The following is a 71,172-nucleotide window of genomic DNA, read 5'->3' as shown; positions in this document are numbered from 1 at the left end:
CGGAGGTGACGGTGACTTCGGCCCACGCCTTGGTGCGCCGCTGTCATCGCGTCTGGGCGGCGGCTCGGGCCACGCTGGTCCGACAGGGGGACCGGGTCAAGCGGATGGCGGACCGGAGGAGACGTCCGGCGCCCGTGTACCAGCGAGGGCAACGTGTCTGGCTGTCCGCCAAGGATCTTCCCCACCGGGGGGACTCCAGGAAACTGGCGCCTCGCTTCGTGGGTCCGTTCCCCATCGCCAAGGTCGTCCACCCGGCCGCGGTGCGTCTCCGCTTGCCCAGGTCCCTTGCAGTCCACCCCACCTTTCACGTCGGGAAGGTCAAGCCGGTGGTGGACAGTCCATTGGTGCCGGATCCTGCGCCGCCTCCGCCTCCGCGGACTGTGGGAGGTGGGACGGCCTACACCGTGAAACAACTATTGGATGTGCGCAGAAGAGGCCGGGGCTGGCAGTACCTGGTGGACTGGGAGGGTTATGGGCCGGAGGAGCGGCAATGGGTGCCGCCTAGTTATATTTTGGACCCAGGACTGTTTGATGACTTTTATGCGGCTCACCCTGGGGCTCCTGGGCCGTCTGGGATCCGGCCCTAGGGGGGGGGTTCTGTCATGCGGTCGCGTTTATTTTTTCGGTTTTTTGTCTCGTCAATTGTCGTAACTTTACTTCCGGTTTTATTTTGTCATCCCTTCCGTTTCAGTTCGTGTTTCCTTCCTCGGTGTTTGGTTGTCTTGTCTTCCCTGATCCCGATTGTGTGCACCTGCGTAATCGACGCTAATTGTCATCACCTGTACCCCCGCCCTTTTGTGTGTATTTAGTCCGTGTCTTCCCCTTGTCTTGTGCCAGTGTGTCTTGCCTCGTCCCGACCACCAGCGATCCCTTGATGTCCGAACTCTCTGTAAGAACCCTCCTTTTTGTCTCGCCACCGAGCGACGCTTTTGTTGGTGCCTTGGTCCCCATCGCCTTTTTGTCTCGCCCCAGTGCGACTCCTTTAGTTGGTACTTTGTGCTACGTGTTTTCCCTCGTAAGAGGCGTTTTGATTTGTACTTTTAGCCTTTTGACTCGCCTCAGTGCGACACCTTTTGTTTGTACTTTTTGCCACGTGTTTTCCCTCGCAAGAGGCGATTTGATTTGTACTTTTGCTCAGTGTGCTTGCTGGAATAAAACCCAGAGAGAAACGACTCTGCATCCGAGTCCTCCGTCTTGTCCCCTGCCTGACAGTAAATCTCCTTAAACACAACGAGTGTTACTTACCGTGTACGCTCTAGGCAAAATTGGATGTGATGCAATTCCAAATCTATCTGAAACGGCAGTTAAAAGTAGAGTTACATCAAGTTTTCTTTTTTAATCAACACAATCATTTACAACCGTTGACCAGAAAGAATCGTCGAAATTCGACGTCCCCCACAAACGCCACGCTCACTCGCTTTTCAGGGCAACAAAAGTACTTCTTTTTAAAAACGATGAGTTGTACTTACCGTGTACGCTCTGGACGGTCCAGTTGCAAGCAGAAAATAAAAATATTTCTCTTGTTAGTCGTATGTTACCATCCGCTGTGTCTTTGTCAACATCGCCGCCATTTTCCTACTTCCTGCTGCGAGCCACGCCCACGGATTTAAATTTGGGCGGAAGCTCTTTCCATTGGCGTCGTTTTCGCGTATAGCAAATCCGATTGGTTGGGAAGGGGGCACGGTTATGCAGCCGAGGGGTCCTGTGATCGGTGGGATGTAAAGTAGGCGTCGACGTCACGTCCGCGTCACGTGACCACGACGTGGCAGACGTCATATAGCAACCGCTGTTTTGTTTAGTAGACTTACAGTTGTTATGCATTGACATAATGGCGCACACACCAAATAGATTTAAATAAATTAAATAATTCTTCTGCCCACTCTCTTTTAAACAAGTTAACTCTCCCCGCGGATTTGAATTCCGGCGAAAGTTACGCCCATCGACGTCACGTATGTCACGTGACCACGACGTGGCAGATGTCATATAGCAACCGCTGTTTTGTTTAGTAGATTTACAGTTGTTATGCATTGGCATAATGGTGTGCACTCAAAATAGATTTAAATAAATTAAATATTTCTTCTGCCTACTCCCTTTTAAACAAGTTAACTCTGCCCACGTCCATTGACGTCTTGTCTGCGTCACGTGACCACGACGTAGCGACGTCATATAGTAACCGCTGTTTTGACCAGTAGACTTAGTTATTATGCGTTGACATAATGGCGCACTGGTTAGCATGGCCACCTCTTAAGCATGATGATGCGGGTTCGACGCCTGATCAATGTTAGCATGGAGTGAGCTGAAGTGCATGGCGCTGAAGATTTGAATCTTTGAAATGCGCTGAGGTCTGACATATCAGGCAGAATGGTTTGCCATCACGTTCAACAAAAAATAGAAACTTTCCCACTCTGATTAAAACGTCCTGTGTTCATCTCCGTATTTTCGTTTTGCTGTGCATCTTTTCCCTGCCATTTCGAGAGCCCAATTGACACTCATAGTTTAAAGAAATGTGTTTGCCCATCCTACTTTGTGGAATTTCACCACATGCGCTTTTGACCAAAATACCAAATTGAACTCAAGTGAAGCCAACACGCACAAACCCCCCCCCCCCCCCCCCCCACACACACACACACACAAATGTTGATATGAACATAAAAGAGCCGCATGCGGTTCGGGAGTTGCGGCTTGGCCAAACCTGTACTATACAACTTTATTTGTATAAAATTTTCACAACAGCTGTCACACAAACAAAGCGGGAAAAACCGAAGACGTGCGTGTTCCGCCCACGCTGGATTTATTTGCACCTTTGAAAAGACACCGTATTGCCGCAGATGTGGCAAAGAGTACTTTTGGGCATCTGAGACGGAAGGATGTCCAAAGCATCACGTCACCTGCTCTGGTAGGCATGGTGGTGGGACGTTGAGGTCAACCGCTTTGGGGTTGGCTGAATCTTTGATCGCAGGATGCCACACACTTGAAGACAGAAGCAGAAAAGCAGAGCTAAATGCAAAATGTACTCACCGGTGACTCCAATTTTTTTCCCCCCTGAAGAAACAGCTGGACGGGTGGCCCCGGCTGGCCAGTGGGACTCTTGTTATTCTGACCCTTTTTAGTGCGCGTTTGGGGCAACAACCGTTTTTTGTGGCGCTCTCTTCTGGTTCAAAAGTGCCTTGCATGTGAATTTGCTTTTCCTGCCTTCTGATTGGATGAGCGCCGGTGTGACGCGGTGCCTCTGTCACCGTGGCGGGGGGTATACGTTGGCATCGGAGCGTCTGCCAACGTCTGAGACCGGCTGGCAGTGTATCGGAGGTGTCGAGTGCGGTGCCGCTGGAGCTCACTCACCAGCTGGTGTTAGGGCCACAGAATGAAGGCCAAGGAGAAGAATAGAAAGAGAAACAGAAACTTCTCCTCCAATTGTTTGATTTGTCTCTTCTGAGCTTCGATGAATTCTTTCAGCTCTTTGTTCCTCTAGGACGGACAAATGGAAAGTGGCATTCAAAAGCCAGTAAGCGTGCAAGTAAGTGCCGGGCTGGCTTTGGGCCCTTACCTGTTGCGCGCTGTGCAGCAGATCCATTCTCTCTTGGAGGATGCAAGCGTCGCGCTCCCTCAACTCGCACATCAGGGCTCGCTTCCATTGGTCCACGGCGCTCCTAAGCTCTTCTCTCTGATCCGCCGTCAGCACGTCATTCACGCCAGCGTGGCTGGCTTTTTCGCCGTCCGTGGCGGGGCAGTCCCGCTGCGGTAGCGCCTCGTACAACATGGCCTCCAGCTCCAGGATCCTCTGGGCCGCAATCCTCGTCCATCAGTGGTCCGGCGGGAGATTTGAGGGCGGCTTACCTTATGAGCCTGGTCCATGGAACACTTCCTGAAGTCCAACTCTTCATCCAGGTAGCCCTTCTGCTTGCAGAACATATCCTAGCACAGCTCAAGGTCAGAATTGTTGGGGCACATTGCCGGAGTTCCCCTTGGCTGATGTCGCGTGTCTGTCTACCTTCTCACTTTCAATGTCCAACATCTTCTGTTGAAGTGCTGACTTGGTCACTTTGATGTATTCTAACCACTGAGGAAAGGCTGCTGTCACATAAGCAGAATGCGAGAGCGTGCGTGGACGTGCGCGTTACCTTCTCGGCTAGGGTGAGAAGGGTCCTGGCGTGAATCACGACCACCTGCTCCTCGTTGGTGAGATTCTGCAAGAGCCCAAAGGCACAGCCTCAACAAGCTTCTTTCAGCGCAAAGCCTTCCAAAAGTCACATTTGAGCCGCCGAGTCTCGTGGAGTGCGAACATAAGGAGTTCGACATACACTTACGGCGTTATAGCCCAGGATGTCCAGCTTCTTCATCAGATCACTGATGACGATGTCCGGGGGAAAGGCGCAAGGAGCAATGTAAGGTGTTCTGGGACCTCGGGTTAAGGTTAGGGTTGCGAGGGACGCCTTACCTACGCTCACGCCCTCGGCCTCGCAGTAGATCTGCAAAGGGCTGAGGCCGTCTGGGAAACGGACTTGCAGAAACTTCAAGACGGGGGAGCGCCACTCCCTCTCCTGAAAGGCAGAGGCATGCATCCGTCCGTCCGTCCGTCCGTCCGTCACATCTCTGGCCTCAACACGCTTGTGCGAGTCTTCCCACCTCCAGCTCCAGGATGCGGAACTCAAGCAGTTCGTTTTGGTCTCGGATATCCTGGATGTGCTCTTTCAGACGCGCTTCTTCCGCCTCCATCCGCCTGACCTGAAAAGACAGTCAGACCTCATCTGCGGGGCTTCCCGACAGGTGTGACGCCAAGCGACTCCGCCCAGCGCCTTTCTTTCCGTCACCTTTTCGGCCAACTGCTGATTGCTCTGACGCAGCAGCTGCTTCTCCTCCACCCACTTGACATTCTAGAAGAGACAAACGCGTGGACAGCTTTGGAATGTTGTGTCATTTTCATCCACAAATTCTTTGGTTGACTGGAAAATGACATTTGCTTTTCTCCGCATTTTCCCAGCCACGTTCGGGGGGGGGGGGGGGGGGGGGTTGGTCCAGTAATGCCAGACGGATGAGTGACTGAAGAATGTAGCTATTTTGTCTGAGAAAAAGGTGTGCTCATTGATGAGCTTACCTGTCCTTGTTGCTTCAGCGCTGACTCCAGATCTGCTACTCTGCTTTGATAGTGACCCATTTCTACCATCAGCTTTTCTCTGGTCTGAAAGGAGGAGGAGGGAGGCTCCTCCTCCTCCTTTCAGACCAGAGAACACCCGAGGCTGGGTGAGAACGGGGAGGCTGCGACCCGGCCGGGGGTTGCGGGAAGGGGCGCCACCTTGATCTCCTTCTCGGCGTCGTAGTCCCCTTTCGCTGGTCTGGGCTAGCAGAGCGTAGGCTCGTTGCAGCGCTTGATATTCTTGCGTCAGCTGGCGGTAGCGAAGCTCCGCCTCTTCATGCACACACCAATGCAACACAGCACTAGTACCAGAATCAGTCAGACCGGCGACAAAGCACCCGCGACGCAAAGACGAGTCCGATTCCAGGCTGAAGAGGAATGTTTGGTGCCAATACGCTGGCAGAAATGGCGGGCTACCTCTTCGGGTTCCGTGTCGGGGGTTCTGTCGGTGTGAAAAGACAAGGACGATCCGTCCGAGATCACCAACACGTCTTCGTCGTAGCCGTAAAATGTTTCGATGACCTGCGGGCGCGGAAGCAAACATCTCTCTGAACAAACTGAAGCGACACCTCACGATGAATCGACGAGAGGAACGATAGCGAGAAAAAGGCCATTTCATCTTGCGCAACACCAAGCAGCCGCAAACAAACAGACTCACCTTGCAGGACCTCACGCTTTGTTCCTCCTCAGAGATTCTCGACGTCGGTATCGTAGCAGCAAATCTCTCTCCTGTCGACACAAATAATCCGCCTTTGAGATTCTTTGGATGCAAAGGGAACGAACGGCTCCGGCGCAGAAACAAACGCGACTCACAATGACATTTCTGACATGAGCTCCTGTCTCCAGAGCCTGAAAAACACGTCACCGGCGATGATTGGAGGGACGCTCGTCTTTTCCAAAAGTGACAACTACAGGGTGTGTCAGGGTTTTCCAGATTATCTTTATCGTATCATTGTGTTGCTTTGACTTTGACTGCGACCTGTAATAAATAATATTATTTATCCCTTATTTATCCCTATCGCTTATCCCTTCCTACACAAAGTCGTAAAACACCCCTTGCTATGTTTTGACTAGAGGTCAAGGGCTTCCTCTATTCAATCCACTCTTACACCCACCCTGTTTCTCTTAATTAAAATGCTCGTGCAGGAGGAGTTGCGAAGGGGGGTGTTGAAGCCCAGGTGTTCCAATTTTCCTACCAGATGCTGTGGGATGATGGTGTTAAACGCTGAGCTGAAGTCCAGGAACAGCCTCCGCACATGGGTGTTCTTCTCCTCCAGGTGAGCCAGGCTCAGGTGAAGAACGGAGGAGATGGCGTCCTGAGTGGAGCGGTTTTGCCGGTCGGCAAACTGGAACGGGTCAAATAATAGGGGGAGTCTGGAAACGATGTGACCTTTAAGCAGCCTTTCGAAGCACTTCATCATAACCGGAGTCAGTGCAACAGGCCGGTAATCATTAAATGAGGTGATTTGAGGTTTCTTCGGCACCGGAATGATGGAGGCAGTCTTAAAGCACGCCGGCACTGTGGCTTGGCCCAGCGAGGTGTTAAAAATGTCTGTGATGACCCCAGCCAGATGACTTGCACATTCCCTGAACACACGCCCAGGAATGTTGTCGGGGCCAGGGGCCTTACAGGGGTTGACTCTCCTCAGGGTCTTCAACACATCGGCGGAGTCAAGGCAGAGTACCTCCTCTTCCTGATGGGGGACAGTTTTAACTGCTGGAGTGCCGTTTAGTGCCTCGAACCTCCCAAAGAAGTTATTTAGACCATTTAGAAAGTCAGCATCAACTACACCCACCGGGGGGGGGGGAGGGTGAGTTGTAGTCTGTAATCGCCCGTATGCCTTGCCACATACTCCTGATGTTTTTGACGTCGTGGAAACGATCCTGAAATTTTCGACTGCGGTCTCGCTTCGCTATCCTGATGGCACGGTTCAAGTTGGCTCTCGCTGTCCTCAGTGTCTCCTTGTCGCCAGACTTGAAGGCAGAGTTCCGCGCTCGTAGCGTTTGACGTACCTCCTCAGTCATCCAGGGTCGTTGGTTGCCCCGGGTGATGATATTCTTAGTGGTGCTGACGTCCTCGGTGCATTTGTTGATGTAGGCTGACACAGTCATGGCACACGCATGTCTAATCTACATCGGGAAAACTGGGAGGGAGGGAGGCAGGCAGGGAGGCAGGCAGGGAGGCAGGCAGGGAGGCAGGCAGTGTCTGTCTGTTGAGGTTTTCACCTTGTTCTTCTCCTGCTGAAGTTCTAACTGGACGTCCATCAGTTTGGTTCTCAGCTCGTCATTGGCGGCCTGAAGGGCGTCCGTTCGCTCCGCCTTGGCCCGCCCTGCCGGAGCTCGTTTGGACATCTCTTACTCGAGTCTCGCCCGGTCGTCAGTCAGAGATCACAACATTTGTACCTGGAGAGCACAAACGCAGCGCTGTTTTCCACTGGCTTCGAACTCAACTTCAATCGGTACCGTAACTTACAACATCATAAACATAGAACTAGCTTGACTTATTCATTGAATAAATGCATTTGGTTCTTCAAAACTGCATCACGCAACATAGCGTGACCGAGACGGCCGTTATCCACCTGCGTGAAGTTATTTGGTGAAATGAATGAGATGTTTAAGACACCATCGTTCTGTCTCTATGTAGATGAAGGGAAATAATCGATTGCTGAAGGTCCAAAGGTGTTGTGATAAACAAATAAACATATTAGTGATTAGTGACATATTTGTGATAAACATATTAGGCAGGATAATCACATATGTTAACGTGACTGCCCACACTGTATTTATTTATGGTTATTTGTTAAATCGAGTACTGTTAGACATGAAATAGGAAGTGTTTAACATAAATGGAAGACGAAAGGGGTACTCACCATTGTAGCTCCTGCTGGTCAATGATACGAGCCTTTTCTTGCAGTGGAAAACATACAGCCAACAAACACCGTGGAACCTAAAGGAATGAAATTAAACATTAACATTTAGCCTCAACCAACATTCACAGATACAACGCAACGCAAACTACACAAACGTAAATCTTTTTAAACACAATGAGTTGTACTTACCGTGTACGCTCTAGACGGTCCACTTGCAAGCAGAAAATAAAGATATTTCTGTTGATAATCGTCGTGTTTGTATCCGGTGTCTCGCTCAAGGCCATTGCGCCCACAGATTTGAATTTTGGCGAGAGTTCAGCCTATTGACGTCATTTCCGCGGTGTAATACCCGCATATCTGAAACGGCAAAGTTAAGAGTAGAGTTAAATAAAGTTTTTAGTCAACGCAATAATTTACAACCATTGACCAGTCGAAATGATCGTCGAAATTTGGCGTCTGTGGCTGGAAGCAGACGCCGAGTTCGACATTCCTCCCAAACGCCACACTCCCTCGCTTTTCAGGGCTAAAAAAAAACAGTTGTAATTACCTTGTACGCTCTAGACGGTCAAGTTGCAAGCTGAAAACAAAAATATTTGCCTTGTTAGTCATCGTGTTACTAACCGCTGTGTCTTGTTTGCCAGAACTGCCGCTTTCCTACTTCCTGTTGCAAGCCACGCCCACGGATTATAATTTTGCCGTGAGTTCCGCCTATTGACGTCATGTCCGCGTCACATGACTGCGACGTAATATTATCTAAAACTGTTTGTGCGGTATTGTCTTGTTCTGTGCGGTATTGTGTTATTCTGTGCGGCGTCGTGTTGTTCTGTGCGGCGTCGTGTTGTTCAGTGCGACGTCGTGTTGTTCAGTGCGGCATGGTGTTGTTCAGTGCGGCATGGTGTTGTTCAGTGCGGCATAATGTTGTTCAGTGCGGCATAATGTTGTTCAGTGCGGCATGGTGTTGTTCAGTGCGGGATGGTGTTGTTCAGTGCGGCATGGTGTTGTTCAATGCGGGATCGTGTTGTTCAGTGCGGGGTGGTGTTGTTCAGTGCGGGATCGTGTTGTTCAGTGCGGCATAATGTTGTTCAGTGCAGCATGGTGTTGTTCAGTGCGGCATGGTGTTGTTCAGTGCGACATAATGTTGTTTAGTGCGGCATAATGTTGTTCAGTGCGGCATAATGTTGTTCAGTGCGGCATGGTGTTGTTCAGTGCGGCATGGTGTTGTTCAGTGCGGCATGGTGTTGTTCAGTGCAGGATGGTGTTGTTCAGTGCGGCATGGTGTTGTTTAATGCGGCATGGTGTTGTTCAGTGCGGGATGGTGTTGTTCAGTGCAGGATGGTGTTGTTCAGTGCGGCATGGTGTTGTTCAGTGCGGAATGGTGTTGTTCAGTGCAGGATGGTGTTGTTCAGTGCGGCATGGTGTTGTTCAGTGCAGGATGGTGTTGTTCAATGCGGGATCGTGTTGTTCAGTGCGGCATGGTGTTGTTCAGTGCGGCATGGTGTTGTTCAGTGCGGCATAATGTTGTTCAGTGCGGCATGGTGTTGTTCAGTGCGGCATGGTGTTGTTCAGTGCGGCATGGTGTTGTTCAGTGCGGCATAATGTTGTCCAGTGCGCCATAATGTTGTTCAGTGCGGCATGGTGTTGTTTAGTGCGGGATGGTGTTGTTCAGTGCGGGATGATGTTGTTCAGTGCGGCATGGTGTTGTTCAATGCGGCATGGTGTTGTTCAGTGCGGGATGGTGTTGTTCAGTGCGGCATAATGTTGTTCAGTGCGGCATGGTGTTGTTCAGTGCGGCATGGTGTTGTTCAGTGCGGCATGGTGTTGTTCAGTGCGGCATGGTGTTGTTCAGTGCGGCATGGTGTTGTTCAGTGCGGAATGGTGTTGTTCAGTGCGGCATGGTGTTGTTCAGTGCGGGATGGTGTTGTTCAATGCGGGATCGTGTTGTTCAGTGCGGGGTGGTGTTGTTCAGTGCAGGATGGTGTTGTTCAGTGCAGGATGGTGTTGTTCAGTGCGGCATGGTGTTGTTCAATGCAGGATCGTGTTGTTCAGTGCAGCATAATGTTGTTCAGTGCAGCATGGTGTTGTTCAGTGCGGCATGGTGTTGTTCAATGCGGCATGGTGTTGTTCAGTGCGGGATGGTGTTGTTCAGTGCGGCATGGTGTTTTTCAGTGCGGCATAATGTTGTTCAGTGCGGCATGGTGTTGTTCAGTGCGGCATGGTGTTGTTCAGTGCGACATAATGTTGTTCAGTGCGGCATAATGTTGTTCAGTGCGGCATGGTGTTGTTCAGTGCGGCATAATGTTGTTCAGTGCGCCATAATGTTGTTCAGTGCGGCATAATGTTGTTCAGTGCGGCATGGTGTTGTTCAGTGCGGCATGGTGTTGTTCAGTGCGGCATGGTGTTGTTCAGTGCGGAATGGTGTTGTTCAGTGTGGCATGGTGTTGTTCAGTGCGGCATGGTGTTGTTCAGTGCAGGATGGTGTTGTTCAATGCGGGATCGTGTTGTTCAGTGCGGCATAATGTTGTCCAGTGCGCAATAATGTTGTTCAGTGCGGCATGGTGTTGTTCAGTGCAGCGTAATGTTGTTCAGTGCGGCATGGTGTTGTTCAGTGCGGAATGGTGTTGTTCAGTGCGGCATGGTGTTGTTCAGTGCGGGATGGTGTTGTTCAGTGCGGCATGGTGTTGCTCAGTGCGGCATGGTGTTGTTCAGTGCGGGATGGTGTTGTTCATTGCGGCATGGTGTTGTTCAGTGCGGCATGGTGTTGTTCAGTGCGGCATGGTGTTGTTCAGTGCGGCATAATGTTGTTCAGTGCGCCATAATGTTGTTCAGTGCGGCATGGTGTTGTTCAGTGCGGGATGGTGTTGTTCAGTGCAGGATGGTGTTGTTCAGTGCGGCATGGTGTTGTTCAATGCGGGATCGTGTTGTTCAGTGCGGCATGGTGTTGTTCGGTGCGGCATGGTGTTGTTCAGTGCGGCATGGTGTTGTTCAGTGCGGCATGGTGTTGTTCAGTGCGGCATAATGTTGTTCAGTGCGGCATAATGTTGTTCAGTGCGGCATAATGTTGTTCAGTGCGGCATAATGTTGTTCAGTGCGGCATAATGTTGTTCAGTGCGGGATGGTGTTGTTCATTGCGGCATGGTGTTGTTCAGTGCGGCATGGTGTTGTTCAGTGCGGCATGGTGTTGTTCAGTGCGGGATGGTGTTGTTCAGTGCAGGATGGTGTTGTTCAATGCGGCATGGTGTTGTTCAGTGCGGCATGGTGTTGTTCATTTCGGCATAATGTTGTTCAGTGCGGCATAATGTTGTTTAGTGCGGCATGGTGTTGTTCAGTGCGGGATGGTGTTGTTCAGTGCGTTATAATGTTGTTCAGTGCGGCATGGTGTTGTTCAGTGCGGCATGGTGTTGTTCAGTGCGGCATGGTGTTGTTCAGTGCGGCATAATGTTGTTCAGTGCGGCATAATGTTGTTCAGTGCGGCATGGTGTTGTTCAGTGCGGGATGGTGTTGTTCAGTGCGGGATGGTGTTGTTCAGTGCGGCATGGTGTTCAATGCGGAATGGTGTTGTTCAGTGCAGGATGGTGTTGTTCAGTGCGGCATGGTGTTGTTCAGTGCGGCATAATGTTGTTTAGTGCGGCATGGTGTTGTTCAGTGCGGGATGGTGTTGTTCAGTGCGTTATAATGTTGTTCAGTGCGGCATGGTGTTGTTCAGTGCAGCGTAATGTTGTTCAGTGCGGCATGGTGTTGTTCAGTGCGGAATGGTGTTGTTCAGTGCGGCATGGTGTTGTTCAGTGCGAGATGGTGTTGTTCAGTGCGGCATGGTGTTGCTCAGTGCGGCATGGTGTTGTTCAGTGCGCCATAATGTTGTTCAGTGCGGCATGGTGTTGTTCAGTGCGGGATGGTGTTGTTCAGTGCAGGATGGTGTTGTTCAGTGCGGGATGGTGTTGTTCAGTGCAGGATGGTGTTGTTCAGTGCGGCATGGTGTTGTTCAATGCGGGATCGTGTTGTTCAGTGCGGCATGGTGTTGTTCAGTGCGGCATGGTGTTGTTCAGTGCGGCATGGTGTTGTTCAGTGCGGCATGGTGTTGTTCAGTGCGGCATAATGTTGTTCAGTGCGGCATAATGTTGTTCAGTGCGGGATGGTGTTGTTCATTGCGGCATGGTGTTGTTCAGTGCGGCATGGTGTTGTTCAGTGCGGCATGGTGTTGTTCAGTGCGGCATGGTGTTGTTCAGTGCGGGATGGTGTTGTTCAGTGCAGGATGGTGTTGTTCAGTGCGGCATGGTGTTGTTCAGTGCGGCATGGTGTTGTTCATTTCGGCATAATGTTGTTCAGTGCGGCATAATGTTGTTTAGTGCGGCATGGTGTTGTTCAGTGCGGGATGGTGTTGTTCAGTGCGTTATAATGTTGTTCAGTGCGGCATGGTGTTGTTCAGTGCGGCATGGTGTTGTTCAGTGCGGCATGGTGTTGTTCAGTGCGGCATAATGTTGTTCAGTGCGGCATAATGTTGTTCAGTGCGGCATGGTGTTGTTCAGTGCGGGATGGTGTTGTTCAGTGCGGGATGGTGTTGTTCAGTGCGGCATGGTGTTCAATGCGGAATGGTGTTGTTCAGTGCAGGATGGTGTTGTTCAGTGCGGCATGGCGTTGTTCAGTGCGGCATAATGTTGTTCAGTGCGGCATGGTGTTGTTCAGTGCGGCATGGTGTTGTTCAGTGCGGCATGGTGTTGTTCAGTGCGGCATAATGTTGTTCAGTGCGGCATGGTGTTGTTCAGTGCGGCGTGGTGTTGTTCAGTGCGGCATAATGTTGTTCAGTGCGGCATAATGTTGTTCAGTGCGGCATGGTGTTGTTCAGTGCGGGATGGTGTTGTTCAGTGCGGGATGGTGTTGTTCAGTGCAGGATGGTGTTGTTCAGTGCGGCATGGTGTTCAGTGCGGGATGGTGTCTTTCAGTGCGGCATGGTGTCGTTCAGTGCGGCATGGTGTCTTTCAGTGCGGCATGGTGTCGTTCAGTGAGGCATGGTGTTGTTCAGTGCGGCATGGTGTTGTTTAGTGCGGCATGGTGTTGTTCAGTGCGGGATGGTGTTGTTCAGTGTGGCATGGTGTTCAGTGCGGCATGGTGTTGTTCAGTGCGGTATCGTGTTGTTCAGTCCGGTATCGTGTTTCTCAGTGCGGTATCGTGTTGTTCAGTGCAGTATCGTTGTGTTGTTCGTATTGTGTTTAACACTTAGCCTCTAACACTTAGCCTCTAACACTTAGCCTCTAGCATCTAGAAGGTAAATAAATAGGAAGGAAGGACTCACCGGTGACGTCTTCGCCCACGTCCAAGCGTTGTACTTTGTATTTTCATCCTTCTGACAGTGGAAAACATAGCCAACAAACACCGTGGAACCTAAACGAATGAAAGAAAACTATCATTTGGCCACAACCAACATTCACAGATACAACACAATGTGACGTGCGGGGTTGAGGTTAAAGGTTGAGTGAAGGGCCCTCGTTTTAAACTACTTTTTTGAAAAGGATTGGGAACAAGTAAGACGTATTTAATTTATTTAATGGGAAGTAGTAAGAGCTATTGAATTTAATCTATGTATTATATTCTATTGTATTGTATTCTGTTGTATTCTTTTGGATTGTATTCACACTAACCCCACTAAAACTTCAGCCCACAAAAACTCGCCTCTGGCGCCTAGCCTCTGGCACTTAGCCTCTAACACTTAGCCTTTAACACTTAGCCTTTAACACTTAGCCTAGAAGGTGAATAAATAGGGTTAAAGGTTGAGTGAAGGGACCTCGTTTTAAACTACTTTTTTGAAAAGGAGTGGGAACAAGTAAGACGTATTTAATTTATTTAATGGGAAGTAGTAAGACTTATTAAATTTATTTAATCTACTTTTCTTCCCAGGCAAAATTTGATGTGCTGGAATTCCAAATTTCCAAAGTGAATGAAGGAATGAAGTCCTTTAAATTATGATTTTGTATAAATACTAGGCATTAACACAAAATCGACGGCACAAAATGGGCAGACTTTACTTGTTTGAAAAGGACTGGTTACAAGACAGACTTTTTTAATTTATTTAATGGGAAGAAGACTTATTTAGTTTAATTGATCTATTTTTGTTCCCTGGCAAAATTCGATTTGCTGCAATTCCAAATTTCCAAAGTGAATGAAGGAAAGAAGTCGTTTAAATTATGATTTTGTTTAAATACTAGGCATAGACACAAAATCTACGGCACAAAATGGGCAGACTTTACTTGTTTGAAGAGGACTGGTTACAAGACAGACTTTTCTGATTTATTTAATGGGAAGAAGACTTATTTAGTTTATTTAATCTATTTTTGTTCCCTGGCAAAATTGGATTTGCTGAAATTGTATTTTGCCAAATCTTGCCTTGAGACCTGATAGGAAGTATTAAACGCTTAGTTAAATCAATACAAGTTGGTAATAAGAGCGAGTAATGTTGGTTGAACCGATGAATGAAGGTTGAAAGCAATTTAAATTATGACTTTGTATAAATACTAGATATTAACAGAACATCTACTGCGCGAAATGGGCAGAGTTTACTTGTTTGAGAAGGAGTGGCTTATTCAAAACTAAGATTTATTTAATCTGTTTGTTCCCAGGCAAAATTGGATGTGATGCAATTCCAAATTTCACCACATGATGGTGCCCAATTTTGACTTCATAGGACATATTAAACACTTAGCTTGTTATTATGTTCAAGGTAATCAGATTTGTTTATTATTCTAATGGCCTCTTCAAAACTATTCTGGATTACTACTTTGGATCTATTCTACATTACTTGGCAACAACATACTCTGTAACAGATTAGGCAGTATAATCACATATGTTAACTTGAGAGTGCCCACACTCAATCTACTTATCGTGATGTGTTAAATCAATTACTGTTAGACATTATTTGTCTGATAATCTACCAAATCTATGAATTGAAGAATTTGTGATTTAATTAATAGCTTGTTCAGGGTAATCAGACTTGTATATAATTCTAATGGCCTTCTTTTGAAAACTATTCTGAATTACAACTTTGGATCTTATATTACTTTGCAACAATCTACTCCGTGACAGATTAGGCAGTATAATCACATATGTTAACTTCAGTGCCCACACTGTATTTATTTATGGTTATTTGTTAAATCAAGTACTGTTAGACATGAAATAGGAAGTGTTTAACATAAATGTTATGGCTACTCACCATTGTAGCTCGCTCCTGGTCAATGATACGAGCCTCTTCTTGCAGTGGAAAACTTGCAGCCAACAAACACCGTGGAACCTAAAGGAATGAAATTAAACATTAACATTTCGCCTCGACCAATTTTCACACGTACAACGCAACGTGGCTACACTTCTGCTATTACAAACGTAAATCTCCTTAAACACAATGAGTGTTACTTACCGTGTACGCTCTAGACGGTCCAGTTGCAAGCAGAAAATAAAGATATTTCTGTTGATAATCGTCGCTGCTCAGTGGCTCACGGCCATCGCGCCAACAGATTTGAATCGGAGGTTCGGGCAATTACGTCATATCCGCGGCACATGACTGCGACGTAATACCCGCTTATCTGAAACGGCAGTTAAAAGTAGAGTTACATCAAGTTTTCTTGGAACCTAAACGAATGAAAGAAAACTATCATTTGGCCACAACCAACATTCACAGATACAACACAACGTGCGGGGTTGAGGTTAAAGATTGAGTGAAGGGCCCTCGTTTTAAACTACTGTTTTGAAAAGGAGTGGGAACAAGTAAGACGTATTTAATTTATTTAATGGGAAGTAGTAAGACTTATTAAATTTATTTAATCTACTTTTCTTCCCAGGCAAAATTTGATGTGCTGCAATTCCAAATTTCCAAAGTGAATGAAGGAATGAAGTCCTTTAAATTATGATTTGAAGTCCCAATGATTGTCACACACACAACTGGGTGCGGTGAAATTTGTCTCTGCATTTAACCCATCCCCGAAGGGAGCAGTGGGCAGCAGCGGTGCCGCGCCCGGGAATCATTTGGTGATCTAACCCCCCAATTCCAACCCTTAATGCTGAGTGCCAAGCAGGGAGGCAATGGGTCCCATTTTTATAGTCTTTGGTATGACCCGGCCAGGGTTTGAACCCACAACCTTCCAGTCTCAGGGCGGACACTCTACCACTAGGCCACTGAGCTGGTATAAATTTTGTATAAATACTAGGCATTAACACAAAATCGACGGCACAAAATGGGCAGACTTTACTTGTTTGAAAAGGACTGGTTACAAGACAGACTTTTTTAATTTATTTAATGGGAAGAAGACTTATTTAGTTTAATTGATCTATTTTTGTTCCCTGCCAAAATTCGATTTGCTGCAATTCCAAATTTCCAAAGTGAATGAAGGAAAGAAGTCGTTTAAATTATGATTTTGTTTAAATACTAGGCATAGACACAAAATCTACGGCACAAAATGGGCAGACTTTACTTGTTTGAAGAGGACTGGTTACAAGACAGACTTTTCTGATTTATTTAATGGGAAGAGGACTTATTTAGTTTATTTAATCTATTTTTGTTCCCTGGCAAAATTGGATTTGCTGAAATTGTATTTTGCCAAATCTCGATTTGAGACCTGATAGGAAGTATTAAACGCTTAGTTAAATCAATACAAGTTGGTAATAAGAGCGAGTAATGTTGGTTGAACCGATGAATGAAGGTTGAAAGCAATTTAAATTATGACTTTGTATAAATACTAGATATTAACAGAACATCTACTGCGCAAAATGGGCAGAGTTTACTTGTTTGAGAAGGAGTGGCTTATTCAAAACTAAGATTTATGTAATCTGTTTGTTCCCAGGCAAAATTGGATGTGATGCAATTCCAAATTTCACCACATGATGGTGCCCAATTTTGACTTCATAGGACATATTAAACACTTAGCTTGTTATTATGTTCAAGGTAATCAGATTTGTTTATCATTCTAATGGCCTCTTCAAAACTATTCTGGATTACTACTTTGGATCTATTCTACATTACTTGGCAACAACATACTCTGTAACAGATTAGGCAGTATAATCACATATGTTAACTTGAGAGTGCCCACACTCAATCTACTTATCGTGATGTGTTAAATCAATTACTGTTAGACATTATTTGTCTGATAATCTACCAAATCTTTGAATTGAAGAATTTGTGATTTAATTAATAGCTTGTTCAGGGTAATCAGACTTGTATATAATTCTAATGGCCTTCTTTTGAAAACTATTCTGAATTACAACTTTGGATCTTATATTACTTTGCAACAATCTACTCCGTGACAGATTAGGCAGTATAATCACATATGTTAACTTCAGTGCCCACACTGTATTTATTTATGGTTATTTGTTAAATCAAGTACTGTTAGACATGAAATAGGAAGTGTTTAACATAAATGTTATGGCTACTCACCATTGTAGCTCGCTCCTGGTCAATGATACGAGCCTCTTCTTGCAGTGGAAAACTTGCAGCCAACAAACACCGTGGAACCTAAAGGAATGAAATTAAACATTAACATTTCGCCTCGACCAATTTTCACACGTACAACGCAACGCGGCTACACTTCTGCTATTACAAACGTAAATCTCCTTAAACACAATGAGTGTTACTTACCGTGTACGCTGTAGACGGTCCAGTTGCAAGCAGAAAATAAAGATATTTCTGTTGATAATCGTCGCTGCTCAGTGGCTCACGGCCATCGCGCCAACAGATTTGAATTTTGGCGGAGGTTCGGGCAATTACGTCATATCCGCGGCATTTGACTGCGACGTAATACCCGCTTATCTGAAACGGCAGTTAAAAGTAGAGTTACATCAAGTTTTCTTGGAACCTAAACGAATGAAAGAAAACTATCATTTGGCCACAACCAACATTCACAGATACAACACAACGTGCGGGGTTGAGGTTAAAGATTGAGTGAAGGGACCTCGTTTTAAACTACTGTTTTGAAAAGGAGTGGGAACAAGTAAGACGTATTTAATTTATTTAATGGGAAGTAGTAAGACTTATTAAATTTATTTAATCTACTTTTCTTCCCAGGCAAAATTTGATGTGCTGCAATTCCAAATTTCCAAAGTGAATGAAGGAATGAAGTCCTTTAAATTATGATTTTGTATAAATACTAGGCATTAACACAAAATCGACGGCACAAAATGGGCAGACTTTACTTGTTTGAAAAGGACTGGTTACAAGACAGACTTTTTTAATTTATTTAATGGGAAGAAGACTTATTTAGTTTAATTGATCTATTTTTGTTCCCTGCCAAAATTCGATTTGCTGCAATTCCAAATTTCCAAAGTGAATGAAGGAAAGAAGTCGTTTAAATTATGATTTTGTTTAAATACTAGGCATAGACACAAAATCTACGGCACAAAATGGGCAGACTTTACTTGTTTGAAGAGGACTGGTTACAAGACAGACTTTTCTGATTTATTTAATGGGAAGAGGACTTATTTAGTTTATTTAATCTATTTTTGTTCCCTGGCAAAATTGGATTTGCTGAAATTGTATTTTGCCAAATCTCGATTTGAGACCTGATAGGAAGTATTAAACGCTTCGTTAAATCAATACAAGTTGGTAATAAGAGCGAGTAATGTTGGTTGAACCGATGAATGAAGGTTGAAAGCAATTTAAATTATGACTTTGTATAAATACTAGATATTAACAGAACATCTACTGCGCAAAATGGGCAGAGTTTACTTGTTTGAGAAGGAGTGGCTTATTCAAAACTAAGATTTATGTAATCTGTTTGTTCCCAGGCAAAATTGGATGTGATGCAATTCCAAATTTCACCACATGATGGTGCCCAATTTTGACTTCATAGGACATATTAAACACTTAGCTTGTTATTATGTTCAAGGTAATCAGATTTGTTTATCATTCTAATGGCCTCTTCAAAACTATTCTGGATTACTACTTTGGATCTATTCTACATTACTTGGCAACAACATACTCTGTAACAGATTAGGCAGTATAATCACATATGTTAACTTGAGAGTGCCCACACTCAATCTACTTATCGTGATGTGTTAAATCAATTACTGTTAGACATTATTTGTCTGATAATCTACCAAATCTTTGAATTGAAGAATTTGTGATTTAATTAATAGCTTGTTCAGGGTAATCAGACTTGTATATAATTCTAATGGCCTTCTTTTGAAAACTATTCTGAATTACAACTTTGGATCTTATATTACTTTGCAACAATCTACTCGGTGACAGATTAGGCAGTATAATCACATATGTTAACTTCAGTGCCCACACTGTATTTATTTATGGTTATTTGTTAAATCAAGTACTGTTAGAAATGAAATAGGAAGTGTTTAACATAAATGTTATGGCTACTCACCATTGTAGCTCGCTCCTGGTCAATGATATGAGCCTCTTCTTGCAGTGGAAAACTTGCAGCCAACAAACACCGTGGAACCTAAAGGAATGAAATTAAACATTAACATTTCGCCCGGACCGACATTCACACGTACAACGCAACGCGGCTACACTTCTGCTATTACAAACGTAAATGTCATGCGGTCGCGTTTATTTTTTCGGTTTTTTGTCTCGTCAATTGTCGTAACTTTACTTCCGGTTTTATTTTGTCATCCCTTCCGTTTCAGTTCGTGTTTCCTTCCTCGGTGTTTGGTTGTCTTGTCTTCCCTGATCCCGATTGTGTGCACCTGCGTAATCGACGCTAATTGTCATCACCTGTACCCCCGCCCTTTTGTGTGTATTTAGTCCGTGTCTTCCCCTTGTCTTGTGCCAGTGTGTCTTGCCTCGTCCCGACCACCAGCGATACCTTGATGTCCGAACTCTCTGTAAGAACCCTCCTTTTTGTCTCGCCACCGAGCGACGCTTTTGTTGGTGCCTTGGTCCCCATCGCCTTTTTGTCTCGCCCCAGTGCGACTCCTTTAGTTGGTACTTTGTGCTACGTGTTTTCCCTCGTAAGAGGCGTTTTGATTTGTACTTTTAGCCTTTTGACTCGCCTCAGTGCGACACCTTTTGTTTGTACTTTTTGCCACGTGTTTTCCCTCGCAAGAGGCGATTTGATTTGTACTTTTGCTCAGTGTGCTTGCTGGAATAAAACCCAGAGAGAAACGACTCTGCATCCGAGTCCTCCGTCTTGTCCCCTGCCTGACAGTACACACTGGCCAGTCATGGACTCGGCAGAGTCGGAGCACCTGTGCGCCGCAGTGCGTTCCCATGCCTCACAGCTCGCCCAGCACCAGAAGCAAGTGGGCGACTTGGGGAAAGAAATCCGAGGAATCGCTAAGTGCCAAGAAGAATTCAGAGGAGCGGTCGCCACCCAAGTAGCACAGCTGGGTCAGCAAATGCAGGACGTGCTCTCGCTTTTGAACGCGGGACCAGCAGCGACTTCCAGTACACCCGCTGCTTCCTCAGTTACTCCCCTTGCCATAGCTCCCATGACCGACGGTGCCAGACTGGCTCCTCCAGAGCGCTACTCCGGTGAACCCGGCCTTAGCCGGGCATTTATTACAGAATGCGGGATGCATTTTGAGAGGGCCCCAGCAGATTTCCCCACCGAGCGCTCCAAGGTGGCCTACATGGTTTCATACCTGACGGGAAGGGCCCGCACGTGGGCCACCGCGGAATGGGCCAGGGATTCCGTCTCCTGTCACTCTCTCCCCGCTTTCATCAAGGCCCTGCGAACGGTGTTCGATCCAATCTCCGCTGACCGAGAAAAGGCTCGCCAACTCTGTCAGATAGTCCAGGGACAAGACACCGTCGAGGACTACGCCATCCGGTTCCGCACGCTGGCCGCGGAGTGCGGTTGGAACGCGACGGCACTATATGACGTCTTCCTCCGGGGCCTCTCTGGGTCCATACAGGATCAGCTAATCCCCTTAGACCTTCCCACCGACCTCGACGCCCTCATCGCTCTGGCTATCCGCACTGGCAACCGGCTGCAAGAGTGGAGGAAGCACCAAAGCAGGACCACCCCCGCCTTCGTCCCAGTAGCCGGCCCTGACGTTCACCACTCCGGGCTGGACGGGGATCGGCAGCGCCAGGAGCCAGAACCGAGGCAGTTGGGCAGAGCTAAGTTGACCGAGGAGGAGAAGTTACGGCGACGCCGAGAGGGAAGATGCTACTACTGCGGTGAGCTCGGACACCTCCTTCTCTCCTGTCCAGTAAGGAGGACCCTGAAGGTGAGCGCCTTCTCTGCGGCTCCGTCCCCGGAGCGCGTGCTTCCCAAGGGCAGGATTACACACATGGGAAGAGAAATAGAACTCGAAGTACTAATCGACTCAGGAGCAGATGAAAGCCTGATAGACTGGGCATTTGCTCGCCGGTGGGGGGTAAAGACTGAGCTGATAAACACCCCCGTGAAAGCTAAGGCACTCAATGGACAGGCACTTTTTGAAATAACTCACATAACAGAACCAGTCTCGTTGTCAATAGGTCCCCACCAGGAGAATATAAGGCTACATGTCGTGACCTCTCCAATGAACCCTCTCGTTCTCGGGTATCCATGGCTTCAGCGCCACAACCCCGTCATAGACTGGGGATCAGGGGAAATAACGGGATGGGGTCCCGACTGTCATGATTCCTGTGTCAGGTCTAACCCGCGCGCTGTGCCTCCTGCTCGAGACGCGCAAACCCCCGACTTAACCGGGGTCCCTGCGTGTTACCACCCATGGGCCGAGGTATTCAGCAAGGCCAAGGCAACCTCCCTACCTCCCCACCGTCCGTATGATTGCGCCATTGAACTCCTGCCGGGTGCAACTATACCTAAGGGGAGGCTTTATTCTCTTTCGGGCCCTGAAAAGCAAGCCATGAACGAATATATAGACTCCTCCCTGCAAGCAGGACTGATTCGACCATCATCGTCGCCTGCGGGGGCGGGGTTCTTTTTCGTGGACAAAAAGGACGGCACCCTACGCCCCTGTATTGATTATAGTCCTCTCAATCAAATCACAATCAAGAACCGGTATCCACTCCCACTGATGTCGACCGTATTCGACCAACTACAGCAAGCCCGGGTGTTTACAAAGTTAGATTTGCGCAACGCATACCATCTAGTGCGCATCCGGGAAGGGGATGAATGGAAGACCGGGTTCAACACCCATCGAGGACACTTCGAATACTTGGTCATGCCATTTGGTCTCACCAATGCGCCCGCTGTGTTTCAGGCCATGATCAATGATGTTTTGAGAGACTGTTTGGACCGTTTTGTATATGTATATTTGGACGATATTTTGATTTATTCCCCAGATCTGAGGACCCATCAGATTCACGTCGAGACGGTGCTGCGACGTCTTCTTGCACACAAACTATACGTAAAGGCTGAGAAAAGTGAATTCCACAAGGACACCGTATCTTTTCTCGGCTTCATCGTGGCCCCGGGCAAGGTTGAGATGGACCCGGCGAAAGTCAGCGCGGTTAAGGAATGGCCTACCCCCGACTCACGCAGAAAGGTGCAGCAATTCCTGGGCTTTGCCAATTTCTATCGGCGGTTCATCAAGGGCTTCAGTGCCACGGCGGCTCCCTTGCACGCACTCACGTCCCCTAAGGTCCCCTTCCGCTGGTCTGCAGAGGCGGAGGCGGCCTTCCAGGAGCTAAAGAATCGTTTCAGCACCGCTCCCATCCTCACGCTTCCTGATCCGTCGCTACAGTTTGTGGTGGAGGTGGACGCCTCCAATCAAGGAGTCGGGGCCATCCTATCACAGAGAGCCAAGAGCGATAACAAACTACACCCGTGCGCGCTCCTGTCTCGACGGCTGACACCCGCCGAACAAAATTATGATGTGGGGGATCGCGAACTGTTGGCAGTTAAACTAGCACTGGAAGAATGGAGACATTGGCTGGAGGGTGCTCAGCAGCCCTTTTTGGTTTGGACAGACCATAAAAATCTTGAATACATCAAGTCAGCGAAAAGATTGAATACCCGCCAAGCCCGCTGGTCACTTTTTTTCAATCGCTTTAACTTTTCTCTATCTTACAGACCGGGATCCAAAAACACCAAGCCTGACGCCCTCTCCCGTGTTTACAACTCAGATCCAGAACTCAAGAAACCCGAATCCATCCTGCCTCCTCATTGCCTGGTGAGAGCCGTGACCTGGCCAATCGAAGGCTGGGTACAGCGGGCCAATGGAAACAAGCCACCCCCTAGTGGCTGCCCGGAAAACAGACTTTTTGTCCCAGATCAATTCCGATCCCAAGTCATCCATTGGGCTCACACCTCCAGACTCTCTTGTCATCCAGGTATACGCAGAACCCTGTTTGTCATTCAGCAGCGATTCTGGTGGCCCTCCATGAGGGCTGACATCAAGGAATACGTGGCAGCCTGTCCCGTCTGCGCCCGGAACAAGAACTCCCACGGCGCCCGTATGGGGTTGTTGCATCCCCTACCCATTCCTTCGCGTCCATGGGCGGAGATATCCATGGATTTCGTCACCGGACTTCCGGTCTCGCATGGGCGGACCACCATACTCACAGTAGTAGACAGATTCTCAAAGATGGCTCACTTTATCGCCTTGCCCAAGCTCCCGTCCGCTAGACGAACAGCCGTAGTAATGATGGACCACATATTCCGGGTTCATGGGTTCCCGAAAGACATTGTCTCCGATAGGGGGCCCCAATTCGTATCCAGGTTTTGGAAGGAGTTTTGCAGGCTCATAGGGGCCACCGTGAGCCTCACGTCAGGTTATCATCCGGAGGCGAACGGGCAGACGGAACGGGTCAACCAGCAGTTGGAGACAAGCCTCCGCTGCCTGGTCTCCCAGAACCCCGCCTCATGGAGCAAGAACCTCTCCTGGGTGGAGTATGCCCACAACTCCCTGCCCACCACGGCCACAGGTATGTCCCCGTTCAAATGTGTGTACGGCTACCAGCCCCCAGTCTTCCCTGACAGTGAGCCGGAGGTGACGGTGACTTCGGCCCACGCCTTGGTGCGCCGCTGTCATCGCGTCTGGGCGGCGGCTCGGGCCACGCTGGTCCGACAGGGGGACCGGGTCAAGCGGATGGCGGACCGGAGGAGACGTCCGGCGCCCGTGTACCAGCGAGGGCAACGTGTCTGGCTGTCCGCCAAGGATCTTCCCCACCGGGGGGACTCCAGGAAACTGGCGCCTCGCTTCGTGGGTCCGTTCCCCATCGCCAAGGTCGTCCACCCGGCCGCGGTGCGTCTCCGCTTGCCCAGGTCCCTTGCAGTCCACCCCACCTTTCACGTCGGGAAGGTCAAGCCGGTGGTGGACAGTCCATTGGTGCCGGATCCTGCGCCGCCTCCGCCTCCGCGGACTGTGGGAGGTGGGACGGCCTACACCGTGAAACAACTATTGGATGTGCGCAGAAGAGGCCGGGGCTGGCAGTACCTGGTGGACTGGGAGGGTTATGGGCCGGAGGAGCGGCAATGGGTGCCGCCTAGTTATATTTTGGACCCAGGACTGTTTGATGACTTTTATGCGGCTCACCCTGGGGCTCCTGGGCCGTCTGGGATCCGGCCCTAGGGGGGGGGTTCTGTCATGCGGTCGCGTTTATTTTTTCGGTTTTTTGTCTCGTCAATTGTCGTAACTTTACTTCCGGTTTTATTTTGTCATCCCTTCCGTTTCAGTTCGTGTTTCCTTCCTCGGTGTTTGGTTGTCTTGTCTTCCCTGATCCCGATTGTGTGCACCTGCGTAATCGACGCTAATTGTCATCACCTGTACCCCCGCCCTTTTGTGTGTATTTAGTCCGTGTCTTCCCCTTGTCTTGTGCCAGTGTGTCTTGCCTCGTCCCGACCACCAGCGATCCCTTGATGTCCGAACTCTCTGTAAGAACCCTCCTTTTTGTCTCGCCACCGAGCGACGCTTTTGTTGGTGCCTTGGTCCCCATCGCCTTTTTGTCTCGCCCCAGTGCGACTCCTTTAGTTGGTACTTTGTGCTACGTGTTTTCCCTCGTAAGAGGCGTTTTGATTTGTACTTTTAGCCTTTTGACTCGCCTCAGTGCGACACCTTTTGTTTGTACTTTTTGCCACGTGTTTTCCCTCGCAAGAGGCGATTTGATTTGTACTTTTGCTCAGTGTGCTTGCTGGAATAAAACCCAGAGAGAAACGACTCTGCATCCGAGTCCTCCGTCTTGTCCCCTGCCTGACAGTAAATCTCCTTAAACACAACGAGTGTTACTTACCGTGTACGCTCTAGGCAAAATTGGATGTGATGCAATTCCAAATCTATCTGAAACGGCAGTTAAAAGTAGAGTTACATCAAGTTTTCTTTTTTAATCAACACAATCATTTACAACCGTTGACCAGAAAGAATCGTCGAAATTCGACGTCCCCCACAAACGCCACGCTCACTCGCTTTTCAGGGCAACAAAAGTACTTCTTTTTAAAAACGATGAGTTGTACTTACCGTGTACGCTCTGGACGGTCCAGTTGCAAGCAGAAAATAAAAATATTTCTCTTGTTAGTCGTATGTTACCATCCGCTGTGTCTTTGTCAACATCGCCGCCATTTTCCTACTTCCTGCTGCGAGCCACGCCCACGGATTTAAATTTGGGCGGAAGCTCTTTCCATTGGCGTCGTTTTCGCGTATAGCAAATCCGATTGGTTGGGAAGGGGGCACGGTTATGCAGCCGAGGGGTCCTGTGATCGGTGGGATGTAAAGTAGGCGTCGACGTCACGTCCGCGTCACGTGACCACGACGTGGCAGACGTCATATAGCAACCGCTGTTTTGTTTAGTAGACTTACAGTTGTTATGCATTGACATAATGGCGCACACACCAAATAGATTTAAATAAATTAAATAATTCTTCTGCCCACTCTCTTTTAAACAAGTTAACTCTCCCCGCGGATTTGAATTCCGGCGAAAGTTACGCCCATCGACGTCACGTATGTCACGTGACCACGACGTGGCAGATGTCATATAGCAACCGCTGTTTTGTTTAGTAGATTTACAGTTGTTATGCATTGGCATAATGGTGTGCACTCAAAATAGATTTAAATAAATTAAATATTTCTTCTGCCTACTCCCTTTTAAACAAGTTAACTCTGCCCACGTCCATTGACGTCTTGTCTGCGTCACGTGACCACGACGTAGCGACGTCATATAGTAACCGCTGTTTTGACCAGTAGACTTAGTTATTATGCGTTGACATAATGGCGCACTGGTTAGCATGGCCACCTCTTAAGCATGATGATGCGGGTTCGACGCCTGATCAATGTTAGCATGGAGTGAGCTGAAGTGCATGGCGCTGAAGATTTGAATCTTTGAAATGCGCTGAGGTCTGACATATCAGGCAGAATGGTTTGCCATCACGTTCAACAAAAAATAGAAACTTTCCCACTCTGATTAAAACGTCCTGTGTTCATCTCCGTATTTTCGTTTTGCTGTGCATCTTTTCCCTGCCATTTCGAGAGCCCAATTGACACTCATAGTTTAAAGAAATGTGTTTGCCCATCCTACTTTGTGGAATTTCACCACATGCGCTTTTGACCAAAATACCAAATTGAACTCAAGTGAAGCCAACACGCACAAACCCCCCCCCCCCCCCCCCACACACACACACACACACAAATGTTGATATGAACATAAAAGAGCCGCATGCGGTTCGGGAGTTGCGGCTTGGCCAAACCTGTACTATACAACTTTATTTGTATAAAATTTTCACAACAGCTGTCACACAAACAAAGCGGGAAAAACCGAAGACGTGCGTGTTCCGCCCACGCTGGATTTATTTGCACCTTTGAAAAGACACCGTATTGCCGCAGATGTGGCAAAGAGTACTTTTGGGCATCTGAGACGGAAGGATGTCCAAAGCATCACGTCACCTGCTCTGGTAGGCATGGTGGTGGGACGTTGAGGTCAACCGCTTTGGGGTTGGCTGAATCTTTGATCGCAGGATGCCACACACTTGAAGACAGAAGCAGAAAAGCAGAGCTAAATGCAAAATGTACTCACCGGTGACTCCAATTTTTTTCCCCCCTGAAGAAACAGCTGGACGGGTGGCCCCGGCTGGCCAGTGGGACTCTTGTTATTCTGACCCTTTTTAGTGCGCGTTTGGGGCAACAACCGTTTTTTGTGGCGCTCTCTTCTGGTTCAAAAGTGCCTTGCATGTGAATTTGCTTTTCCTGCCTTCTGATTGGATGAGCGCCGGTGTGACGCGGTGCCTCTGTCACCGTGGCGGGGGGTATACGTTGGCATCGGAGCGTCTGCCAACGTCTGAGACCGGCTGGCAGTGTATCGGAGGTGTCGAGTGCGGTGCCGCTGGAGCTCACTCACCAGCTGGTGTTAGGGCCACAGAATGAAGGCCAAGGAGAAGAATAGAAAGAGAAACAGAAACTTCTCCTCCAATTGTTTGATTTGTCTCTTCTGAGCTTCGATGAATTCTTTCAGCTCTTTGTTCCTCTAGGACGGACAAATGGAAAGTGGCATTCAAAAGCCAGTAAGCGTGCAAGTAAGTGCCGGGCTGGCTTTGGGCCCTTACCTGTTGCGCGCTGTGCAGCAGATCCATTCTCTCTTGGAGGATGCAAGCGTCGCGCTCCCTCAACTCGCACATCAGGGCTCGCTTCCATTGGTCCACGGCGCTCCTAAGCTCTTCTCTCTGATCCGCCGTCAGCACGTCATTCACGCCAGCGTGGCTGGCTTTTTCGCCGTCCGTGGCGGGGCAGTCCCGCTGCGGTAGCGCCTCGTACAACATGGCCTCCAGCTCCAGGATCCTCTGGGCCGCAATCCTCGTCCATCAGTGGTCCGGCGGGAGATTTGAGGGCGGCTTACCTTATGAGCCTGGTCCATGGAACACTTCCTGAAGTCCAACTCTTCATCCAGGTAGCCCTTCTGCTTGCAGAACATATCCTAGCACAGCTCAAGGTCAGAATTGTTGGGGCACATTGCCGGAGTTCCCCTTGGCTGATGTCGCGTGTCTGTCTACCTTCTCACTTTCAATGTCCAACATCTTCTGTTGAAGTGCTGACTTGGTCACTTTGATGTATTCTAACCACTGAGGAAAGGCTGCTGTCACATAAGCAGAATGCGAGAGCGTGCGTGGACGTGCGCGTTACCTTCTCGGCTAGGGTGAGAAGGGTCCTGGCGTGAATCACGACCACCTGCTCCTCGTTGGTGAGATTCTGCAAGAGCCCAAAGGCACAGCCTCAACAAGCTTCTTTCAGCGCAAAGCCTTCCAAAAGTCACATTTGAGCCGCCGAGTCTCGTGGAGTGCGAACATAAGGAGTTCGACATACACTTACGGCGTTATAGCCCAGGATGTCCAGCTTCTTCATCAGATCACTGATGACGATGTCCGGGGGAAAGGCGCAAGGAGCAATGTAAGGTGTTCTGGGACCTCGGGTTAAGGTTAGGGTTGCGAGGGACGCCTTACCTACGCTCACGCCCTCGGCCTCGCAGTAGATCTGCAAAGGGCTGAGGCCGTCTGGGAAACGGACTTGCAGAAACTTCAAGACGGGGGAGCGCCACTCCCTCTCCTGAAAGGCAGAGGCATGCATCCGTCCGTCCGTCCGTCCGTCCGTCACATCTCTGGCCTCAACACGCTTGTGCGAGTCTTCCCACCTCCAGCTCCAGGATGCGGAACTCAAGCAGTTCGTTTTGGTCTCGGATATCCTGGATGTGCTCTTTCAGACGCGCTTCTTCCGCCTCCATCCGCCTGACCTGAAAAGACAGTCAGACCTCATCTGCGGGGCTTCCCGACAGGTGTGACGCCAAGCGACTCCGCCCAGCGCCTTTCTTTCCGTCACCTTTTCGGCCAACTGCTGATTGCTCTGACGCAGCAGCTGCTTCTCCTCCACCCACTTGACATTCTAGAAGAGACAAACGCGTGGACAGCTTTGGAATGTTGTGTCATTTTCATCCACAAATTCTTTGGTTGACTGGAAAATGACATTTGCTTTTCTCCGCATTTTCCCAGCCACGTTCGGGGGGGGGGGGGGGGGGGGGTTGGTCCAGTAATGCCAGACGGATGAGTGACTGAAGAATGTAGCTATTTTGTCTGAGAAAAAGGTGTGCTCATTGATGAGCTTACCTGTCCTTGTTGCTTCAGCGCTGACTCCAGATCTGCTACTCTGCTTTGATAGTGACCCATTTCTACCATCAGCTTTTCTCTGGTCTGAAAGGAGGAGGAGGGAGGCTCCTCCTCCTCCTTTCAGACCAGAGAACACCCGAGGCTGGGTGAGAACGGGGAGGCTGCGACCCGGCCGGGGGTTGCGGGAAGGGGCGCCACCTTGATCTCCTTCTCGGCGTCGTAGTCCCCTTTCGCTGGTCTGGGCTAGCAGAGCGTAGGCTCGTTGCAGCGCTTGATATTCTTGCGTCAGCTGGCGGTAGCGAAGCTCCGCCTCTTCATGCACACACCAATGCAACACAGCACTAGTACCAGAATCAGTCAGACCGGCGACAAAGCACCCGCGACGCAAAGACGAGTCCGATTCCAGGCTGAAGAGGAATGTTTGGTGCCAATACGCTGGCAGAAATGGCGGGCTACCTCTTCGGGTTCCGTGTCGGGGGTTCTGTCGGTGTGAAAAGACAAGGACGATCCGTCCGAGATCACCAACACGTCTTCGTCGTAGCCGTAAAATGTTTCGATGACCTGCGGGCGCGGAAGCAAACATCTCTCTGAACAAACTGAAGCGACACCTCACGATGAATCGACGAGAGGAACGATAGCGAGAAAAAGGCCATTTCATCTTGCGCAACACCAAGCAGCCGCAAACAAACAGACTCACCTTGCAGGACCTCACGCTTTGTTCCTCCTCAGAGATTCTCGACGTCGGTATCGTAGCAGCAAATCTCTCTCCTGTCGACACAAATAATCCGCCTTTGAGATTCTTTGGATGCAAAGGGAACGAACGGCTCCGGCGCAGAAACAAACGCGACTCACAATGACATTTCTGACATGAGCTCCTGTCTCCAGAGCCTGAAAAACACGTCACCGGCGATGATTGGAGGGACGCTCGTCTTTTCCAAAAGTGACAACTACAGGGTGTGTCAGGGTTTTCCAGATTATCTTTATCGTATCATTGTGTTGCTTTGACTTTGACTGCGACCTGTAATAAATAATATTATTTATCCCTTATTTATCCCTATCGCTTATCCCTTCCTACACAAAGTCGTAAAACACCCCTTGCTATGTTTTGACTAGAGGTCAAGGGCTTCCTCTATTCAATCCACTCTTACACCCACCCTGTTTCTCTTAATTAAAATGCTCGTGCAGGAGCCGAGAGTCAGACTTCATTCGTACAACGGATGGACTCTCCACCTGCAGGTGTCCAAAAGAACTTACTTGTCTCCCGTGTGGTTCTTGCAAAATAAGTTGGAGCGAGCGCAACTCTAACAGGGTGCATTTTGCCACTAGCTGCCTACGGACAATGACGTCGCGCTCGCGGCTCATGGTTGACGGGCTGAGCAGCCGGGCAAGTCCGTCGTTTTCAGCGCACAGCGAGTGGCAAAGGCGCTGACAAAACGGGAGCTTTGAGCTGCTGAAAACGGCAAAACAAGTCTAAAGCGTGTTCAAACGCGTGCGCACAATGCTCCTGCTTGAAAGGTCGGAATTTAAGGGGCCAATTTTTTGGATGGCGGCCGCCGGCCAAGCTTTGGACGGAAAAGGTTTCCTGGCGACAGCGAGCGAGCGCGGCGCTGCCGTACGTGCACCGAGTCGCCTGCCTGAAGACCTTGGACAAGTCGTCGATGATGTGCCGCTGCTCCACAACTTGAAGGAACTCCATTTCACCGTCCTGCTGGCCGCAACCGCGGTCCAGGTCATTGAGCGAACTAGGCCTTCTCTGTGGAACACAAATGCAGTGGACTCTGTTGGCACGCCGCCGTTGTCCGCGTCGACTTACCAAGCTTGCCATCTCCTCGTTCTCCTGGGTGACAAAGCGCACTTTGTTTTCAAGGCGACACAGCACCAGCGAGAGTTCTTCATTCTTCCTGCTCAGGCGTTTGTTTTTGTACAGGAGTGGCAGAAACTGGCTTTCTGTTTCTCTCAGTCGCTTTAGCTGCAAGCATGAAGTGCGGGATGTGAAAGACGCACAACACGCGGGCCAGAACGTATCCATTCCTTTTGCATCGGTTTGAACGGAATCGTGGCTTTGGCTCCCAATAAAAGACATCTACCAGGCAACCGACTCGCCGCGCCGCTCAACTAATAAGCAAGCGCAATGGGTGCCTCGCTGGATGGCGCGCATCAAACGTAGCGCAAACCTTCAAGCGTGCCGTCAATAAATTACCAGTTCATTGCGCTCTTCAGAAAGCAGGGCGTTTCGATCCTCCAGTTTCCTGATGACTGCGCTGAGCTCAGCGATTTTCAGATGAAACCGTCGCGTGTCCCGATCCTCCTGAGACTGAAAACGCCCCGCAACACACACACACAAGCACTCGTTCAAAGTTCAAAACTGTTTTTGTGCTACCTTCCTCCAGCAACGAACTAAGTCATGCGTACTGCAAGTGTGTGATGAGGTGGCTTACGCAATGAAGAGGATTGCTAGTAGCGGCGTTGACCCCACTTCCAGGGTAGTTTAGGCCCGCCCTTTGGGAATCCCTCAGGGCAGCGATCTGCTGCTCGGCAGCCTGAGTCTGCAGCTGAAGGCGGTGGACGTGGCCGGCCCCAGGGCTTCATCCAAAACACTAACCGCTCTGTCTTTCAGCTTGATCTCATCCGTCTGGATGTACAAACGGGGAGCGCTCAGGCAGGCGGGCAAACTCATTTGCCAGAATTGTGACAAAAACAAAGAGAGCAACCGGCCAATTTTTTTCTTGAATCGACTAGAACACCTTTGCTGTGACAAAAGCGAAGCGAGCAACCGGACATTTTCTTCTTGTGAAATAGAATAGAATAGAATGCCTTAGGTGTCATTGCACTGCAGGTATACAACGAAATTGGGAACATAGCCACGCACCGCGCATCTGATCAGTCCTACCAGTCGGCGGATCTCCCTCTCGCAGTCTCTCTTGGTTCGGCTCAGCTCCTCCCGATGCTGGTGATGAGCCGATCGGAGCTCGGCCGCTCGGGACTGCCAGGCCTGCTGGGCCGCTGCCAGGGCTTCTTCCGCGCTCCTGGTGGAGGCGACACCGCTCGGTCTCCCGACACCGCCGCGTCTCCTCCACCTCCGCCAGCAAAGCGCCCCCCCTCCTCACCTGAGCAGACATTGCGCCACACCGGGCCGTTGAGACCGCAACGGAGCGCCGCGACGCTTACTGGGGACAAGCTACACAATACGGTAGCGGCCGCATCGAAGCCCGACGTGGCGTGCGGATAGTCAGACACGGATAGAGCGGATCACCTTGTCCATGGAGCCGTCCCTCAGGCTGAGGACCAAGGCATTCAGTCGCTGGATCTCTCCATCTTTGATTTTGATCACTCTCATCAGCTCCATTTCATGCTGCCGCAGTAATGTCTCCCTGGTAATGGCTAACTCTTTCTGCTTCTCCTCATGGAGTTTGCTTTTGAGTTCCGTCATGGCGGCGGTGGCACGGTGGTGCTCCGCCCGCAGGTCCTGACTTCTCTCTCTCTCCAGACAGCTGACCTGACATGACTTAGACTTAGACAAACTTTATTGTCATCTTGTCTGCACATGGTGCATACAAAACGAAATTCCGTTGCATACGTCTTACAACAAAGTAGTGATATTGCAGTTGAATAGAAGTAACATATCCTATGAAAATATATATATATACATATATACTATATATATATATATATATATATATATATATTAAAAATAAGTATAAAGTGCAGCAGTGATAATTATGCAATAGTGCAAGTAGGCAAAACAGTATTCAAGAGTGTGCAGAGGAATGCTAAACCATGTATTAAACTTCTATTTAAAGGGTTTATACAAGTTCAGTAAAGTTGGTAGTGCGAGATAGTGCAAGATAGAGGTCCGTAGTGTCATAAAGTACAGTTCTGTGAATGTGTGATGCAGAGTTCAGTTTAGAGCTCAACAGTTCTAGTGTTCAACAGTCTGATGACAGCAGGGAAAAAGCTGTTGCAGAACCTGGTGGACCTGCAGCGGATGCTGCAAACCTCTTCCCAGAGGGCAGCAGGGAGAACAGTCCATGGTGGGGGTGTGATGGGTCATTGATGATGTTACGGGCACGGGACATGCAGCGCTGAGATGAAATGTCCTGAATGGAGGGAAGAGGAGCCCCTATGATCCTCTCTGCTGTCCTCACCACTCTCCTCACGTTCTTCCAATCGGAGGCGGTGCAGCCTCCACACCACACAGAGAGACAGCTTGTCAGAATGCTCTCTATGGTGCTCCTGTAGAACGTCCTCATGATGGGTGGGGGCAGGTGGGCTCTCCTCATCCTCCGCAGGAAGTACAAGCGCTTCTGTGCCCTCTTGACCAGTGCCGTAGTGTTCATAGTCCAGGTGAGGTCTTCTGTGATGTGGACCCCCAGGAATTTGGTGGTGCTGACCACCTCCACAGCTGAGCTGTTGATGATCAGTGGAGCGTGGTGAGGCTGTTTTTTCCTGAAGTCGACGATGATCTCCATCTTCTCCTCATTCAGGATCAGGCTGTTTTCTCTGCACCAGCCCACCAGCTGCTCCACCTCCTCTCTGTAGTCCAGGTCGTTGTTGTCTCTGATGAGCCCCACCACCGTTGTGTCGTCTGCTGACTTCACGATGTGATTGGTGGTGAACCTGAGGACGCAGTCGTGTGTCATCAGGGTGCACAGCAGGGGGCTCAGGACGCAGCCCTGAAGGGAGCCTGTGCTGAGGGTGATGACATCAGAGGTGTTCTGTCCGACCCGGACTGACTGAGGTCTGTTGGTGAGGAAGTCTAGCAGCCAGTTGCGAAGGGGGGTGTTGAAGCCCAGGTGTTCCAATTTTCCTACCAGATGCTGTGGGATGATGGTGTTAAACGCTGAGCTGAAGTCCAGGAACAGCCTCCGCACATGGGTGTTCTTCTCCTCCAGGTGAGCCAGGCTCAGGTGAAGAACGGAGGAGATGGCGTCCTGAGTGGAGCGGTTTTGCCGGTCGGCAAACTGGAACGGGTCAAATAATAGGGGGAGTCTGGAAACGATGTGACCTTTAAGCAGCCTTTCGAAGCACTTCATCATAACCGGAGTCAGTGCAACAGGCCGGTAATCATTAAATGAGGTGATTTGAGGTTTCTTCGGCACCGGAATGATGGAGGCAGTCTTAAAGCACGCCGGCACTGTGGCTTGGCCCAGCGAGGTGTTAAAAATGTCTGTGATGACCCCAGCCAGATGACTTGCACATTCCCTGAACACACGCCCAGGAATGTTGTCGGGGCCAGGGGCCTTACAGGGGTTGACTCTCCTCAGGGTCTTCAACACATCGGCGGAGTCAAGGCAGAGTACCTCCTCTTCCTGATGGGGGACAGTTTTAACTGCTGGAGTGCCGTTTAGTGCCTCGAACCTCCCAAAGAAGTTATTTAGACCATTTAGAAAGTCAGCATCAACTACACCCACCGGGGGGGGGAGGGTGAGTTGTAGTCTGTAATCGCCCGTATGCCTTGCCACATACTCCTGATGTTTTTGACGTCGTGGAAACGATCCTGAAATTTTCGACTGCGGTCTCGCTTCGCTATCCTGATGGCACGGTTCAAGTTGGCTCTCGCTGTCCTCAGTGTCTCCTTGTCGCCAGACTTGAAGGCAGAGTTCCGCGCTCGTAGCGTTTGACGTACCTCCTCAGTCATCCAGGGTCGTTGGTTGCCCCGGGTGATGATATTCTTAGTGGTGCTGACGTCCTCGGTGCATTTGTTGATGTAGGCTGACACAGTCATGGCACACGCATGTCTAATCTACATCGGGAAAACTGGGAGGGAGGGAGGCAGGCAGGGAGGCAGGCAGGGAGGCAGGCAGGGAGGCAGGCAGTGTCTGTCTGTTGAGGTTTTCACCTTGTTCTTCTCCTGCTGAAGTTCTAACTGGACGTCCATCAGTTTGGTTCTCAGCTCGTCATTGGCGGCCTGAAGGGCGTCCGTTCGCTCCGCCTTGGCCCGCCCTGCCGGAGCTCGTTTGGACATCTCTTACTCGAGTCTCGCCCGGTCGTCAGTCAGAGATCACAACATTTGTACCTGGAGAGCACAAACGCAGCGCTGTTTTCCACTGGCTTCGAACTCAACTTCAATCGGTACCGTAACTTACAACATCATAAACATAGAACTAGCTTGACTTATTCATTGAATAAATGCATTTGGTTCTTCAAAACTGCATCACGCAACATAGCGTGACCGAGACGGCCGTTATCCACCTGCGTGAAGTTATTTGGTGAAATGAATGAGATGTTTAAGACACCATCGTTCTGTCTCTATGTAGATGAAGGTAAATAATTGATTGCTGAAGGTCCAAAGGTGTTGTGATAAACAAATAAACATATTAGTGATTAGTGACATATTTGTGATAAACATATTAGGCAGGATAATCACATATGTTAACGTGACTGCCCACACTGTATTTATTTATGGTTATTTGTTAAATCGAGTACTGTTAGACATGAAATAGGAAGTGTTTAACATAAATGGAAGACGAAAGGGGTACTCACCATTGTAGCTCCTGCTGGTCAATGATACGAGCCTCTTCTTGCAGTGGAAAACATACAGCCAACAAACACCGTGGAACCTAAAGGAATGAAATTAAACATTAACATTTAGCCTCAACCAACATTCACAGATACAACGCAACGCAAACTACACAAACGTAAATCTTTTTAAACACAATGAGTTGTACTTACCGTGTACGCTCTAGACGGTCCACTTGCAAGCGGAAAATAAAGATATTTCTGTTGATAATCGTCGTGTTTGTATCCGGTGTCTCGCTCAAGGCCATTGCGCCCACAGATTTGAATTTTGGCGAGAGTTCAGCCTATTGACGTCATTTCCGCGGTGTAATACCCGCATATCTGAAACGGCAAAGTTAAGAGTAGAGTTAAATAAAGTTTTTAGTCAACGCAATAATTTACAACCGTTGACCAGTCGAAATAATCGTCGAAATTTGGCGTCTGTGGCTGGAAGCAGACGCCGAGTTCGACATTCCTCCCAAACGCCACACTCCCTTGCTTTTCAGGGCTAAAAAAAAACAGTTGTAATTACCTTGTACGCTCTAGACGGTCAAGTTGCAAGCTGAAAACAAAAATATTTGCCTTGTTAGTCATCGTGTTACTAACAGCTGTGTCTTGTTTGCCAGAACTGCCGCTTTCCTACTTCCTGTTGCAAGCCACGCCCACGGATTATAATTTTGCCGTGAGTTCCGCCTATTGACGTCATGTCCGCGTCACATGACTGCGACGTAATATTATCTAAGACTGTTTGTGCGGTATTGTGTTGTTCTGTGCGGTATTGTGTTATTCTGTGCGGCGTCGTGTTGTTCTGTGCGGCGTCGTGTTGTTCAGTGCGACGTCGTGTTGTTCAGTGCGGCATGGTGTTGTTCAGTGCGGCATGGTGTTGTTCAGTGCGGCATAATGTTGTTTAGTGCGGCATGGTGTTGTTCAGTGCGGGATGGTGTTGTTCAGTGCGTTATAATGTTGTTCAGTGCGGCATGGTGTTGTTCAGTGCGGCATGGTGTTGTTCAGTGCGGCATAATGTTGTTCAGTGCGCCATAATGTTGTTCAGTGCGGCATGGTGTTGTTCAGTGCGGGATGGTGTTGTTCAGTGCAGGATGGTGTTGTTCAGTGCGGCACGGTGTTGTTCAATGCGGCATGGTGTTGTTCAGTGCGGGATGGTGTTGTTCAGTGCGGCATGGTGTTGTTCAGTGCGGCATAATGTTGTTCAGTGCGGCATGGTGTTGTTCAGTGCGGCATGGTGTTGTTCAGTGCGGCATGGTGTTGTTCAGTGCAGCATGGTGTTGTTCAGTGCGGCATAATGTTGTCCAGTGCGCCATAATGTTGTTCAGTGCGGCATGGTGTTGTTCAGTGCGGGATGGTGTTGTTCAGTGCAGGATGGTGTTGTTCAGTGCGGCATGGTGTTGTTCAATGCGGCATGGTGTTGTTCAGTGCGGGATGGTGTTGTTCAGTGCGGCATGGTGTTGTTCAGTGCGGCATAATGTTGTTCAGTGCGGCATGGTGTTGTTCAGTGCGGCATGGTGTTGTTCAGTGCGGCATGGTGTTGTTCAGTGCGGCATAATGTTGTCCAGTGCGCCATAATGTTGTTCAGTGCGGCATGGTGTTGTTTAGTGCGGGATGGTGTTGTTCAGTGCAGGATGGTGTTGTTCAGTGCGGCATGGTGTTGTTCAATGCGGCATGGTGTTGTTCAGTGCGGGATGGTGTTGTTCAGTGCGGCATGGTGTTGTTCAGTGCGGCATAATGTTGTTCAGTGCGGCATGGTGTTGTTCAGTGCGGCATGGTGTTGTTCAGTGCGGCATGGTGTTGTTCAGTGCGGCATGGTGTTGTTCAGTGCGGAATGGTGTTGTTCAGTGCGGCATGGTGTTGTTCAGTGCGGGATGGTGTTGTTCAATGCGGGATCGTGTTGTTCAGTACGGGGTGGTGTTGTTCAGTGCAGGATGGTGTTGTTCAGTGCAGGATGGTGTTGTTCAGTGCGGCATGGTGTTGTTCAATGCAGGATCGTGTTGTTCAGTGCAGCATAATGTTGTTCAGTGCAGCATGGTGTTGTTCAGTGCGGCATGGTGTTGTTCAATGCGGCATGGTGTTGTTCAGTGCGGGATGGTGTTGTTCAGTGCGGCATGGTGTTTTTCAGTGCGGCATAATGTTGTTCAGTGCGGCATGGTGTTGTTCAGTGCGGCATGGTGTTGTTCAGTGCAGGATGGTGTTGTTCAGTGCGGCATGGTGTTGTTCAATGCAGGATCGTGTTGTTCAGTGCAGCATAATGTTGTTCAGTGCAGCATGGTGTTGTTCAGTGCGGCATGGTGTTGTTCAATGCGGCATGGTGTTGTTCACTGCGGGATGGTGTTGTTCAATGCGGGATCATGTTGTTCAGTGCGGCATAATGTTGTTCAGTGCGGCATGGTGTTGTTCAGTGCGGCATGGTGTTGTTCAGTGCGACATAATGTTGTTTAGTGCGGCATAATGTTGTTCAGTGCGGCATAATGTTGTTCAGTGCGGCATGGTGTTGTTCAGTGCGGCATGGTGTTGTTCAGTGCGGCATGGTGTTGTTCAGTGCAGGATGGTGTTGTTCAGTGCGGCATGGTGTTGTTTAATGCGGCATGGTGTTGTTCAGTGCGGGATGGTGTTGTTCAGTGCAGGATGGTGTCGTTCAGTGCGGCATGGTGTTGTTCAGTGCGGAATGGTGTTGTTCAGTGCGGCATGGTGTTGTTCAGTGCGGCATGGTGTTGTTCAGTGCAGGATGGTGTTGTTCAATGCGGGATCGTGTTGTTCAGTGCGGCATGGTGTTGTTCAGTGCGGCATGGTGTTGTTCAGTGCGGCATAATGTTGTTCAGTGCGGCATGGTGTTGTTCAGTGCGGCATGGTGTTGTTCAGTGCGGCATGGTGTTGTTCAGTGCGGCATGGTGTTGTTCAGTGCGGCATAATGTTGTCCAGTGCGCCATAATGTTGTTCAGTGCGGCATGGTGTTGTTTAGTGCGGGATGGTGTTGTTCAGTGCGGGATGGTGTTGTTCAGTGCGGCATGGTGTTGTTCAATGCGGCATGGTGTTGTTCAATGCGGCATGGTGTTGTTCAGTGCGGGATGGTGTTGTTCAGTGCGGCATGGTGTTGTTCAGTGCGGCATAATGTTGTTCAGTGCGGCATGGTGTTGTTCAGTGCGGCATGGTGTTGTTCAGTGCGGCATGGTGTTGTTCAGTGCGGCATGGTGTTGTTCAGTGCGGAATGGTGTTGTTCAGTGCGGCATGGTGTTGTTCAGTGCGGGATGGTGTTCAATGCGGGATCGTGTTGTTCAGTGCGGGGTGGTGTTGTTCAGTGCAGGATGGTGTTGTTCAGTGCAGGATGGTGTTGTTCAGTGCGGCATGGTGTTGTTCAATGCAGGATCGTGTTGTTCAGTGCAGCATAATGTTGTTCAGTGCAGCATGGTGTTGTTCAGTGCGGCATGGTGTTGTTCAATGCGGCATGGTGTTGTTCAGTGCGGGATGGTGTTGTTCAGTGCGGCATGGTGTTTTTCAGTGCGGCATAATGTTGTTCAGTGCGGCATGGTGTTGTTCAGTGCGGCATGGTGTTGTTCAGTGCGACATAATGTTGTTCAGTGCGGCATAATGTTGTTCAGTGCGGCATGGTGTTGTTCAGTGCGGCATGGTGTTGTTCAGTGCGGCATGGTGTTGTTCAGTGCGGCATGGTGTTGTTCAGTGCAGGATGGTGTTGTTCAGTGCAGGATGGTGTTGTTCAGTGCAGGATGGTGTTGTTCAGTGCGGGATGGTGTTGTTCAGTGCGGGATGGTGTTGTTCAGTGCGGCATGGTGTTGTTCAGTGCGGAATGGTGTTGTTCAGTGCGGCATGGTGTTGTTCAGTGCGGCATGGTGTTGTTCAGTGCAGGATGGTGTTGTTCAATGCGGGATGGTGTTGTTAAGTGCGGGATGGTGTTGTTCAGTGCAGGATGGTGTTGTTCAGTGCGGCATGGTGTTGTTCAATGCGGCATGGTGTTGTTCAGTGCAGGATGGTGTTGTTCAGTGCGGCATGGTGTTGTTCAATGCGGCATGGTGTTGTTCAATGCGGCATGGTGTTGTTCAGTGCGGCATGGTGTTGTTCAGTGCGGCATGGTGTTGTTCAGTGCAGCGTAATGTTGTTCAGTGCGGCATGGTGTTGTTCAGTGCGGAATGGTGTTGTTCAGTGCGGCATGGTGTTGTTCAGTGCAGGATGGTGTTGTTCAGTGCGGCATGGTGTTGCTCAGTGCGGCATGGTGTTGTTCAGTGCGGGATGGTGTTGTTCATTGCGGCATGGTGTTGTTCATTGCGGCATGGTGTTGTTCAGTGCGGCATGGTGTTGTTCAGTGCGGCATAATGTTGTTCAGTGCGCCATAATGTTGTTCAGTGCGGCATGGTGTTGTTCAGTGCGGGATGGTGTTGTTCAGTGCAGGATGGTGTTGTTCAGTGCGGCATGGTGTTGTTCAGTGCGGCATGGTGTTGTTCAGTGCGGCATAATGTTGTTCAGTGCGGCATAATGTTGTTCAGTGCGGGATGGTGTTGTTCATTGCGGCATGGTGTTGTTCAGTGCGGCATGGTGTTGTTCAGTGCGGCATGGTGTTGTTCAGTGCGGGATGGTGTTGTTCAGTGCAGGATGGTGTTGTTCAGTGCGGCATGGTGTTGTTCAGTGCGGCATGGTGTTGTTCATTTCGGCATAATGTTGTTCAGTGCGGCATAATGTTGTTTAGTGCGGCATGGTGTTGTTCAGTGCGGGATGGTGTTGTTCAGTGCGTTATAATGTTGTTCAGTGCGGCATGGTGTTGTTCAGTGCGGCATGGTGTTGTTCAGTGCGGCATGGTGTTGTTCAGTGCGGCATAATGTTGTTCAGTGCGGCATAATGTTGTTCAGTGCGGCATGGTGTTGTTCAGTGCGGGATGGTGTTGTTCAGTGCGGGATGGTGTTGTTCAGTGCGGCATGGTGTTCAATGCGGAATGGTGTTGTTCAGTGCAGGATGGTGTTGTTCAGTGCGGCATGGTGTTGTTCAGTGCGGCATAATGTTGTTCAGTGCGGCATGGTGTTGTTCAGTGCGGCATGGTGTTGTTCAGTGCGGGATGGTGTTGTTCAGTGCAGGATGGTGTTGTTCAGTGCGGCATGGTGTTGTTCAGTGCGGCATAATGTTGTTCAGTGCGGCATAATGTTGTTCAGTGCGGGATGGTGTTGTTCATTGCGGCATGGTGTTGTTCAGTGCGGCATGGTGTTGTTCAGTGCGGCATGGTGTTGTTCAGTGCGGGATGGTGTTGTTCAGTGCAGGATGGTGTTGTTCAGTGCGGCATGGTGTTGTTCAGTGCGGCATGGTGTTGTTCATTTCGGCATAATGTTGTTCAGTGCGGCATAATGTTGTTTAGTGCGGCATGGTGTTGTTCAGTGCGGGATGGTGTTGTTCAGTGCGTTATAATGTTGTTCAGTGCGGCATGGTGTTGTTCAGTGCGGCATGGTGTTGTTCAGTGCGGCATGGTGTTGTTCAGTGCGGCATAATGTTGTTAAGTGCGGCATAATGTTGTTCAGTGCGGCATGGTGTTGTTCAGTGCGGGATGGTGTTGTTCAGTGCGGGATGGTGTTGTTCAGTGCGGCATGGTGTTCAATGCGGAATGGTGTTGTTCAGTGCAGGATGGTGTTGTTCAGTGCGGCATGGTGTTGTTCAGTGCGGCATAATGTTGTTCAGTGCGGCATGGTGTTGTTCAGTGCGGCATGGTGTTGTTCAGTGCGGCATGGTGTTGTTCAGTGCGGCATGGTGTTGTTCAGTGCGGCATGGTGTTGTTCAGTGCGGCATGGTGTTGTTCAGTGCGGCATGGTGTTGTTCAGTGCGACATAATGTTGTTCAGTGCGGCATAATGTTGTTCAGTGCGGCATGGTGTTGTTCAGTGCGGCATGGTGTTGTTCAGTGCGGCATGGTGTTGTTCAGTGCGGCATGGTGTTGTTCAGTGCGGCATGGTGTTGTTCAGTGCAGGATGGTGTTGTTCAGTGCAGGATGGTGTTGTTCAGTGCAGGATGGTGTTGTTCAGTGCGGGATGGTGTTGTTCAGTGCGGGATGGTGTTGTTCAGTGCGGCATGGTGTTGTTCAGTGCGGAATGGTGTTGTTCAGTGCGGCATGGTGTTGTTCAGTGCGGCATGGTGTTGTTCAGTGCAGGATGGTGTTGTTCAATGCGGGATGGTGTTGTTCAGTGCGGGATGGTGTTGTTCAGTGCAGGATGGTGTTGTTCAGTGCGGCATGGTGTTGTTCAATGCGGCATGGTGTTGTTCAGTGCAGGATGGTGTTGTTCAGTGCGGCATGGTGTTGTTCAATGCGGCATGGTGTTGTTCAATGCGGCATGGTGTTGTTCAGTGCGGCATGGTGTTGTTCAGTGCGGCATGGTGTTGTTCAGTGCAGCGTAATGTTGTTCAGTGCGGCATGGTGTTGTTCAGTGCGGAATGGTGTTGTTCAGTGCGGCATGGTGTTGTTCAGTGCAGGATGGTGTTGTTCAGTGCGGCATGGTGTTGCTCAGTGCGGCATGCTGTTGTTCAGTGCGGGATGGTGTTGTTCATTGCGGCATGGTGTTGTTCATTGCGGCATGGTGTTGTTCAGTGCGGCATGGTGTTGTTCAGTGCGGCATAATGTTGTTCAGTGCGCCATAATGTTGTTCAGTGCGGCATGGTGTTGTTCAGTGCGGGATGGTGTTGTTCAGTGCAGGATGGTGTTGTTCAGTGCGGCATGGTGTTGTTCAGTGCGGCATGGTGTTGTTCAGTGCGGCATAATGTTGTTCAGTGCGGCATAATGTTGTTCAGTGCGGGATGGTGTTGTTCATTGCGGCATGGTGTTGTTCAGTGCGGCATGGTGTTGTTCAGTGCGGCATGGTGTTGTTCAGTGCGGGATGGTGTTGTTCAGTGCAGGATGGTGTTGTTCAGTGCGGCATGGTGTTGTTCAGTGCGGCATGGTGTTGTTCATTTCGGCATAATGTTGTTCAGTGCGGCATAATGTTGTTTAGTGCGGCATGGTGTTGTTCAGTGCGGGATGGTGTTGTTCAGTGCGTTATAATGTTGTTCAGTGCGGCATGGTGTTGTTCAGTGCGGCATGGTGTTGTTCAGTGCGGCATGGTGTTGTTCAGTGCGGCATAATGTTGTTCAGTGCGGCATAATGTTGTTCAGTGCGGCATGGTGTTGTTCAGTGCGGGATGGTGTTGTTCAGTGCGGGATGGTGTTGTTCAGTGCGGCATGGTGTTCAATGCGGAATGGTGTTGTTCAGTGCAGGATGGTGTTGTTCAGTGCGGCATGGTGTTGTTCAGTGCGGCATAATGTTGTTCAGTGCGGCATGGTGTTGTTCAGTGCGGCATGGTGTTGTTCAGTGCGGCATGGTGTTGTTCAGTGCGGCATAATGTTGTTCAGTGCGGCATGGTGTTGTTCAGTGCGGCATGGTGTTGTTCAGTGCGGCATAATGTTCAGTGCGGCATAATGTTGTTCAGTGCGGCATGGTGTTGTTCAGTGCGGGATGGTGTTGTTCAGTGCAGGATGGTGTTGTTCAGTGCGGCATGGTGTTCAGTGCGGGATGGTGTCTTTCAGTGCGGCATGGTGTCGTTCAGTGCGGCATGGTGTCTTTCAGTGCGGCATGGTGTCGTTCAGTGAGGCATGGTGTTGTTCAGTGCGGCATGGTGTTGTTTAGTGCGGCATGGTGTTGTTCAGTGCGGGATGGTGTTGTTCAGTGTGGCATGGTGTTCAGTGCGGCATGGTGTTGTTCAGTGCGGTATCGTGTTGTTCAGTGCGGTATCGTGTTTCTCAGTGCGGTATCGTGTTGTTCAGTGCAGTATCGTTGTGTTGTTCGTATTGTGTTTAACACTTAGCCTCTAACACTTAGCCTCTAACACTTAGCCTCTAGCATCTAGAAGGTAAATAAATAGGAAGGAAGGACTCACCGGTGACGTCTTCGCCCACGTCCAAGCGTTGTACTTTGTATTTTCATCCTTCTGACAGTGGAAAACATAGCCAACAAACACCGTGGAACCTAAACGAATGAAAGAAAACTATCATTTGGCCACAACCAACATTCACAGATACAACACAATGTGACGTGCGGGGTTGAGGTTAAAGGTTGAGTGAAGGGCCCTCGTTTTAAACTACTTTTTTGAAAAGGATTGGGAACAAGTAAGACGTATTTAATTTATTTAATGGGAAGTAGTAAGAGCTATTGAATTTAATCTATGTATTATATTCTATTGTATTGTATTCTGTTGTATTCTTTTGGATTGTATTCACACTAACCCCACTAAAACTTCAGCCCACAAAAACTCGCCTCTGGCGCCTAGCCTCTGGCACTTAGCCTCTAACACTTAGCCTTTAACACTTAGCCTTTAACACTTAGCCTTTAACACTTAGCCTAGAAGGTGAATAAATAGGGTTAAAGGTGGAGTGAAGGGACCTCGTTTTAAACTACTTTTTTGTAAAGGAGTGGGAACAAGTAAGACGTATTTAATTTATTTAATGGGAAGTAGTAAGACTTATTAAATTTATTTAATCTACTTTTCTTCCCAGGCAAAATTTGATGTGCTGCAATTCCAAATTTCCAAAGTGAATGAAGGAATGAAGTCCTTTAAATTATGATTTTGTATAAATACTAGGCATTAACACAAAATCGACGGCACAAAATGGGCAGACTTTACTTGTTTGAAAAGGACTGGTTACAAGACAGACTTTTTTAATTTATTTAATGGGAAGAAGACTTATTTAGTTTAATTGATCTATTTTTGTTCCCTGCCAAAATTCGATTTGCTGCAATTCTAAATTTCCAAAGTGAATGAAGGAAAGAAGTCGTTTAAATTATGATTTTGTTTAAATACTAGGCATAGACACAAAATCTACGGCACAAAATGGGCAGACTTTACTTGTTTGAAGAGGACTGGTTACAAGACAGACTTTTCTGATTTATTTAATGGGAAGAAGACTTATTTAGTTTATTTAATCTATTTTTGTTCCCTGGCAAAATTGGATTTGCTGAAATTGTATTTTGCCAAATCTTGCCTTGAGACCTGATAGGAAGTATTAAACGCTTAGTTAAATCAATACAAGTTGGTAATAAGAGCGAGTAATGTTGGTTGAACCGATGAATGAAGGTTGAAAGCAATTTAAATTATGACTTTGTATAAATACTAGATATTAACAGAACATCTACTGCGCGAAATGGGCAGAGTTTACTTGTTTGAGAAGGAGTGGCTTATTCAAAACTAAGATTTATTTAATCTGTTGGTTCCCAGGCAAAATTGGATGTGATGCAATTCCAAATTTCACCACATGATGGTGCCCAATTTTGACTTCATAGGACATATTAAACACTTAGCTTGTTATTATGTTCAAGGTAATCAGATTTGTTTATTATTCTAATGGCCTCTTCAAAACTATTCTGGATTACTACTTTGGATCTATTCTACATTACTTGGCAACAACATACTCTGTAACAGATTAGGCAGTATAATCATATCTGTTAACTTGAGAGTGCCCACACTCAATCTACTTATCGTGATGTTAAATCAATTACTGTTAGACATTATTTGTCTGATAATCTACCAAATCTTTGAATTGAAGAATTTGTGATTTAATTAATAGCTTGTTGTTATGTTAAGGGTAATCAGACTTGTATATAATTCTAATGGCCTTCTTTTGAAAACTATTCTGAATTACAACTTTGGATCTTATATTACTTTGCAACAATCTACTCCGTGACAGATTAGGCAGTATAATCACATATGTTAACTTCAGTGCCCACACTGTATTTATTTATGGTTATTTGTTAAATCAAGTACTGTTAGACATGAAATAGGAAGTGTTTAACATAAATGTTATGGCTACTCACCATTGTAGCTCGCTCCTGGTCAATGATACGAGCCTCTTCTTGCAGTGGAAAACTTGCAGCCAACAAACACCGTGGAACCTAAAGGAATGAAATTAAACATTAACATTTCGCCTCGACCAATTTTCACACGTACAACGCAACGCGGCTACACTTCTGCTATTACAAACGTAAATCTCCTTAAACACAATGAGTGTTACTTACCGTGTACGCTCTAGACGGTCCAGTTGCAAGCAGAAAATAAAGATATTTCTGTTGATAATCGTCGCTGCTCAGTGGCTCACGGCCATCGCGCCAACAGATTTGAATTTTGGCGGAGGTTCGGGCAATTACGTCATATCCACGGCACATGACTGCGACGTAATACCCGCTTATCTGAAACGGCAGTTAAAAGTAGAGTTACATCAAGTTTTCTTGGAACCTAAACGAATGAAAGAAAACTATCATTTGGCCACAACCAACATTCACAGATACAACACAACGTGCGGGGTTGGGGTTCAAGATTGAGTGAAGGGCCCTCGTTTTAAACTACTGTTTTGAAAAGGAGTGGGAACAAGTAAGACGTATTTAATTTATTTAATGGGAAGTAGTAAGACTTATTAAATTTATTTAATCTACTTTTCTTCCCAGGCAAAATTTGATGTGCTGCAATTCCAAATTTCCAAAGTGAATGAAGGAATGAAGTCCTTTAAATTATGATTTTGTATAAATACTAGGCATTAACACAAAATCGACGGCACAAAATGGGCAGACTTTACTTGTTTGAAAAGGACTGGTTACAAGACAGACTTTTTTAATTTATTTAATGGGAAGAAGACTTATTTAGTTTAATTGATCTATTTTTGTTCCCTGCCAAAATTCGATTTGCTGCAATTCCAAATTTCCAAAGTGAATGAAGGAAAGAAGTCGTTTAAATTATGATTTTGTTTAAATACTAGGCATAGACACAAAATCTACGGCACAAAATGGGCAGACTTTACTTGTTTGAAGAGGACTGGTTACAAGACAGACTTTTCTGATTTATTTAATGGGAAGAGGACTTATTTAGTTTATTTAATCTATTTTTGTTCCCTGGCAAAATTGGATTTGCTGAAATTGTATTTTGCCAAATCTCGATTTGAGACCTGATAGGAAGTATTAAACGCTTAGTTAAATCAATACAAGTTGGTAATAAGAGCGAGTAATGTTGGTTGAACCGATGAATGAAGGTTGAAAGCAATTTAAATTATGACTTTGTATAACTACTAGATATTAACAGAACATCTACTGCGCAAAATGGGCAGAGTTTACTTGTTTGAGAAGGAGTGGCTTATTCAAAACTAAGATTTATGTAATCTGTTTGTTCCCAGGCAAAATTGGATGTGATGCAATTCCAAATTTCACCACATGATGGTGCCCAATTTTGACTTCATAGGACATATTAAACACTTAGCTTGTTATTATGTTCAAGGTAATCAGATTTGTTTATCATTCTAATGGCCTCTTCAAAACTATTCTGGATTACTACTTTGGATCTATTCTACATTACTTGGCAACAACATACTCTGTAACAGATTAGGCAGTATAATCACATATGTTAACTTGAGAGTGCCCACACTCAATCTACTTATCGTGATGTGTTAAATCAATTACTGTTAGACATTATTTGTCTGATAATCTACCAAATCTTTGAATTGAAGAATTTGTGATTTAATTAATAGCTTGTTCAGGGTAATCAGACTTGTATATAATTCTAATGGCCTTCTTTTGAAAACTATTCTGAATTACAACTTTGGATCTTATATTACTTTGCAACAATCTACTCCGTGACAGATTAGGCAGTATAATCACATATGTTAACTTCAGTGCCCACACTGTATTTATTTATGGTTATTTGTTAAATCAAGTACTGTTAGACATGAAATAGGAAGTGTTTAACATAAATGTTATGGCTATTCACCATTGTAGCTCGCTCCTGGTCAATGATACGAGCCTCTTCTTGCAGTGGAAAACTTGCAGCCAACAAACACCGTGGAACCTAAAGGAATGAAATTAAACATTAACATTTCGCCTCGACCAATTTTCACACGTACAACGCAACGCGGCTACACTTCTGCTATTACAAACGTAAATCTCCTTAAACACAATGAGTGTTACTTACCGTGTACGCTCTAGACGGTCCAGTTGCAAGCAGAAAATAAAGATATTTCTGTTGATAATCGTCGCTGCTCAGTGGCTCACGGCCATCGCGCCAACAGATTTGAATTTTGGCGGAGGTTCGGGCAATTACGTCATATCCGCGGCATTTGACTGCGACGTAATACCCGCTTATCTGAAACGGCAGTTAAAAGTAGAGTTACATCAAGTTTTCTTGGAACCTAAACGAATGAAAGAAAACTATCATTTGGCCACAACCAACATTCACAGATACAACACAACGTGCGGGGTTGAGGTTAAAGATTGAGTGAAGGGCCCTCGTTTTAAACTACTGTTTTGAAAAGGAGTGGGAACAAGTAAGACGTATTTAATTTATTTAATGGAAAGTAGTAAGACTTATTAAATTTATTTAATCTACTTTTCTTCCCAGGCAAAATTTGATGTGCTGCAATTCCAAATTTCCAAAGTGAATGAAGGAATGAAGTCCTTTAAATTATGATTTTGTATAAATACTAGGCATTAACACAAAATCGACGGCACAAAATGGGCAGACTTTACTTGTTTGAAAAGGACTGGTTACAAGACAGACTTTTTTAATTTATTTAATGGGAAGAAGACTTATTTAGTTTAATTGATCTATTTTTGTTCCCTGCCAAAATTCGATTTGCTGCAATTCCAAATTTCCAAAGTGAATGAAGGAAAGAAGTCGTTTAAATTATGATTTTGTTTAAATACTAGGCATAGACACAAAATCTACGGCACAAAATGGGCAGACTTTACTTGTTTGAAGAGGACTGGTTACAAGACAGACTTTTCTGATTTATTTAATGGGAAGAGGACTTATTTAGTTTATTTAATCTATTTTTGTTCCCTGGCAAAATTGGATTTGCTGAAATTGTATTTTGCCAAATCTCGATTTGAGACCTGATAGGAAGTATTAAACGCTTAGTTAAATCAATACAAGTTGGTAAGAAGAGCGAGTAATGTTGGTTGAACCGATGAATGAAGGTTGAAAGCAATTTAAATTATGACTTTGTATAAATACTAGATATTAACAGAACATCTACTGCGCAAAATGGGCAGAGTTTACTTGTTTGAGAAGGAGTGGCTTATTCAAAACTAAGATTTATGTAATCTGTTTGTTCCCAGGCAAAATTGGATGTGATGCAATTCCAAATTTCACCACATGATGGTGCCCAATTTTGACTTCGTAGGACATATTAAACACTTAGCTTGTTATTATGTTCAAGGTAATCAGATTTGTTTATCATTCTAATGGCCTCTTCAAAACTATTCTGGATTACTACTTTGGATCTATTCTACATTACTTGGCAACAACATACTCTGTAACAGATTAGGCAGTATAATCACATATGTTAACTTGAGAGTGCCCACACTCAATCTACTTATCGTGATGTGTTAAATCAATTACTGTTAGACATTATTTGTCTGATAATCTACCAAATCTTTGAATTGAAGAATTTGTGATTTAATTAATAGCTTGTTCAGGGTAATCAGACTTGTATATAATTCTAATGGCCTTCTTTTGAAAACTATTCTGAATTACAACTTTGGATCTTATATTACTTTGCAACAATCTACTCGGTGACAGATTAGGCAGTATAATCACATATGTTAACTTCAGTGCCCACACTGTATTTATTTATGGTTATTTGTTAAATCAAGTACTGTTAGACATGAAATAGGAAGTGTTTAACATAAATGTTATGGCTACTCACCATTGTAGCTCGCTCCTGGTCAATGATATGAGCCTCTTCTTGCAGTGGAAAACTTGCAGCCAACAAACACCGTGGAACCTAAAGGAATGAAATTAAACATTAACATTTCGCCCGGACCAACATTCACACGTACAACGCAACGCGGCTACACTTCTGCTATTACAAACGTAAATCTCCTTAAACACAACGAGTGTTACTTACCGTGTACGCTCTAGGCAAAATTGGATGTGTTGCAATTCCAAATCTATCTGAAACGGCAGTTAAAAGTAGAGTTACATCAAGTTTTCTTTTTTAATCAACACAATCATTTACAACCGTTGACCAGAAAGAATCGTCGAAATTCGACGTCCCCCACAAACGCCACGCTCACTCGCTTTTCAGGGCAACAAAAGTACTTCTTTTTAAAAACGATGAGTTGTACTTACCGTGTACGCTCTGGACGGTCCAGTTGCAAGCAGAAAATAAAAATATTTCTCTTGTTAGTCGTATGTTACCATCCGCTGTGTCTTTGTCAACATCGCCGCCATTTTCCTACTTCCTGCTGCGAGCCACGCCCACGGATTTAAATTTGGGCGGAAGCTCTTTCCATTGGCGTCGTTTTCGCGTATAGCAAATCCGATTGGTTGGGAAGGGGGCACGGTTATGCAGCCGAGGAGTCCTGTGATCGGTGGGATGTAAAGTAGGCGTCGACGTCACGTCCGCGTCACGTGACCACGACGTGGCAGACGTCAAATAGCAACCGCTGTTTTGTTTAGTAGACTTACAGTTGTTATGCATTGACATAATGGCGCACACACCAAATAGATTTAAATAAATTAAATAATTCTTCTGCCCACTCTCTTTTAAACAAGTTAACTCTCCCCGCGGATTTGAATTCCGGCGAAAGTTACGCCCATCGACGTCACGTATGTCACGTGACCACGACGTGGCAGATGTCATATAGCAACCGCTGTTTTGTTTAGTAGATTTACAGTTGTTATGCATTGGCATAATGGTGTGCACTCAAAATAGATTTAAATAAATTAAATATTTCTTCTGCCTACTCCCTTTTAAACAAGTTAACTCTGCCCACGTCCATTGACGTCTTGTCTGCGTCACGTGACCACGACGTAGCGACGTCATATAGTAACCGCTGTTTTGACCAGTAGACTTAGTTATTATGCGTTGACATAATGGCGCACTGGTTAGCATGGCCACCTCTTAAGCATGATGATGCGGGTTCGACGCCTGATCAATGTTAGCATGGAGTGAACTGAAGTGCATGGCGCTGAAGATTTGAATCTTTGAAATGCGCTGAGGTCTGACATATCAGGCAGAATGGTTTGCCATCACGTTCAACAAAAAATAGAAACTTTCCCACTCTGATTAAAACGTCCTGTGTTCATCTACGTATTTTCGTTTTGCTGTGCATCTTTTCCCTGCCATTTCGAGAGCCCAATTGACACTCATAGTTTAAAGAAATGTGTTTGCCCATCCTACTTTGTGGAATTTCACCACATGCGCTTTTGACCAAAATACCAAATTGAACTCAAGTGAAGCCAACACGCACAACCCCCCCCCCACACACACACACACACACACACACAAATGTTGATATGAACATAAAAGAGCCGCATGCGGTTCGGGAGTTGCGGCTTGGCCAAACCTGTACTATACAACTTTATTTGTATAAAATTTTCACAACAGCTGTCACACAAACAAAGCGGGAAAAACCGAAGACGTGCGTGTTCCGCCCACGCTGGATTTATTTGCACCTTTGAAAAGACACCGTATTGCCGCAGATGTGGCAAAGAGTACTTTTGGGCATCTGAGACGGAAGGATGTCCAAAGCATCACGTCACCTGCTCTGGTAGGCATGGTGGTGGGACGTTGAGGTCAACCGCTTTGGGGTTGGCTGACTCTTTGATCGCAGGATGCCACACACTTGAAGACAGAAGCAGAAAAGCAGAGCTAAATGCAAAATGTACTCACCGGTGACTCCAATTTTTTTCCCCCCTGAAGAAAAACAGCTGGACGGGTGGCCCCGGCTGGCCAGTGGGACTCTTGTTATTCTGACCCTTTTTAGTGCGCGTTTGGGGCAACAACCGTTTTTTGTGGCGCTCTCTTCTGGTTCAAAAGTGCCCTGCATGTGAATTTGCTTTTCCTGCCTTCTGATTGGATGAGCGCCGGTGTGACGCGGTGCCTCTGTCACCGTGGCGGGGGGTATACGTTGGCATCGGAGCGTCTGCCAACGTCTGAGACCGGCTGGCAGTGTATCGGAGGTGTCGAGTGCGGTGCCGCTGGAGCTCACTCACCAGCTGGTGTTAGGGCCACAGAATGAAGGCCAAGGAGAAGAATAGAAAGAGAAACAGAAACTTCTCCTCCAATTGTTTGATTTGTCTCTTCTGAGCTTCGATGAATTCTTTCAGCTCTTTGTTCCTCTAGGACGGACAAATGGAAAGTGGCATTCAAAAGCCAGTAAGCGTGCAAGTAAGTGCCGGGCTGGCTTTGGGCCCTTACCTGTTGCGCGCTGTGCAGCAGATCCATTCTCTCTTGGAGGATGCAAGCGTCGCGCTCCCTCAACTCGCACATCAGGGCTCGCTTCCATTGGTCCACGGCGCTCCTAAGCTCTTCTCTCTGATCCGCCGTCAGCACGTCATTCACGCCAGCGTGGCTGGCTTTTTCGCCGTCCGTGGCGGGGCAGTCCCGCTGCGGTAGCGCCTCGTACAACATGGCCTCCAGCTCCAGGATCCTCTGGGCCGCAATCCTCGTCCATCAGTGGTCCGGCGGGAGATTTGAGGGCGGCTTACCTTATGAGCCTGGTCCATGGAACACTTCCTGAAGTCCAACTCTTCATCCAGGTAGCCCTTCTGCTTGCAGAACATATCCTAGCACAGCTCAAGGTCAGAATTGTTGGGGCACATTGCCGGAGTTCCCCTTGGCTGATGTCGCGTGTCTGTCTACCTTCTCACTTTCAATGTCCAACATCTTCTGTTGAAGTGCTGACTTGGTCACTTTGATGTATTCTAACCACTGAGGAAAGGCTGCTGTCACATAAGCAGAATGCGAGAGCGTGCGTGGACGTGCGCGTTACCTTCTCGGCTAGGGTGAGAAGGGTCCTGGCGTGAATCACGACCACCTGCTCCTCGTTGGTGAGATTCTGCAAGAGCCCAAAGGCACAGCGTCAACAAGCTTCTTTCAGCGCAAAGCCTTCCAAGTCACATTTGAGCCGCCGAGTCTCGTGGAGTGCGAACATAAGGAGTTCGACATACACTTACGGCGTTATAGCCCAGGATGTCCAGCTTCTTCATCAGATCACTGATGACGATGTCCGGGGGAAAGGCGCAAGGAGCAATGTAAGGTGTTCTGGGACCTCGGGTTAAGGTTAGGGTTGCGAGGGACGCCTTACGTACGCTCACGCCCTCGGCCTCGCAGTAGATCTGCAAAGGGCTGAGGCCGTCTGGGAAACGGACTTGCAGAAACTTCAAGACGGGGGAGCGCCACTCCCTCTCCTGAAAGGCAGAGGCATGCATCCGTCCGTCCGTCCGTCCGTCCGTCCGTCACATCTCTGGCCTCAACACGCTTGTGCGAGTCTTCCCACCTCCAGCTCCAGGATGCGGAACTCAAGCAGTTCGTTTTGGTCTCGGATATCCTGGATGTGCTCTTTCAGACGCGCTTCTTCCGCCTCCATCCGCCTGACCTGAAAAGACAGTCAGACCTCATCTGCGGGGCTTCCCGACAGGTGTGACGCCAAGCGACTCCGCCCAGCGCCTTTCTTTCCGTCACCTTTTCGGCCAACTGCTGATTGCTCTGACGCAGCAGCTGCTTCTCCTCCACCCACTTGACATTCTAGAAGAGACAAACGCGTGGACAGCTTTGGAATGTTGTGTCATTTTCATCCACAAATTCTTTGGTTGACTGGAAAATGACATTTGCTTTTCTCCGCATTTTCCCAGCCACGTTCGGGGGGGGGGGGGGGGGGGGGTTGGTCCAGTAATGCCAGACGGATGAGTGACTGAAGAATGTAGCTATTTTGTCTGAGAAAAAGGTGTGCTCATTGATGAGCTTACCTGTCCTTGTTGCTTCAGCGCTGACTCCAGATCTGCTACTCTGCTTTGATAGTGACCCATTTCTACCATCAGCTTTTCTCTGGTCTGAAAGGAGGAGGAGGGAGGCTCCTCCTCCTCCTTTCAGACCAGAGAACACCCGAGGCTGGGTGAGAACGGGGAGGCTGCGACCCGGCCGGGGGTTGCGGGAAGGGGCGCCACCTTGATCTCCTTCTCGGCGTCGTAGTCCCCTTTCGCTGGTCTGGGCTAGCAGAGCGTAGGCTCGTTGCAGCGCTTGATATTCTTGCGTCAGCTGGCGGTAGCGAAGCTCCGCCTCTTCATGCACACACCAATGCAACACAGCACTAGTACCAGAATCAGTCAGACCGGCGACAAAGCACCCGCGACGCAAAGACGAGTCCGATTCCAGGCTGAAGAGGAATGTTTGGTGCCAATACGCTGGCAGAAATGGCGGGCTACCTCTTCGGGTTCCGTGTCGGGGGTTCTGTCGGTGTGAAAAGACAAGGACGATCCGTCCGAGTCCACCAACACGTCTTCGTCGTAGCCGTAAAATGTTTCGATGACCTGCGGGCGCGGAAGCAAACATCTCTCTGAACAAACTGAAGCGACACCTCACGATGAATCGACGAGAGGAACGATAGCGAGAAAAAGGCCATTTCATCTTGCGCAACACCAAGCAGCCGCAAACAAACAGACTCACCTTGCAGGACCTCACGCTTTGTTCCTCCTCAGAGATTCTCGACGTCGGTATCGTAGCAGCAAATCTCTCTCCTGTCGACACAAATAATCCGCCTTTGAGATTCTTTGGATGCAAAGGGAACGAACGGCTCCGGCGCAGAAACAAACGCGACTCACAATGACATTTCTGACATGAGCTCCTGTCTCCAGAGCCTGAAAAACACGTCACCGGCGATGATTGGAGGGACGCTCGTCTTTTCCAAAAGTGACAACTACAGGGTGTGTCAGGGTTTTCCAGATTATCTTTATCGTATCATTGTGTTGCTTTGACTTTGACTGCGACCTGTAATAAATAATATTATTTATCCCTTATTTATCCCTATCGCTTATCCCTTCCTACACAAAGTCGTAAAACACCCCTTGCTATGTTTTGACTAGAGGTCAAGGGCTTCCTCTATTCAATCCACTCTTACACCCACCCTGTTTCTCTTAATTAAAATGCTCGTGCAGGAGCCGAGAGTCAGACTTCATTCGTACAACGGATGGACTCTCCACCTGCAGGTGTCCAAAAGAACTTACTTGTCTCCCGTGTGGTTCTTGCAAAATAAGTTGGAGCGAGCGCAACTCTAACAGGGTGCATTTTGCCACTAGCTGCCTACGGACAATGACGTCGCGCTCGCGGCTCATGGTTGACGGGCTGAGCAGCCGGGCAAGTCCGTCGTTTTCAGCGCACAGCGAGTGGCAAAGGCGCTGACAAAACGGGAGCTTTGAGCTGCTGAAAACGGCAAAACAAGTCTAAAGCGTGTTCAAACGCGTGCGCACAATGCTCCTGCTTGAAAGGTCGGAATTTAAGGGGCCAATTTTTTGGATGGCGGCCGCCGGCCAAGCTTTGGACGGAAAAGGTTTCCTGGCGACAGCGAGCGAGCGCGGCGCTGCCGTACGTGCACCGAGTCGCCTGCCTGAAGACCTTGGACAAGTCGTCGATGATGTGCCGCTGCTCCACAACTTGAAGGAACTCCATTTCACCGTCCTGCTGGCCGCAACCGCGGTCCAGGTCATTGAGCGAACTAGGCCTTCTCTGTGGAACACAAATGCAGTGGACTCTGTTGGCACGCCGCCGTTGTCCGCGTCGACTTACCAAGCTTGCCATCTCCTCGTTCTCCTGGGTGACAAAGCGCACTTTGTTTTCAAGGCGACACAGCACCAGCGAGAGTTCTTCATTCTTCCTGCTCAGGCGTTTGTTTTTGTACAGGAGTGGCAGAAATTGGCTTTCTGTTTCTCTCAGTCGCTTTAGCTGCAAGCATGAAGTGCGGGATGTGAAAGACGCACAACACGCGGGCCAGAACGTATCCATTCCTTTTGCATCGGTTTGAACGGAATCGTGGCTTTGGCTCCCAATAAAAGACATCTACCAGGCAACCGACTCGCCGCGCCGCTCAACTAATAAGCAAGCGCAATGGGTGCCTCGCTGGATGGCGCGCATCAAACGTAGCGCAAACCTTCAAGCGTGCCGTCAATAAATTACCAGTTCATTGCGCTCTTCAGAAAGCAGGGCGTTTCGATCCTCCAGTTTCCTGATGACTGCGCTGAGCTCAGCGATTTTCAGATGAAACCGTCGCGTGTCCCGATCCTCCTGAGACTGAAAACGCCCCGCAACACACACACACAAGCACTCGTTCAAAGTTCAAAACTGTTTTTGTGCTACCTTCCTCCAGCAACGAACTAAGTCATGCGTACTGCAAGTGTGTGATGAGGTGGCTTACGCAATGAAGAGGATTGCTAGTAGCGGCGTTGACCCCACTTCCAGGGTAGTTTAGGCCCGCCCTTTGGGAATCCCTCAGGGCAGCGATCTGCTGCTCGGCAGCCTGAGTCTGCAGCTGAAGGCGGTGGACGTGGCCGGCCCCAGGGCTTCATCCAAAACACTAACCGCTCTGTCTTTCAGCTTGATCTCATCCGTCTGGATGTACAAACGGGGAGCGCTCAGGCAGGCGGGCAAACTCATTTGCCAGAATTGTGACAAAAACAAAGAGAGCAACCGGCCAATTTTTTTCTGGAATCGACTAGAACACCTTTGCTGTGACAAAAGCGAAGCGAGCAACCGGACATTTTCTTCTTGTGAAATAGAATAGAATAGAATGCCTTAGGTGTCATTGCACTGCAGGTATACAACGAAATTGGGAACATAGCCACGCACCGCGCATCTGATCAGTCCTACCAGTCGGCGGATCTCCCTCTCGCAGTCTCTCTTGGTTCGGCTCAGCTCCTCCCGATGCTGGTGATGAGCCGATCGGAGGAGCTCGGCCGCTCGGGACTGCCAGGCCTGCTGGGCCGCTGCCAGGGCTTCTTCCGCGCTCCTGGTGGAGGCGACACCGCTCGGTCTCCCGACACCGCCGCGTCTCCTCCACCTCCGCCAGCAAAGCGCCCCCCCTCCTCACCTGAGCAGACATTGCGCCACACCGGGCCGTTGAGACCGCAACGGAGCGCCGCGACGCTTACTGGGGACAAGCTACACAATACGGTAGCGGCCGCATCGAAGCCCGACGTGGCGTGCGGATAGTCAGACACGGATAGAGCGGATCACCTTGTCCATGGAGCCGTCCCTCAGGCTGAGGACCAAGGCATTCAGTCGCTGGATCTCTCCATCTTTGATTTTGATCACTCTCATCAGCTCCATTTCATGCTGCCGCAGTAATGTCTCCCTGGTAATGGCTAACTCTTTCTGCTTCTCCTCATGGAGTTTGCTTTTGAGTTCCGTCATGGCGGCGGTGGCACGGTGGTGCTCCGCCCGCAGGTCCTGACTTCTCTCTCTCTCCAGACAGCTGACCTGACATGACTTAGACTTAGACAAACTTTATTGTCATCTTGTCTGCACATGGTGCATACAAAACGAAATTCCGTTGCATACGTCTTACAACAAAGTAGTGATATTGCAGTTGAATAGAAGTAACATATCCTATGAAAATATATATATATACATATATACTATATATATATATATATATATATATTAAAAATAAGTATAAAGTGCAGCAGTGATAATTATGCAATAGTGCAAGTAGGCAAAACAGTATTCAAGAGTGTGCAGAGGAATGCTAAACCATGTATTAAACTTCTATTTAAAGGGTTTATACAAGTTCAGTAAAGTTGGTAGTGCGAGATAGTGCAAGATAGAGGTCCGTAGTGTCATAAAGTACAGTTCTGTGAATGTGTGATGCAGAGTTCAGTTTAGAGCTCAACAGTTCTAGTGTTCAACAGTCTGATGACAGCAGGGAAAAAGCTGTTGCAGAACCTGGTGGACCTGCAGCGGATGCTGCAAACCTCTTCCCAGAGGGCAGCAGGGAGAACAGTCCATGGTGGGGGTGTGATGGGTCATTGATGATGTTACGGGCACGGGACATGCAGCGCTGAGATGAAATGTCCTGAATGGAGGGAAGAGGAGCCCCTATGATCCTCTCTGCTGTCCTCACCACTCTCCTCACGTTCTTCCAATCGGAGGCGGTGCAGCCTCCACACCACACAGAGAGACAGCTTGTCAGAATGCTCTCTATGGTGCTCCTGTAGAACGTCCTCATGATGGGTGGGGGCAGGTGGGCTCTCCTCATCCTCCGCAGGAAGTACAAGCGCTTCTGTGCCCTCTTGACCAGTGCCGTAGTGTTCATAGTCCAGGTGAGGTCTTCTGTGATGTGGACCCCCAGGAATTTGGTGGTGCTGACCACCTCCACAGCTGAGCTGTTGATGATCAGTGGAGCGTGGTGAGGCTGTTTTTTCCTGAAGTCGACGATGATCTCCTTCATCTTCTCCTCATTCAGGATCAGGCTGTTTTCTCTGCACCAGCCCACCAGCTGCTCCACCTCCTCTCTGTAGTCCAGGTCGTTGTTGTCTCTGATGAGCCCCACCACCGTTGTGTCGTCTGCTGACTTCACGATGTGATTGGTGGTGAACCTGAGGACGCAGTCGTGTGTCATCAGGGTGCACAGCAGGGGGCTCAGGACGCAGCCCTGAAGGGAGCCTGTGCTGAGGGTGATGACATCAGAGGTGTTCTGTCCGACCCGGACTGACTGAGGTCTGTTGGTGAGGAAGTCTAGCAGCCAGTTGCGAAGGGGTGTGTTGAAGCCCAGGTGTTCCAATTTTCCTACCAGATGCTGTGGGATGATGGTGTTAAACGCTGAGCTGAAGTCCAGGAACAGCCTCCGCACATGGGTGTTCTTCTCCTCCAGGTGAGCCAGGCTCAGGTGAAGAACGGAGGAGATGGCGTCCTGAGTGGAGCGGTTTTGCCGGTCGGCAAACTGGAACGGGTCAAATAATAGGGGGAGTCTGGAAACGATGTGACCTTTAAGCAGCCTTTCGAAGCACTTCATCATAACCGGAGTCAGTGCAACAGGCCGGTAATCATTAAATGAGGTGATTTGAGGTTTCTTCGGCACCGGAATGATGGAGGCAGTCTTAAAGCACGCCGGCACTGTGGCTTGGCCCAGCGAGGTGTTAAAAATGTCTGTGATGACCCCAGCCAGATGACTTGCACATTCCCTGAACACACGCCCAGGAATGTTGTCGGGGCCAGGGGCCTTACAGGGGTTGACTCTCCTCAGGGTCTTCAACACATCGGCGGAGTCAAGGCAGAGTACCTCCTCTTCCTGATGGGGGACAGTTTTAACTGCTGGAGTGCCGTTTAGTGCCTCGAACCTCCCAAAGAAGTTATTTAGACCATTTAGAAAGTCAGCATCAACTACACCCACCGGGGGGGGGGAGGGTGAGTTGTAGTCTGTAATCGCCCGTATGCCTTGCCACATACTCCTGATGTTTTTGACGTCGTGGAAACGATCCTGAAATTTTCGACTGCGGTCTCGCTTCGCTATCCTGATGGCACGGTTCAAGTTGGCTCTCGCTGTCCTCAGTGTCTCCTTGTCGCCAGACTTGAAGGCAGAGTTCCGCGCTCGTAGCGTTTGACGTACCTCCTCAGTCATCCAGGGTCGTTGGTTGCCCCGGGTGATGATATTCTTAGTGGTGCTGACGTCCTCGGTGCATTTGTTGATGTAGGCTGACACAGTCATGGCACACGCATGTCTAATCTACATCGGGAAAACTGGGAGGGAGGGAGGGAGGCAGGCAGGGAGGCAGGCAGGGAGGCAGGCAGGGAGGCAGGCAGTGTCTGTCTGTTGAGGTTTTCACCTTGTTCTTCTCCTGCTGAAGTTCTAACTGGACGTCCATCAGTTTGGTTCTCAGCTCGTCATTGGCGGCCTGAAGGGCGTCCGTTCGCTCCGCCTTGGCCCGCCCTGCCGGAGCTCGTTTGGACATCTCTTACTCGAGTCTCGCCCGGTCGTCAGTCAGAGATCACAACATTTGTACCTGGAGAGCACAAACGCAGCGCTGTTTTCCACTGGCTTCGAACTCAACTTCAATCGGTACCGTAACTTACAACATCATAAACATAGAACTAGCTTGACTTATTCATTGAATAAATGCATTTGGTTCTTCAAAACTGCATCACGCAACATAGCGTGACCGAGACGGCCGTTATCCACCTGCGTGAAGTTATTTGGTGAAATGAATGAGATGTTTAAGACACCATCGTTCTGTCTCTATGTAGATGAAGGTAAATAATCGATTGCTGAAGGTCCAAAGGTGTTGTGATAAACAAATAAACATATTAGTGATTAGTGACATATTTGTGATAAACATATTAGGCAGGATAATCACATATGTTAACGTGACTGCCCACACTGTATTTATTTATGGTTATTTGTTAAATCGAGTACTGTTAGACATGAAATAGGAAGTGTTTAACATAAATGGAAGACGAAAGGGGTACTCACCATTGTAGCTCCTGCTGGTCAATGATACGAGCCTCTTCTTGCAGTGGAAAACATACAGCCAACAAACACCGTGGAACCTAAAGGAATGAAATTAAACATTAACATTTAGCCTCAACCAACATTCACAGATACAACGCAACGCAAACTACACAAACGTAAATCTTTTTAAACACAATGAGTTGTACTTACCGTGTACGCTCTAGACGGTCCACTTGCAAGCGGAAAATAAAGATATTTCTGTTGATAATCGTCGTGTTTGTATCCGGTGTCTCGCTCAAGGCCATTGCGCCCACAGATTTGAATTTTGGCGAGAGTTCAGCCTATTGACGTCATTTCCGCGGTGTAATACCCGCATATCTGAAACGGCAAAGTTAAGAGTAGAGTTAAATAAAGTTTTTAGTCAACGCAATAATTTACAACCGTTGACCAGTCGAAATAATCGTCGAAATTTGGCGTCTGTGGCTGGAAGCAGACGCCGAGTTCGACATTCCTCCCAAACGCCACACTCCCTTGCTTTTCAGGGCTAAAAAAAAACAGTTGTAATTACCTTGTACGCTCTAGACGGTCAAGTTGCAAGCTGAAAACAAAAATATTTGCCTTGTTAGTCATCGTGTTACTAACAGCTGTGTCTTGTTTGCCAGAACTGCCGCTTTCCTACTTCCTGTTGCAAGCCACGCCCACGGATTATAATTTTGCCGTGAGTTCCGCCTATTGACGTCATGTCCGCGTCACATGACTGCGACGTAATATTATCTAAAACTGTTTGTGCGGTATTGTGTTGTTCTGTGCGGTATTGTGTTATTCTGTGCGGCGTCGTGTTGTTCTGTGCGGCGTCGTGTTGTTCAGTGCGACGTCGTGTTGTTCAGTGCGGCATGGTGTTGTTCAGTGCGGCATGGTGTTGTTCAGTGCGGCATGGTGTTGTTCAGTGCGGCATAATGTTGTTCAGTGCGGCATAATGTTGTTCAGTGCGGCATGGTGTTGTTCAGTGCGGCATGGTGTTGTTCAGTGCGGCATGGTGTTGTTCAGTGCGGCATAATGTTGTTCAGTGCGCCATAATGTTGTTCAGTGCGGCATGGTGTTGTTCAGTGCGGGATGGTGTTGTTCAGTGCAGGATGGTGTTGTTCAGTGCGGCACGGTGTTGTTCAATGCGGCATGGTGTTGTTCAGTGCGGGATGGTGTTGTTCAGTGCGGCATGGTGTTGTTCAGTGCGGCATAATGTTGTTCAGTGCGGCATGGTGTTGTTCAGTGCGGCATGGTGTTGTTCAGTGCGGCATGGTGTTGTTCAGTGCGGCATGGTGTTGTTCAGTGCGGAATGGTGTTGTTCAGTGCGGCATGGTGTTGTTCAGTCCGGGATGGTGTTGTTCAATGCGGGATCGTGTTGTTCAGTGCGGGGTGGTGTTGTTCAGTGCGGGATGGTGTTGTTCAGTGCGGCATGGTGTTGTTCAATGCGGCATGGTGTTGTTCAGTGCGGGATGGTGTTGTTCATTGCGGCATGGTGTTGTTCAGTGCGGCATGGTGTTGTTCAGTGCGGCATGGTGTTGTTCAGTGCGGCATGGTGTTGTTCAGTGCGGCATAATGTTGTTCAGTGCGGCATGGTGTTGTTCAGTGTGGAAAGGTGTTGTTCAGTGCAGGATGGTGTTGTTCAGTGCGGCATGGTGTTGTTCAATGCAGGATCGTGTTGTTCAGTGCAGCATAATGTTGTTCAGTGCAGCATGGTGTTGTTCAGTGCGGCATGGTGTTGTTCAATGCGGCATGGTGTTGTTCACTGCGGGATGGTGTTGTTCAATGCGGGATCGTGTTGTTCAGTGCGGCATAATGTTGTTCAGTGCAGCATGGTGTTGTTCAGTGCGGCATGGTGTTGTTCAGTGCGACATAATGTTGTTCAGTGCGGCATAATGTTGTTCAGTGCGGCATAATGTTGTTCAGTGCGGCATGGTGTTGTTCAGTGCGGCATGGTGTTGTTCAGTGCGGCATGGTGTTGTTCAGTGCAGGATGGTGTTGTTCAGTGCGGCATGGTGTTGTTCAATGCGGCATGGTGTTGTTCAGTGCGGGATGGTGTTGTTCAGTGCAGGATGGTGTTGTTCAGTGCGGCATGGTGTTGTTCAGTGCGGAATGGTGTTGTTCAGTGCGGCATGGTGTTGTTCAGTGCGGCATGGTGTTGTTCAGTGCAGGATGGTGTTGTTCGATGCGGGATCGTGTTGTTCAGTGCGGCATGGTGTTGTTCAGTGCGGCATGGTGTTGTTCAGTGCGGCATAATGTTGTTCAGTGCGGCATGGTGTTGTTCAGTGCGGCATGGTGTTGTTCAGTGCGGCATGGTGTTGTTCAGTGCGGCATGGTGTTGTCCAGTGCGGCATAATGTTGTCCAGTGCGCCATAATGTTGTTCAGTGCGGCATGGTGTTGTTTAGTGCGGGATGGTGTTGTTCAGTGCAGGATGGTGTTGTTCAGTGCGGCATGGTGTTGTTCAATGCGGCATGGTGTTGTTCAGTGCGGGATGGTGTTGTTCAGTGCGGCATGGTGTTGTTCAGTGCGGCATAATGTTGTTCAGTGCGGCATGGTGTTGTTCAGTGCGGCATGGTGTTGTTCAGTGCGGCATGGTGTTGTTCAGTGCGGCATGGTGTTGTTCAGTGCGGAATGGTGTTGTTCAGTGCGGCATGGTGTTGTTCAGTGCGGGATGGTGTTGTTCAATGCGGGATCGTGTTGTTCAGTGCGGGGTGGTGTTGTTCAGTGCAGGATGGTGTTGTTCAGTGCAGGATGGTGTTGTTCAGTGCGGCATGGTGTTGTTCAATGCAGGATCGTGTTGTTCAAAGCAGCATAATGTTGTTCAGTGCAGCATGGTGTTGTTCAGTGCGGCATGGTGTTGTTCAATGCGGCATGGTGTTGTTCAGTGCGGGATGGTGTTGTTCAGTGCGGCATGGTGTTTTTCAGTGCGGCATAATGTTGTTCAGTGCGGCATGGTGTTGTTCAGTGCGGCATGGTGTTGTTCAGTGCAGGATGGTGTTGTTCAGTGTGGCATGGTGTTGTTCAATGCAGGATCGTGTTGTTCAGTGCAGCATAATGTTGTTCAGTGCAGCATGGTGTTGTTCAGTGCGGCATGGTGTTGTTCAATGCGGCATGGTGTTGTTCACTGCGGGATGGTGTTGTTCAATGCGGGATCGTGTTGTTCAGTGCGGCATAATGTTGTTCAGTGCAGCATGGTGTTGTTCAGTGCGGCATGGTGTTGTTCAGTGCGACATAATGTTGTTTAGTGCGGCATAATGTTGTTCAGTGCGGCATAATGTTGTTCAGTGCGGCATGGTGTTGTTCAGTGCGGCATGGTGTTGTTCAGTGCGGCATGGTGTTGTTCAGTGCAGGATGGTGTTGTTCAGTGCGGCATGGTGTTGTTTAATGCGGCATGGTGTTGTTCAGTGCGGGATGGTGTTGTTCAGTGCAGGATGGTGTCGTTCAGTGCGGCATGGTGTTGTTCAGTGCGGAATGGTGTTGTTCAGTGCGGCATGGTGTTGTTCAGTGCGGCATGGTGTTGTTCAGTGCAGGATGGTGTTGTTCAATGCGGGATCGTGTTGTTCAGTGCGGCATGGTGTTGTTCAGTGCGGCATGGTGTTGTTCAGTGCGGCATAATGTTGTTCAGTGCGGCATGGTGTTGTTCAATGCAGGATCGTGTTGTTCAGTGCAGCATAATGTTGTTCAGTGCAGCATGGTGTTGTTCAGTGCGGCATGGTGTTGTTCAATGCGGCATGGTGTTGTTCAGTGCGGGATGGTGTTGTTCAGTGCGGCATGGTGTTTTTCAGTGCGGCATAATGTTGTTCAGTGCGGCATGGTGTTGTTCAGTGCGGCATGGTGTTGTTCAGTGCGACATAATGTTGTTCAGTGCGGCATAATGTTGTTCAGTGCGGCATGGTGTTGTTCAGTGCGGCATGGTGTTGTTCAGTGCGGCATGGTGTTGTTCAGTGCGGCATGGTGTTGTTCAGTGCGGGATGGTGTTGTTCAGTGCAGGATGGTGTTGTTCAATGCGGCATGGTGTTGTTCAGTGCGGGATGGTGTTGTTCAGTGCAGGATGGTGTTGTTCAGTGCGGCATGGTGTTGTTCATTGCGGAATGGTGTTGTTCAGTGCGGCATGGTGTTGTTCAGTGCGGCATGGTGTTGTTCAGTGCAGGATGGTGTTGTTCAATGCGGGATGGTGTTGTTCAGTGCGGGATGGTGTTGTTCAGTGCAGGATGGTGTTGTTCAATGCGGCATGGTGTTGTTCAGTGCAGGATGGTGTTGTTCAGTGCGGCATGGTGTTGTTCAATGCGGCATGGTGTTGTTCAATGCGGCATGGTGTTGTTCAGTGCGGCATGGTGTTGTTCAGTGCGGCATGGTGTTGTTCAGTGCAGCGTAATGTTGTTCAGTGCGGCATGGTGTTGTTCAGTGCGGAATGGTGTTGTTCAGTGCGGCATGGTGTTGTTCAGTGCAGGATGGTGTTGTTCAGTGCGGCATGGTGTTGCTCAGTGCGGCATGGTGTTGTTCAGTGCGGGATGGTGTTGTTCATTGCGGCATGGTGTTGTTCAGTGCGGCATGGTGTTGTTCAGTGCGGCATGGTGTTGTTCAGTGCGGCATAATGTTGTTCAGTGCGCCATAATGTTGTTCAGTGCGGCATGGTGTTGTTCAGTGCGGGATGGTGTTGTTCAGTGCAGGATGGTGTTGTTCAGTGCGGCATGGTGTTGTTCAGTGCGGCATGGTGTTGTTCAGTGCGGCATAATGTTGTTCAGTGCGGCATAATGTTGTTCAGTGCGGGATGGTGTTGTTCATTGCGGCATGGTGTTGTTCAGTGCGGCATGGTGTTGTTCAGTGCGGCATGGTGTTGTTCAGTGCGGGATGGTGTTGTTCAGTGCAGGATGGTGTTGTTCAGTGCGGCATGGTGTTGTTCAGTGCGGCATGGTGTTGTTCATTTCGGCATAATGTTGTTCAGTGCGGCATAATGTTGTTTAGTGCGGCATGGTGTTGTTCAGTGTGGGATGGTGTTGTTCAGTGCGTTATAATGTTGTTCAGTGCGGCATGGTGTTGTTCAGTGCGGCATGGTGTTGTTCAGTGCGGCATGGTGTTGTTCAGTGCGGCATAATGTTGTTCAGTGCGGCATAATGTTGTTCAGTGCGGCATGGTGTTGTTCAGTGCGGGATGGTGTTGTTCAGTGCGGGATGGTGTTGTTCAGTGCGGCATGGTGTTCAATGCGGAATGGTGTTGTTCAGTGCAGGATGGTGTTGTTCAGTGCGGCATGGTGTTGTTCAGTGCGGCATAATGTTGTTCAGTGCGGCATGGTGTTGTTCAGTGCGGCATGGTGTTGTTCAGTGCGGCATGGTGTTGTTCAGTGCGGCATAATGTTGTTCAGTGCGGCATGGTGTTGTTCAGTGCGGCATGGTGTTGTTCAGTGCGGCATAATGTTCAGTGCGGCATAATGTTGTTCAGTGCGGCATGGTGTTGTTCAGTGCGGGATGGTGTTGTTCAGTGCAGGATGGTGTTGTTCAGTGCGGCATGGTGTTCAGTGCGGGATGGTGTCTTTCAGTGCGGCATGGTGTCGTTCAGTGCGGCATGGTGTCTTTCAGTGCGGCATGGTGTTGTTCAGTGCGGCATGGTGTTGTTTAGTGCGGCATGGTGTTGTTCAGTGCGGGATGGTGTTGTTCAGTGTGGCATGGTGTTCAGTGCGGCATGGTGTTGTTCAGTGCGGTATCGTGTTGTTCAGTGCGGTATCGTGTTTCTCAGTGCGGTATCGTGTTGTTCAGTGCAGTATCGTTGTGTTGTTCGTATTGTGTTTAACACTTAGCCTCTAACACTTAGCCTCTAACACTTAGCCTCTAGCATCTAGAAGGTAAATAAATAGGAAGGAAGGACTCACCGGTGACGTCTTCGCCCACGTCCAAGCGTTGTACTTTGTATTTTCATCCTTCTGACAGTGGAAAACATAGCCAACAAACACCGTGGAACCTAAACGAATGAAAGAAAACTATCATTTGGCCACAACCAACATTCACAGATACAACACAATGTGACGTGCGGGGTTGAGGTTAAAGGTTGAGTGAAGGGCCCTCGTTTTAAACTACTTTTTTGAAAAGGATTGGGAACAAGTAAGACGTATTTAATTTATTTAATGGGAAGTAGTAAGAGCTATTGAATTTAATCTATGTATTATATTCTATTGTATTGTATTCTGTTGTATTCTTTTGGATTGTATTCACACTAACCCCACTAAAACTTCAGCCCACAAAAACTCGCCTCTGGCGCCTAGCCTCTGGCACTTAGCCTCTAACACTTAGCCTTTAACACTTAGCCTTTAACACTTAGCCTTTAACACTTAGCCTAGAAGGTGAATAAATAGGGTTAAAGGTTGAGTGAAGGGACCTCGTTTTAAACTACTTTTTTGTAAAGGAGTGGGAACAAGTAAGACGTATTTAATTTATTTAATGGGAAGTAGTAAGACTTATTAAATTTATTTAATCTACTTTTCTTCCCAGGCAAAATTTGATGTGCTGCAATTCCAAATTTCCAAAGTGAATGAAGGAATGAAGTCCTTTAAATTATGATTTTGTATAAATACTAGGCATTAACACAAAATCGACGGCACAAAATGGGCAGACTTTACTTGTTTGAAAAGGACTGGTTACAAGACAGACTTTTTTAATTTATTTAATGGGAAGAAGACTTATTTAGTTTAATTGATCTATTTTTGTTCCCTGGCAAAATTCGATTTGCTGCAATTCCAAATTTCCAAAGTGAATGAAGGAAAGAAGTCGTTTAAATTATGATTTTGTTTAAATACTAGGCATAGACACAAAATCTACGGCACAAAATGGGCAGACTTTACTTGTTTGAAGAGGACTGGTTACAAGACAGACTTTTCTGATTTATTTAATGGGAAGAAGACTTATTTAGTTTATTTAATCTATTTTTGTTCCCTGGCAAAATTGGATTTGCTGAAATTGTATTTTGCCAAATCTTGCCTTGAGACCTGATAGGAAGTATTAAACGCTTAGTTAAATCAATACAAGTTGGTAATAAGAGCGAGTAATGTTGGTTGAACCGATGAATGAAGGTTGAAAGCAATTTAAATTATGACTTTGTATAAATACTAGATATTAACAGAACATCTACTGCGCGAAATGGGCAGAGTTTACTTGTTTGAGAAGGAGTGGCTTATTCAAAACTAAGATTTATTTAATCTGTTTGTTCCCAGGCAAAATTGGATGTGATGCAATTCCAAATTTCACCACATGATGGTGCCCAATTTTGACTTCATAGGACATATTAAACACTTAGCTTGTTATTATGTTCAAGGTAATCAGATTTGTTTATTATTCTAATGGCCTCTTCAAAACTATTCTGGATTACTACTTTGGATCTATTCTACATTACTTGGCAACAACATACTCTGTAACAGATTAGGCAGTATAATCATATCTGTTAACTTGAGAGTGCCCACACTCAATCTACTTATCGTGATGTGTTAAATCAATTACTGTTAGACATTATTTGTCTGATAATCTACCAAATCTTTGAATTGAAGAATTTGTGATTTAATTAATAGCTTGTTGTTATGTTAAGGGTAATCAGACTTGTATATAATTCTAATGGCCTTCTTTTGAAAACTATTCTGAATTACAACTTTGGATCTTATATTACTTTGCAACAATCTACTCCGTGACAGATTAGGCAGTATAATCACATATGTTAACTTCAGTGCCCACACTGTATTTATTTATGGTTATTTGTTAAATCAAGTACTGTTAGACATGAAATAGGAAGTGTTTAACATAAATGTTATGGCTACTCACCATTGTAGCTCGCTCCTGGTCAATGATACGAGCCTCTTCTTGCAGTGGAAAACTTGCAGCCAACAAACACCGTGGAACCTAAAGGAATGAAATTAAACATTAACATTTCGCCTCGACCAATTTTCACACGAACAACGCAACGCGGCTACACTTCTGCTATTACAAACGTAAATCTCCTTAAACACAATGAGTGTTACGTACCGTGTACGCTCTAGACGGTCCAGTTGCAAGCAGAAAATAAAGATATTTCTGTTGATAATCGTCGCTGCTCAGTGGCTCACGGCCATCGCGCCAACAGATTTGAATTTTGGCGGAGGTTCGGGCAATTACGTCATATCCACGGCACATGACTGCGACGTAATACCCGCTTATCTGAAACGGCAGTTAAAAGTAGAGTTACATCAAGTTTTCTTGGAACCTAAACGAATGAAAGAAAACTATCATTTGGCCACAACCAACATTCACAGATACAACACAACGTGCGGGGTTGGGGTTAAAGATTGAGTGAAGGGCCCTCGTTTTAAACTACTGTTTTGAAAAGGAGTGGGAACAAGTAAGACGTATTTAATTTATTTAATGGGAAGTAGTAAGACTTATTAAATTTATTTAATCTACTTTTCTTCCCAGGCAAAATTTGATGTGCTGCAATTCCAAATTTCCAAAGTGAATGAAGGAATGAAGTCCTTTAAATTATGATTTTGTATAAATACTAGGCATTAACACAAAATCGACGGCACAAAATGGGCAGACTTTACTTGTTTGAAAAGGACTGGTTACAAGACAGACTTTTTTAATTTATTTAATGGGAAGAAGACTTATTTAGTTTAATTGATCTATTTTTGTTCCCTGCCAAAATTCGATTTGCTGCAATTCCAAATTTCCAAAGTGAATGAAGGAAAGAAGTCGTTTAAATTATGATTTTGTTTAAATACTAGGCATAGACACAAAATCTACGGCACAAAATGGGCAGACTTTACTTGTTTGAAGAGGACTGGTTACAAGACAGACTTTTCTGATTTATTTAATGGGAAGAGGACTTATTTAGTTTATTTAATCTATTTTTGTTCCCTGGCAAAATTGGATTTGCTGAAATTGTATTTTGCCAAATCTCGATTTGAGACCTGATAGGAAGTATTAAACGCTTAGTTAAATCAATACAAGTTGGTAATAAGAGCGAGTAATGTTGGTTGAACCGATGAATGAAGGTTGAAAGCAATTTAAATTATGACTTTGTATAAATACTAGATATTAACAGAACATCTACTGCGCAAAATGGGCAGAGTTTACTTGTTTGAGAAGGAGTGGCTTATTCAAAACTAAGATTTATGTAATCTGTTTGTTCCCAGGCAAAATTGGATGTGATGCAATTCCAAATTTCACCACATGATGGTGCCCAATTTTGACTTCATAGGACATATTAAACACTTAGCTTGTTATTATGTTCAAGGTAATCAGATTTGTTTATCATTCTAATGGCCTCTTCAAAACTATTCTGGATTACTACTTTGGATCTATTCTACATTACTTGGCAACAACATACTCTGTAACAGATTAGGCAGTATAATCACATATGTTAACTTGAGAGTGCCCACACTCAATCTACTTATCGTGATGTGTTAAATCAATTACTGTTAGACATTATTTGTCTGATAATCTACCAAATCTTTGAATTGAAGAATTTGTGATTTAATTAATAGCTTGTTCAGGGTAATCAGACTTGTATATAATTCTAATGGCCTTCTTTTGAAAACTATTCTGAATTACAACTTTGGATCTTATATTACTTTGCAACAATCTACTCCGTGACAGATTAGGCAGTATAATCACATATGTTAACTTCAGTGCCCACACTGTATTTATTTATGGTTATTTGTTAAATCAAGTACTGTTAGACATGAAATAGGAAGTGTTTAACATAAATGTTATGGCTACTCACCATTGTAGCTCGCTCCTGGTCAATGATACGAGCCTCTTCTTGCAGTGGAAAACTTGCAGCCAACAAACACCGTGGAACCTAAAGGAATGAAATTAAACATTAACATTTCGCCTCGACCAATTTTCACACGTACAACGCAACGCGGCTACACTTCTGCTATTACAAACGTAAATCTCCTTAAACACAATGAGTGTTACTTACCGTGTACGCTCTAGACGGTCCAGTTGCAAGCAGAAAATAAAGATATTTCTGTTGATAATCGTCGCTGCTCAGTGGCTCACGGCCATCGCGCCAACAGATTTGAATTTTGGCGGAGGTTCGGGCAATTACGTCATATCCGCGGCATTTGACTGCGACGTAATACCCGCTTATCTGAAACGGCAGTTAAAAGTAGAGTTACATCAAGTTTTCTTGGAACCTAAACGAATGAAAGAAAACTATCATTTGGCCACAACCAACATTCACAGATACAACACAACGTGCGGGGTTGAGGTTAAAGATTGAGTGAAGGGCCCTCGTTTTAAACTACTGTTTTGAAAAGGAGTGGGAACAAGTAAGACGTATTTAATTTATTTAATGGGAAGTAGTAAGACTTATTAAATTTATTTAATCTACTTTTCTTCCCAGGCAAAATTTGATGTGCTGCAATTCCAAATTTCCAAAGTGAATGAAGGAATGAAGTCCTTTAAATTATGATTTTGTATAAATACTAGGCATTAACACAAAATCGACGGCACAAAATGGGCAGACTTTACTTGTTTGAAAAGGACTGGTTACAAGACAGACTTTTTTAATTTATTTAATGGGAAGAAGACTTATTTAGTTTAATTGATCTATTTTTGTTCCCTGCCAAAATTCGATTTGCTGCAATTCCAAATTTCCAAAGTGAATGAAGGAAAGAAGTCGTTTAAATTATGATTTTGTTTAAATACTAGGCATAGACACAAAATCTACGGCACAAAATGGGCAGACTTTACTTGTTTGAAGAGGACTGGTTACAAGACAGACTTTTCTGATTTATTTAATGGGAAGAGGACTTATTTAGTTTATTTAATCTATTTTTGTTCCCTGGCAAAATTGGATTTGCTGAAATTGTATTTTGCCAAATCTCGATTTGAGACCTGATAGGAAGTATTAAACGCTTAGTTAAATCAATACAAGTTGGTAAGAAGAGCGAGTAATGTTGGTTGAACCGATGAATGAAGGTTGAAAGCAATTTAAATTATGACTTTGTATAAATACTAGATATTAACAGAACATCTACTGCGCAAAATGGGCAGAGTTTACTTGTTTGAGAAGGAGTGGCTTATTCAAAACTAAGATTTATGTAATCTGTTTGTTCCCAGGCAAAATTGGATGTGATGCAATTCCAAATTTCACCACATGATGGTGCCCAATTTTGACTTCATAGGACATATTAAACACTTAGCTTGTTATTATGTTCAAGGTAATCAGATTTGTTTATCATTCTAATGGCCTCTTCAAAACTATTCTGGATTACTACTTTGGATCTATTCTACATTACTTGGCAACAACATACTCTGTAACAGATTAGGCAGTATAATCACATAGGTTAACTTGAGAGTGCCCACACTCAATCTACTTATCGTGATGTGTTAAATCAATTACTGTTAGACATTATTTGTCTGATAATCTACCAAATCTTTGAATTGAAGAATTTGTGATTTAATTAATAGCTTGTTCGGGGTAATCAGACTTGTATATAATTCTAAT

The 71,172-nt window shown here is 47.3% G+C and overlaps 5 long non-coding RNA genes across 5 annotated transcripts; all 5 read right to left on the bottom strand.

Annotated features, from left to right (window-relative positions):
* Positions 1-4,453: 4,453 nt before the first annotated feature.
* Positions 4,454-4,964, bottom strand: LOC148378601 (uncharacterized). The gene is made up of 3 exons (XR_015855768.1): positions 4,809-4,964; positions 4,624-4,722; positions 4,454-4,538 (listed from the first exon to the last, which is right to left on the bottom strand). It is a non-coding gene; the product is annotated as an uncharacterized LOC148378601 (long non-coding RNA).
* Positions 4,965-5,289: 325 nt separating this feature from the next.
* Positions 5,290-5,944, bottom strand: LOC148378600 (uncharacterized). Its single transcript, XR_015855757.1, has 3 exons — positions 5,790-5,944; positions 5,549-5,653; positions 5,290-5,404 (listed from the first exon to the last, which is right to left on the bottom strand). It is a non-coding gene; the product is annotated as an uncharacterized LOC148378600 (long non-coding RNA).
* A 22,378-nt stretch (positions 5,945-28,322) lies between these two features.
* Positions 28,323-28,833, bottom strand: LOC148378599 (uncharacterized). Its single transcript, XR_015855769.1, has 3 exons — positions 28,678-28,833; positions 28,493-28,591; positions 28,323-28,407 (listed from the first exon to the last, which is right to left on the bottom strand). It is a non-coding gene; the product is annotated as an uncharacterized LOC148378599 (long non-coding RNA).
* A 325-nt stretch (positions 28,834-29,158) lies between these two features.
* LOC148378598 (uncharacterized) lies at positions 29,159-29,813 on the bottom strand. Its single transcript, XR_015855765.1, has 3 exons — positions 29,659-29,813; positions 29,418-29,522; positions 29,159-29,273 (listed from the first exon to the last, which is right to left on the bottom strand). It is a non-coding gene; the product is annotated as an uncharacterized LOC148378598 (long non-coding RNA).
* Positions 29,814-52,428: 22,615 nt separating this feature from the next.
* LOC148378597 (uncharacterized) lies at positions 52,429-53,086 on the bottom strand. The gene is made up of 3 exons (XR_015855759.1): positions 52,931-53,086; positions 52,746-52,844; positions 52,429-52,656 (listed from the first exon to the last, which is right to left on the bottom strand). It is a non-coding gene; the product is annotated as an uncharacterized LOC148378597 (long non-coding RNA).
* Between the last annotated feature and the right edge of the window lie 18,086 nt (positions 53,087-71,172).

This window comes from Syngnathus floridae, unplaced genomic scaffold, assembly GCF_059516105.1.
Source record: "Syngnathus floridae isolate MCC-2025c unplaced genomic scaffold, RoL_Sflo_1.0 HiC_scaffold_33, whole genome shotgun sequence".
Classification (NCBI taxonomy): domain Eukaryota; kingdom Metazoa; phylum Chordata; class Actinopteri; order Syngnathiformes; family Syngnathidae; genus Syngnathus; species Syngnathus floridae.
The sequence above is the reverse complement of the archived record's forward strand: the minus strand, read 5'-3'. Positions and strand labels throughout refer to the sequence as shown.